The 72,089-nt window shown below is 35.2% G+C and overlaps 1 protein-coding gene and 1 pseudogene across 1 annotated transcript; one reads left to right on the forward strand and one right to left on the reverse strand.

Moving 5' to 3' along the window:
• Positions 1–959: 959 nt before the first annotated feature.
• On the reverse strand, positions 960–5,198 carry LOC149221625 (cell division cycle 20.1, cofactor of APC complex-like). The gene is made up of 5 exons (XM_089383000.1): positions 3,725–5,198; positions 3,007–3,123; positions 2,707–2,883; positions 2,249–2,518; positions 960–1,272 (listed from the first exon to the last, which is right to left on the reverse strand). The coding sequence occupies exons 1-5, from the start codon at positions 3,812–3,814 to the stop codon at positions 1,174–1,176; spliced, it is 753 nt and encodes a 250-aa protein (XP_089239126.1). The 5' UTR covers positions 3,815–5,198; the 3' UTR covers positions 960–1,173.
• A 14,225-nt stretch (positions 5,199–19,423) lies between these two features.
• Positions 19,424–19,915, forward strand: LOC149221626 (uncharacterized; annotated as a pseudogene).
• The last annotated feature ends 52,174 nt before the right edge of the window (positions 19,916–72,089 follow it).

Consider the following 72,089-nt stretch of genomic DNA (forward strand, 5'->3'; position numbering starts at 1 on the left):
CTCTGAGTGAAATTTCTTTTAAGTCTTCTATGCACAAAAGATCCTGGAGCAAAGTAAAAACAGAGCATTGCCTCAGTGTGTTTAAAATATTGGTTTTTGGTATTTTCCCATTTAAAGAAAAATATCCAACATCCGCTTCAAGGAAACCTTTTCAAACTCTCATAGAGAGAAAAAAACATGAATGCATTTAGTACATTGAAGTGATGTGATTAAGGAACCTAAAGCCCGACAATTTTCTCCATCATCCAAGGTTGGCTCTGTTTCACTCTTTATTTCAGAAATTTCACTCCTTCCTTAACTGGTCAACTTCCTATAAAATACTATTACAAGGCATTTAACTATGAAATATCACCATATCTTAAGAAATCATGACTAAAATTCACTATGAATATATCCACTATGCTATCAATAATATCACCATATCTTAAGAAATCATGACTAGAATTCACTATGAATATATCCACTATGCTATCAAGGAAAACTATGGGAGGTCAAGGACTCAGCCTTCAAGCTAACATATCTCAGACTCCAGATCCATTTTCTTCTCTGTTCGCTTTCTCTTGAGCCTCTCCTTCCTTTCATCATCCTCCTTATCAATAAATCTGGGAAATTTGGAGAGTTTAGAGGTAGTCCAAGCTCACACTTTTCGGGCGCATTGATCTTCATTGGTTTTGTTTTGCAGGTGGGAAACGACTCTTACTGATGGTCAGTGGACCCATCTCCCCATCCACTTGTTTAACACCTGTTTGATAAGATGGGAAAACAAAATTTTGATCACAAATTTATTATTAAATAATAAAAACCAAAAACAATAATTAACTATCCTTCCTAGTCAAATAACTATTATATATAATAGCAATAAATTACAAAAACAATATCTACATTATATTTTCTAGGGTACCCATTACACTAAAGTAAACTAATTAAACAACCAGATGTTTTGAAATATCATCCCATCTCTTATTAAAGCATTTCAAGTTTCAAAATAGACCTGTAAATAAATATGACTATCATTTTCTTTTTTTACTGAAAACGAATTTAAATTGCTATCGAGGTATTGGAAGTGTTATCAAATTGAAATCCTTGCTATCGAGGTATTGAAAGTGTCATCAAATGAAAATCCTTGCCTATAAAATACTATTACTATGAAGTATGTACGTACCCAGTTTAAATTCACTTAGTTAAATCATTAAATGCTCTGTTGGTATACCAGCAAACCACCTTGTGAAATCCTAGACTTCTCCCAGCTTGCTGTAAATAGGCAGCTTCACTCTGCATTTTAAAACACAGTAAATTTAATAGATGTTGTGATTCTCTTGTTCCTTCTATTGGTTTGAGTCTGTTCATTTTCTGAGTTTTGTTTGTTTGTATGGCGGTTAAGCCTGCAGGGGGAATTTGTTTTAGCAGGAACTAACTACTACAGAAACGGTATTAAGCAACCCAATAGTTGTATACATTTTCTGAGGAGTGAGATGGCTACAATTCTTTCAATGGATTGAGAACATTGGTATATCTATGGCCAAGTTATTTTCGTTTTATCTTAAGAACCAGTAGTACTCATGTAGTAGATATTTCATTCACAGTCACAAAAGATCGCATTGCTCAAGAAATATTACTAATATAGAATGGAAATAATGGTTTAAGGACCCGGTTGAATATATGGCTACTTGATGAGCATTTTTAGGTGAGGGAGAAACCATTGAAGGTACTAGGAAGAGGGTAATCGTGACTATCTCTGCAAGCCCTTTGGGCTGAAAGATCACAATCTATCACTCTATATGACTTGGGAAGGACATGCTTCATTATGCATCACCCATCATTTCTATTTTTTTGGCTCATTTGAGAAGGAATAAAAAAGCTAATATTTCGATTACTTTGTTCTGAGGTGATTACAATTTATACCTACACAGGATAAAAAATGGAAGTATGATTACTTAGCTCATCATTGATTACTTTATGTACTTGTCACAACTGCATTTGTGCAGCAATGACGTATGGAAAATTGGAGTCAATTTATAGAGAAATTAGCTGGTCCAATATTATTTGAAGAACCATCATCTATAGGCCTTCACCAACAGCGGAGAGAAGAACCTAGTGATACACAAGAACCATTAGGTAATTTCCGCATCTACTCATGTAAATGCCTTTTATCAGTCACTAGATGTGGCGCTCTTGCACAGAGGATTAAATTTACAGGAACTAGTCAAATGAAAATAATAAAGATTGAGTAACGGTTTGTACAACTCACCAGCTTTAGTTTGGTAGCATCCCATAGCTGCACTTCTGTATTGTTAAGGCCAATTGCAATGTGATTGCCATCAGGTGCCCAAGATACACTAGTCAAATAATCATCTTCACCATTTGTTTGCATTAGCTGCTGTATGTTTGCATTTTCAGCATTCCAAAGGTATAGGGTTGATCCCAATGCAACGGCAACAATATTATTGCATCCCCAGTCCAATAGATTTAGGTAATAATCGTCTACCAAATCTGGTGCGTCTAGTATTCGATCTGGCGACTGATCCACAGTTTTGCAAAAATATACTATGAAGATACAACTCCTTTATGATTGCTAAATGCCAAATATGTTAAACGCAATAGTGGAAAGTAATGACCACCAGTAAGTATATTCTTGCAACAGACAGATTCTAAAATGAGAGAAACAGGCAAGCTAAACAAAGTGTTATAGGCCAAAAATCTACTCACCATTGGAAGCTCGCGAAAAGTTTTATTAGCTAAATGGGAATCATCTTTGAATAGCTCGTCAAAAAGGAAGGCCTGTCTTGAACCAGTCTTTGGTTTTCTCTTGAAAATGAGGATTTTCGATCTTTTCCCATTTGAATTATGGAGCAAGCTCTCTGCCAGCTTCCTTCTGTATTCTTCCTAATACATGCGCATCTCTAAACAATGAGATTTGATCAAAGTACTACATTTCAAATCCTCTCAATACATCTGGGAAATGAGAAACGGAATTGCTAACAACTAGAGCAGGCCTACTGTCTAAACCTTAACAGAAAATGGAACACTTGAAGTTGAAGCTGAATTCTCCTTCTCTCGGCATATCAATGTAAACTTAGCAACTTCCATATCCATAGCACTACGAGCAGGAATGAACCGATCGCCCTGTTCAATGGACAAAACTTATTAGCACGAGGTACAAATCGCAGCTTCAGAAGGATTACAGTTAATTGGACTAAAAAAGATTTGCAAATCGCAGCTTCAGAAGGATCATAGTTAATTGGACTAAAAAAGGTTTGCACTCGATTAATAGATCGAGCACAGTAAAATCTGACATCCCAAAAATTGCTGACAAAAGGGTTCCCAGTGAATGGTAAATTTCGTTTACTAACTTGAGCCGCATTGGCCACAAGAAACCATAGTCTACCATATTTGCACTAATTTCACAAGCTTTGCAATCTCCCAAAAGTCAAAGGTTAGGGTTTAATAAGAAAGAAAGATTTGCAAAAATAATTTGAAGTAAAAAAAAAAACAACAAAAATGATAGTGGAATTTTTCAATTTATACACTGCAGAAATCACGCATGCTTTATAGATTCAATAAAACCCTCAATATACGGTGCAAGAGAGATATAGGGAATTTTGATGGATGGTTGTCTCATGAGCATGCTTTATACTATATAGATTCAATAAAACCCTCAATATACGGTACAAGAGAGGTATAGGGAATTTTGATGGATGGTTGTCTCATGAACGGTGATGATTACCTGTGGTTCCTTAAATAGGTGGTTGCTTAATCCTGGCGAAAGCACTGACCCCGATGCCTGCCTTTTGTAGGTTGCCAAGGCATTCGACATGATGAATCCTGCAACCAAAACGGTATGTGAAAAATTACTGTAAAAACACTGAAGATTGTTTCCTTGGGGAAAATTTAATAATCCACACAAACCTTCCCAATTTGATAGTATTTTATAGTTGTAGATTTCCTGATTAGAGGACTCCTCCAATATAATAAGCTCGAGAACACGAGCGGCAATATAGACTTCAGAAGGCCGGTTTCAAGAAGATTTACTTCTTTGACACTCATAAATTAAGAAGGGCACAGAAATACCTGATCAGCGTGTTCCGCCCGAGTTCTTTGGCTTTAAATTATCAGGTGAGCTCATAACATGCAAAAATTGTTAAAGAAAACGTCGCCGAAAGAAAATCATAAGGTTTTATTTTAGACTGGTTTGTTGGCGTCAATTTTGCCTACGATTGCTTTGTTACCTATTCCCATCCCTACGAACAACATCTGAGATTAATAATGGACCGTTCTTTTGAAGATAATCTATAATGATGAAGTTGAATGACAAACTCAATATAAACTTATTAATTCAGACATTCCATTTTAAACGCAGGCAAGGATCTTAAACAGACAAGATACTGCTTATTCAAAATTTTCCCTGAATTTGTGCGAACTGTCTCTTTATCGAGTCATTTTGGACGACTTCAGCTGTTTGATGCTCAAAATATTCTATTTAAATCGAGTCATTTTGCACGAGTTTAGCTGTTTGATGCTGAAAACATTCTATTCAAGAAACGAATTCGGGCGAAAAACACTCAAAACATGTCCAAAACTGCAAAGTCGTAGGCGCTGCACCGCCATTGTCGAGTTGAAAATAGCGAAATCGAATCGGTTTCGCGGCAGAAAATTTGGCTTCCGGGCTGAATTTATCGAATTCTGTTAATTTCCAAAAGACCTTTGGTGATGTATTTTCCAACGCAACAAACTCAATCCTCGAGTACAATTTTATCCGATTATAAATATGAAATGCGGCCGAACTTTTCACCTTTGCAGTTTCTCCCCTCCCAACAGAATTTCCACGAAATTTATAATGTCAACAAAGCCCTAATTCAACAATCTACATTGATATTTGTTACGAAATTTATAATGTCAACAAAGCCCTAATTCAACAATCTACATTGATATTTGTTCGGCTTTCGCGCCAGGCTACAATCACCCCTGTTGATAAACTTAAAGACCGAAGAATCTCCGGAAATTTTTGAGAAAAAAATGCAGACAGACTGGAATTATATAAAGTTGATCTCAAATACTTTGGATCTTATCGTCTTTTGTATTTCTGAATACTGAGCTTCAATGGCCGATCCGAGAGAATTTTTCTTTGCTTGGAGTCGTGATAGTCCTTGCAGCCGGCGTTATCTTGGAGACCAAATCTTCATGCTCCTGGGAATCTTGTTGTCCATCGGGTTGAACACGTAATTTAAAGAAAATACAAAACTGTCACCAGCTTCCGACCGTTGGGAAATGGTCACAATTCCTATATTCTCGTCAGTTGACGGAATTGTATAAATCTCGGTAACGAACTTGTCTCCGGTCAGCAGGTGCTAAGTGCCTAGTAGCACAATTAGTACATAGAGAGAGCTTACAAGTTCACAATGATCAGCATAGATCATCTTCACCTTTATAGATTACATAGACATTTCTTATTAATTATTTATAGATTATATGAAGGAAAAAATTGTGTATTAATTTGTTTTTATAAAAAGAATTACTAGCATTTGCATCACATGTTGCAAAAGAAACGTAGTAAGGCAATGACATAAAAAACAATAACATAGAAAAAAGAAGTAAACGATTTATCCAATTTTGTTTCTTTCCGGGTGTTTCTTTTTTATCATATGTTATGTTTCACAGAGATTCCAACCAAGATATGTTCAAAGTGAAGGTCATGCACCACACTCCACTCTAAAGGATTTATGAAAATTCTCTTCACTAATATTCTGGAACCTTTATAAGTAAATGATTTAAATCAAACATTTCATAAGAAAGTAATCTCATGTCACCTTAATTCACAATACAATGGATAATAATGTTTGTTCATTAGAAATTGGTCTAATGTTATGAGGAAAGCTTACTAGAAAGACTTTAGTAGTAAGGGGAACCTTCATAGACTACCTCATCATTTGTTATATGATGTTGTTAATTTAGTTACTTGTTGCTTCTTATCCTTATTTCACTCGTGTAAAATGTCCAAACTATAAAAGAATGGTATTATTTGTTGTCTTGTTGGACCAGTGTATTTATCTATCTCAATCATTTCCATAGCATCAACTAGGTTCCGATCATTCTCTTTCCATAGTGACTCAATGCCTTCAAATGCATTTCATAAATTTGGTTTAATAAATGTTGGTGGAAAACCAATATATTTCACTTTGTAGAAAGGAGTGGACATTGGTTGGAACAAAATTGTATTGTTGTTACCATGTGATGATGATGTCCGCATTCTAACTGTTGTTTGACCATGATGATATTGCCATCATAATCCTTGTTCGTGAGAATATCATTTAAGAAGTCAATGATAAGTGGCACAACTAGTTCCTCACAATTATGAAATTCCTCATTCTAATTGTTATTTGACCATGATGATATTGGCATCATAATCCTTGTTCGTGAGAATATCATTTAAGAAGTCAATGATAAGTAGCACAGTTACAATTGTTTCCTCACAATTGTGAAAGTAAAGGAAAAATCCATTCACATTATGTTTGAAAATGTTATACTTAGATTCTTGATTCATGAAATTTTGTATCCTTTCCTTTTGTTGTTTTATTTTGTGTCATCTCAAAAAAAGTTTCTCGATAACCTATATTATTTATATCTTAGCAGTGGCATTTCCTTTAGGTTTTTTTGCTAGACATTAAGCACAACTAAGTTTGTAGTTTCAATTGCAAATTTCATGCGTGCATTCCATCTCTTTTATAGAAGGCAAAGATCCCTAAAAACTATAGATGAATCCTCATCATGAAAGCTAGGAGGTAGCTCATTAATCATCTATTCATCTAGGGTGTCATCTCCATGTTGTTAGTAGCTTCACTAATGATGCCTAAGCCTCATGGTAATACATTAATACTTTACATGGGAAACATGTGGGTTCTTTTGTTTAAGGGCGATGTATATTGGCCTTGAATGATACTATATTGAGCCTACATGATGGTGCAAAATTTAGTATGCTAGAAATCAATAGAGAACATTTAGAACCCATCTACCTCCTATTTTTATGTATATATAAATCCATATATGTTTGTTCCTCTCATGATCTGGGTGAGGGAAGCCAGAGAGGAAAACATGAGATCATGGCCAGGGGATTTTCATAGGAAAAACAATATCCACTATGTAAACTCTTTCTTCCTGGAATCTAGGAGAAAGTTTGGATATAGATAATTAGGGAGGTCCAATTAAAATTAGAGTTGGTCAAATTAGAGTTGGTTAAAATTTTTTGTGTTGGATAATGCAACTCATTCCCAAGACTTAGATGACAGCTAAGTTTTCCTCTTAAACGATCTTAAACTCTGTGTCAAAGAAAATAATCTAGAAACCTACACACCTACATCATAAAGTGTTCTTTCTAATAGTCACTAAACTTGTAGTGAGCAAAACTCCAGTGTATACCATTAAGGAGTCTATTCAAGACTTTACAACAATCAACTATACTCAGAGGGAACCATCATAATGACATACCATCCCACCATCATATTTCCCATATAATGGGAATTGATGTTGATTGGAAAGATGTGGAAATTAACCCCAACATAATTTCAAATGACATAAAGATCAAAACATATAGGTGATAACTGATAATGAGAGGGAGCCATCACAACGACATACCATCCCACCATCATATTTCCCATATAATGGGAATTGATGTTGATTGGAAAGATGTGGAAATTAACCCCAACATAATTTCAAATGACATAAAGCTCAAAATATATAAGTGATAACTGATACGTTTATATTTCCTATTTTTGTTTCACAATCATAACGACATACCATCCCACCATCATATTTCCCATATAATAGGAATTGATGTTGATTGGAAAGATGTGGAAATTAACCCCAACATAATTTCAAATGACATAAAAGCTCAAAACATATAGGTGATAACTGATACGTTTATATTTCCTATTTTTGATTCACTTGTATCCACGTTAGCCATGTCTCGTCTCTCATTGTCTCTCATTTTTTTCTCCTCCCTATTTTTTTTTCACTTGTATCCGCGTCAGCGATGTCTCGTCTCTCATTGTCTCATTTTTCTTTCTCCTTCGCGTCATTTGTGGAATTGATGTTGATTGGAAAGATGTGGAAATTAACCCCAACATAATTTCAAATGACATAAAAGCTCAAAACATATAGGTGATAACTGATACGTTTATATTTCCTATTTTTGATTCACTTGTATCCATGTTAGCCATGTCTCGTCTCTCATTGTCTCTCATTTTTTTCTCCTCCCTATTTTTTTTTCACTTGTATCCGCGTCAGCGATGTCTCGTCTCTCATTGTCTCATTTTTCTTTCTCCTTCGCGTCATTTGTGTTTACTGCAGGATTTACAAAGTGCAAAAATAACATGTATCTTACTAAGAATATTCTAGAATATTTTATGTGAGTTATATTCCTACCTTCTACCACCTAATAATAATTGATAATTAGATTAGCACAACCATATAAATTAATAAACATCAAAACACTTACTTTATATTACATTTTACATTGTTAAAATTAAAATAAATCATAGCAACTAACTAAATTATAATTTTATTTTAAATTAATATTAATGATATATATATATATATATATATATATATATATATATATATAAACATGAAACATAATTTTAAACCATAAAAATTTAGCTCCACTTTAGCATAAAATTTTTTGATTTATAAATAGATTGTCTTACAATACCATGGCTTATCAATACCACATGCCCAAATACCATAACTTGCTTGATATGACACTTGTCCATATAACATTTTTTTGTAATTAATCAATTTAATTAAAAAGATAAGAAGCGCATAACTACTTTGGAGATGAATCTCAACCATTGATTTGTGAATACTGTTATCACCCCAAGAAACTCACCTAGGTTGTAAATCAGTGATGCTCAGGAACATTAAAAATTTAACAGTTTTGTTGGATAAAATGATGGATAAATGGAAGATGTGCAGCACCTTTAAGTTGAATAACCACTCCTACTATGATTTACCCCAGGCATGGGTGAAGACCCCCAAACTACAAGGCTTTCAACCACCAACTACTCACAGTTTAAGATAAAAGTGATAATGGAGAAGACTGATTGCACCAGCAGATGCACAGAGCTCTGCGATGGCCAGCTGCAATCAGTTAGAGGATCAGCACGACTATTATTCAATAGGCAGCGAGGATGACAGCTCTCTGCTATTTGAACAATAGCAACCTGCAAACAAGTTTCAATAAACTACTAAATTTTAACATAGAGGTGGGATGACAGCCCCTCCGATGCCAAAAATTCACAGCACATCAAATAAATGCAAGCAGGCGCAGTCTAGAACAAGAAGAAGAAGTGGAAAGTGAGCAGGTGATAGCAAAAGAAGCTTGTATTAATAGAAATCAAGACCAGAAGCTGCAGGTCTCATAGTATTTACAGTCTCCAGAAGTTAAAAGGCTACAATAATCTCTCATTCATCAAACACTAATCAATCCATTACATCTCTGTTCTGGGTATATATACTGTTACAATACAAAATATCTCTGCTGAACAATGCGTGGATGAGCCTATAAATGCCCACCAACCATATTTACATTCAAGAATGGGCCTCTGGTACAAATCTGGCAGTGCTTTGAATAGGTTTGTCCCTCTCTGGTGCTCTGCGATCCTTCTAGGGCAGGTGAGACGAAGTATGGGAAAATCCCATAACCACTGAATGCTTTGACTGGATCTGTGGCGTCCTATTTCCTCCTCGGCCATACTGCTGATTAAATGCTGCTGTTGAATTATTGAACGGCTCTAATATGACTGCCTGGCTTGGCGACACTGAAACACTGCTACACTGTTCATTCCCGCCCACAATGCTTTATCTGGACTTGAAAGTCCCAACCACGGGTCAATCATGACTGATAAATGTTGATCTGTTCTGGGCACATCTTCTTTCCTGCTAGGCCATACTGTCGATTGAAGACAGCTACCTACTGCGCTGTACTGCTGCATGCTTGCATTAATCATTTCCGCGCCATTTATAAATACTGCCCACCTTACTATTTTTTAAATGTCAAAGGCCCTCACACATATATCTTTTCTATCGGGTCCGCCCCTTGTATTTTTATATTTCATTAAACACAGAAAATGCGCCCAAAATCATTAAAAGTGGCTTAAGCGCGGATTTGAAATTTATAAAAAGGACCTCAGTACACCCATCGGATCCGGCCCATCGCATCGGCAGATAACTGAAGGTAAAGACCTTGTCCACTTTGGCATCCCGACAACGAAATGCCGATGCGATATCAGCGAACATTGCGGATCCGAAAACACTATAGAAGACAACATTGTATGGTCGCCAGGTCCGGCCCATCGGCGGTCACTCATATATGCACACGCCATGCTCCATTGAAATGCTGATAGCGATATGCCGATGCGATATCGGTGATACCACATCACTGCCGCTGCCGCCTCCGATTGCAACCCGCCGATGCGATCTGGACCGATGATCGGCCGGATCAAACGGCTGTCGCTCATTTGAACTGCTAGGCCTGCGATTTTAAATTTTTGCTTGTCTCGGAGTGTTTCAGGCCTCCCGATAGATCATTTTGGCCCAACAATGAGGATTTTGACAGCATCGATGGTTCCTTCGGGATGATTATGAAGGTATTTGCAGCCTTCGAGAGTGTTTAAATTCATTTTTTATGCCTTTTGCATAGCAGCGCTAACACTGGCTCCTTCTGGGGATGAGATCCTCCCTGTGAGGTCTCAAGAACCTGCAGATCAATGCCTTTCCAACAGCAAGCAAATTAGCCAAAATTCCTAGTGTTCCATTGGGCATGGAGTCTATTACAGCTACACTAAAACCGATAAAAGCAGAATATTTACAACTTTTAAGGCCAAAAGACCTTAAATCACATAGTTCTTCAGAAACCGCCCATTAACTAGGCCATCAAAGACTGTTTCTCCTCCCATACTTTTCAGTATGAAGGTATTGTTCCCTTGAATCTGTGAAATGATGAAAGGGCCTGTCCAGAGAGCATCAAACTTCCCATGATTGCCTTTCTTTTCTTTAAAAGCATCCCACTTCATGACCAAATCCCCAACCTGGAAATTGTTTCTTTTTGTCTTCTTGTCAAAGGCTTCCTTGACCTTCTGTTGATGTGCTGTAGCCTTTTCAATCAGCTGCTCTCTGATCTGGTATAGTTCTGTTAAATCAGTGATTCTATTGGCCATATTATCTTCTTCATTCTGTGCTGTTTGGAGCAGCTTTGCCACGGGGAGGGTAAGTTGAATTGGAAAAATAGCATCAGTACCATATACCAGCTTGAAGGGAGAGCAACCTGTGGATCTTTTGATAGTCACTCTGTCTGCCCAAAGTGCATATTTGAGCTTGGCATCCCAATTCTTCTTATTTTCCTCTAACAGCTTCTTTATAATCCTGATCAGACTTTTATTAGAGGATTCTGCTAGACCATTTCCTTGGGGGTAATAGGGGGTGGAATGCACAAGTTTAATGCCCATTGAATCGCACATTTCCACCAATTCTTTTGCCTTGAAGGCTGCTGCATTATCTGTTATAAGCTTATGTGGGCAACCAAATCTGCTGAAAATGTTTTCTGATAAAAATTTCATTACCACATTATGATCAGCCTTCCTTGTTGGGATTGCTTCAATCCATTTTGTAAAATAATCAGTGGCGACTAATATCCACCTGTGCTGGCCACTGGAATGTGGGTTGATTTCACCAATGAAATCCAAGCCCCACTGCTGAAAAGGTCCTTTCGCAATGATTGGCTTTAGGGGCAGGGATTTCAGCTGCTGCTTACCTTCAAATCTCTGGCACCTGTCACAAGATTTAACAGAAGCAAATACATCAGAAAATAGAGAGGGCCAATAGTACCCGGCTCTGAGAATCTTTTGGGCTGTTGTCCTCCAATAATGATGTCCTCCACACATGCTGTCATGGAACTGCTGCATAACTTCTATTGACTGTTGTTTATCCAGGAATCTTAAAAGCACTCCAGATGGATCCCTCCAATAAAGCAAGCTACCATTGATGCAATATTTCGTTGCCTTGAGCTTTAACGTTCTTGCTTGACTTTGAGAAAATTCTGAAGGAACTTCTAGCTTTAGCAGGAAATTAATTATTGCAGCATACCAGCTACATGAGGCTAGGTTCTTGGCCACTGACTGTCCCTTCTGCGTTTCGGCTGTTTCATGTTCTTCTATTTGGCCAATTTCTGCTATATTGAACAAGAAATCAATGTCCAAAGACCTGCAATTTTCTTCAGCCAACAGCTTAGCAAGCCCCTGACCTCTTACCAGCTTGGTGGGTTTCAACTCTATGTTGAATTCTATTATTTTTGCAATCCACTTCGCTCTTCTTCCATCGGCATCAGGCTGCGTTAAAACATCCTTTATTGCGGCAGAAGGGACATATGCAACTATTTTGGAATGCAATATGTATACTCTGAAAGCCTTTAAAGATTTGATAAGCGCATAAGCCTGCTTTTCAATAATATCATACCTTAGTTCAGCATCCCTTAGATTTTTGCTGAAAAAGGCAACTGGATGCTCTTGCCCTGCTTCATCTTGCTGCAACAGGACAGCTGCAATGGTATCCTTGGAGGCAAATGAAAATAGATGAAACTCCTTGCTATAATCAGGGCTTATTAAAGTGGGAGCTTCTACAATAGCCATCTTCATGGAGTCAAAAGTTCTTCTGGCCGCATCAGTCCACTTCACCTCTGCTCCCTTTTTCAACATAGAGGTTATGTGCTTGACCAGCTCTGCAAAATTTGGGATGAACCTCCGTACAAAGTTAATTTTGCCAAGAAAAGACTGTATATCTTTCTTTGATCGTGGAAGAGTCAAGGCCTGAATTGCTTTTACCCTTTCTGGGTCAATCTGAACACCTGCAGCAGACACTACATGCCCCAACTGTTTGCCTTCTTCTAAAGCGAAATGGGACTTTTTGGGATTGAGTGAAATTCCAAACTTCCTGCACTTCGAAAACACCTTTCTTAAATGCTGTAAATGATCATGGTGGCTGCCAGAATAAACAGTTATGTCATCAAGATAAATCAACACGAATTTATCCTTTTCACCCACAAAAGCAATATCCATAGCGCGTTGAAAGGTGGCTCCAGCATTCATTAGCCCAAACGGCATTTTTGCATACATGAACGTGCCCCAAGGAGTAGTAAATGCTGTCTTTTCTTGATCGTCTGGATGCACAGCGATTTGATTGAAGCCTGAAAACCCATCTATGAAAGACATCACTTTGGCACCTGAGACCTGCTGCAACAAATGCTCCATTTTGGGCAAGGGATAATTATCTTTTTTGGAGCACTTATTTAGATTCCTGAAATCAACGCATAGTCTGATTTCTCCATTCTTCTTCCTCACAACAACCAGATTGGCCACCCATTTAGAATATTTGAGAGGCACTATAATCTTAGCAGCCAGCAACTTTTTAATTTCTTTCTCAACCAGAGGAAGGAGCATAGGATTCATTGGCCTCAGCTTCTGTTTGAAAGGAATAGTGCCTTTTTCAAGCGGAATTTTATGCTGTATTATACTCCTGTCATAGGTTTTCAGATCACTGTACTCCCAAGCGAACACATCAGCAAATTGCCTCATTAATTTGCAATATTCAGCATTCTGATCAACAGATAGCTTAGTGGACAAATTTATGAATTTGGGCTGATCTGGACCTCCTATATCATGCTTGCAGACTTGAGACTGATCCTCTTTTTGGGCAGTTCTGTAAGGCACATCATTGTGGTCAAACAATTTCTCCAGAGGAATTAGACCCTTAGGAATATGGTTACTAGGAAGCTGGACTATGCTATTCTTGCCAATTTTATTTCTAAGCTGGGACTTGGGATCTTCTAACAAAGCATCATCGTTTTGGTCAATTTTCATTTCAGAGAACTCATCAATGACTTGAAGGAACCTACTTAACTCATTATCATCATCAAAAACCTTCCAATGGTGGACATTATCAGGCAAAGAGGGTCTATACTTCATTTGTACCTCATAAACTAGTTTGGGAGGCGATGGAGGGATGAACCAACTAGCAGAGACAGCAAGGGAATCAGCAAGCTGATTTTGGGCCCTAGGAATATATGAAATGCAGAAAAAATCAAAGAACTCTTTGACTCTCCATACCTCATCTCTATAAGCTTTCAGCCTTGGGTGCTTTGCTTGGAACGTTCTGTTTACTTGCTGAATTATCAGATTAGCATCTCCAAAAACCTTCAGATTTTTTATTCCTCTATCTTTGGCTTCATAAAGGCCCAACAGCAGTGCTTCATATTCTGCTACGTTGTTTGTCACCTGAAAAACCAGCTTTAGAGATAACTGAACTGTTTCTTGCTGTGGAGACACTAGCACCACCCCTGCTCCTGCAGTCTCCTTGGTACATGCTCCATCAAAAAACATTTCCCAAATCTGACCACCCATGTCATGTTCAGCCTGAGCTGCCGGTTTCCGGATATGCAATGCAGCCTTCTGAGATTCTTCTATTTGGAGGATGCAAGCCCCAAAATCAGTGTCCACTGCATATATGGGATGGTTTGTAGGATTCTTCTCATCACTAATAACATATGCCAGCTGTGCTTCTCTATATAACCTCCTGCTTTCTCCTCCAAACACTGGGACAGTTGCATAAGACAGATCATTCTGTAATGTCCCTCCTAGTCTCTTAATCCACCCTCTAGACAACAGCATACCAAACTTAGGAGGAACATCAACCACCACTATATCCATCATCATACTTTTCATGGGCAGCTGGGTTAAGGTAATAGCCAGATCCTTAATTAATCCAAGGCATTTTACCCTCCTTGAATCAAACGAGAACAAATCATGATAAGGTTTAGTGATATCAAGGCCTAACCCATCCATGACGGTTTTTGGCATTAGATTGTGGCTGGCCCCTGTGTCTAGCAGGCAATTGTGGAGGATTTTATCATGGATAGTTAATGAAACATAAAAAGATGGAGAAGTATCATCTGCAGGTTCAATCATAGGGCTAAGCACAATAGCAGGTTTGTCGTCTTGCAAATTGACAGAGTCAATGGAGGATTGGTTAGGCTCTAGCTCAAGGGCTTCAAGGATGGGCTTTCTAAACAATTCGCTCTTGACCAACTCAGCAATAGGCATAGCTATTTTCAATTTCTGAATTTCTGACTCAAAACTAAAAGAAGAGGATACTTTATCAGCAGTTTTTACCTCTTGAACTGGAGCTCTGAGGGTGACAGGATCAGCTGCTGGTCTTCTTTGCCTGCTATTCTGTGGCACTGCTTGAGCAGCTGCTCCTTGCATAGTATTTTCCTTTACCTTCTTTGCATTGGATCTTAGATTATATCTTTGCTGCTGCTCACCGGATTGCAGAACGGCACCACTGTCCCACCTCTGGCTGTTTTGCTCTTGCAGCAATGATTCTTCATATTCAGCCAATGTTAAAAATGCAGCATTACCTTTATCCTCCAAGCAGTGAATTTCATCTTCATCTTCTTCATATTCTTCCCCCTCCATGACTGCATTCTGAAAGGGAGCTTTTACTTTATGATCTTCTCTTGCTTCTTCACCCCTTTGCATAATCTGCAGCTGTTCATTTGCTTTTCTGAAGGGGTTTGGATTTCTTGGGACAAATGTGTTTTGCTACCTTGTTTTGCCTGAGGTCTGATCAACCTTTAACTTAGAAATTTCAGCAGCCAATGACTCTATCATTTTGGTCATTTTGTCTAACTTAGGCTCGGAAGTCGATGCAGTGGAAGAAGAAGCCTCACCTCTCGGCCTTCTTCTGTCACCTTGACTCTTTAACTTTTCAGCTGCCATAATATTTGATTCCACCTCCAAGGCTGCCTCTTGCATATCACCCAGCGTAGCACATCGTCTTTCTCTCAACAATAAGCAAAAGTCAGAATCAAAAGCATTGGCGTATGTGAGTTTGGCAGCAGTAGGGGTAGGCTTTACCTCAACTGGTATTTTATTATACATTCTATTAAATCTTTTATTAAAGTCAGGCAAAGACTCACCCTTTTCTCTTTTCAAGTTTCCAAACTCTGTATGATAATACAACAAGTCCTTCTTATCTCCCCATTGCTTTAAAAATGCCTCATCTAATGCTTCTATATCTGTTATAGATCTGTGGGGTAATTCTCTAAACCACTTCCTAGCCTCTCCATCAAGACTCTGAACAAAAACTCTCATCCATACATCATTCTCACTTATGTCTAAATTATCAGCATAACTATAAAAAGCTTCAAGATGTGCTTCTGCTGTAACTCCTTCTGTTCCAGTAAATTTGGGCATATATTTTTGATATTCTCCTGTAGGCATGGCATTTAAAGGTGTAGGCAATATCAAAGGTCCATATCTAGCAGCAACAATCCTTTCAATCCTAGTAGGTGCTTGCTGTCCTGCCATGTTTGGAATATGCGGAAGAATACTAACAGATGGAGCAGTAGGAGATAATGTAATGGATAAGAATGATATTGGGATGTTTTGGACAGTATGGGAAACTTTCTTCGGACTCAGCTTCAAAGGGGAATTAAATGGAGAAGGAGCTTTGTGAGTCTCTGTAGGTATTTCTTCCTTAACAGTACTAGGCTCTAAATCTTCAAACTGTGTATCTTCAACTAAAAACTCCTCATACAAAGACAAATTAGATTTCTTGGGCTTACCTGATCCCGATGCTCCTTTCTGCGATGTTTTCTTCGAGTTAACTATCTTTTCCGGGTCAGGCACTGGAACAGCTAGAGACTTCTGCGGATTTCTTCTAGTATGCCTCACAAACTACGCCAGAACTTCAATGTGGAGTCGCCAAAGGATGGCCTTCCTCCAGTGGAGTCGCCAGAGAGATGATTACAACCAAAATCTGTGTTCAAACCTTGTCTGTCATCAAAGTTTGAAGCTGTGTCGTCTCCCAGGGAAGTTGAGCTTCGATTCTCCTCTCCCCGGCAACGGCGCCAATTAATGTTATCACCCCAAGAAACTCACCTAGGTTGTAAATCAGTGATGCTCAGGAACATTAAAAATTTAACAGTTTTGTTGGATAAAATGATGGATAAATGGAAGATGTGCAGCACCTTTAAGCTGAATAACCACTCCTACTATGATTTACCCCAGGCATGGGTGAAGACCCCCAAACTACAAGGCTTTCAACCACCAACTACTCACAGTTTAAGATAAAAGTGATAATGGAGAAGACTGATTGCACCAGCAGATGCACAGAGCTCTGCGATGGCCAGCTGCAATCAGTTAGAGGATCAGCACGACTATTATTCAATAGGCAGCGAGGATGACAGCTCTCTGCTATTTGAACAATAGCAACCTGCAAACAAGTTTCAATAAACTACTAAATTTTAACATAGAGGTGGGATGACAACCCCTCCGATGCCAAAAATTCACAGCACATCAAATAAATGCAAGCAGGCGCAGTCTAGAACAAGAAGAAGAAGTGGAAAGTGAGCAGGTGATAGCAAAAGAAGCTTGTATTAATAGAAATCAAGACCAGAAGCTGCAGGTCTCATAGTATTTACAGTCTCCAGAAGTTAAAAGGCTACAATAATCTCTCATTCATCAAACACTCATCAATCCATTACATCTCTGTTCTGGGTATATATACTGTTACAATACAAAATATCTCTGTTGAACAATGCGTGGAGGAGCCTATAAATGCCCACCAACCATATTTACATTCAAGAATGGGCCTCTGGTACAAATCTGGCAGTGCTTTGAATAGGTTTGTCCCTCTCTGGTGCTCTGCAATCCTTCTAGGGCAGGTGAGACGAAGTATGGGAAAATCCCATAACCACTGAATGCTTTGACTGGATCTGTGGCGTCCTATTTCCTCCTCGGCCATACTGTTGATTAAATGTTGCTGTTGAATTATTGAACGGCTCTAATATGATTGCCTGGCTTGGCGACACTGAAACACTGCTACACTGTTCATTCCCGCCCACAATGCTTTATCTGGACTTGAAAGTCCCAACCACGGGTCAATCATGACTGATAAATGTTGATCTGTTCTGGGCACATCTTCTTTCCTGCTAGGCCATACTGTCGATTGAAGACAGCTACCTACTGCGCTGTACTGCTGCATGCTTGCATTAATCATTTCCGCACCATTTATAAATACTGCCCACCTTACTATTTTTTAAATGTCAAAGGCCCTCACACATATATCTTTTCTATCGGGTCCGCCCCTTGTATTTTTATATTTCATTAAACACAGAAAATGCGCCCAAAATCATTAAAAGTGGCTTAAGCACGGATTTGAAATTTATAAAAAGGACCTCAGTACACCCATCGGATCCGGCCCATCGCATCGGCAGATAAATGAAGGTAAAGACCTTGTCCACTTTGGCATCCCGACAGCGAAATGCCGATGCGATATCAGCGAACATTGCGGATCCGAAAACACTATAGAAGACAACACTGTATGGTCGCCGGGTCCGGCCCATCGGTGGTCACTCATATATGCACAGGCCATGCTCCATTGAAATGCCGATAGCGATATGCCGATGCGATATGCCGATGCGATATCGGCGATCGCTCATCGGTGATACCACATCACTGCCGCTGCCGCCTCCGATTGCAACCCGCCGATGCGATCTGGACCGATGATCGGCCGGATCAAACGGCTGTCGCTCATTTGAACTGCTAGGCCTGCGATTTTAAATTTTTGCTTGTCTCGGAGTGTTTCAGGCCTCCCGATAGATCATTTTGGCCCAACAATGAGGATTTTGACAGCATCGATGGTTCCTTCGGGATGATTATGAAGGTATTTGCAGCCTTCGAGAGTGTTTAAATTCATTTTTTATGCCTTTTGCATAGCAGCGCTAACAAATACTACCAATAGTTAATAATATTCCTTGAATGTTAAATCCCTACCATCCATCTAATAATTATGATAATTAAACTAAAATTATGAAATCCCTATTTCAAAATAGCCATACACATTAATAAAAACTTAATATAGTAATATCTCAAAAATTCCCTTAACCAAAATTAAACATTCTATATATATATATATATATATATAAAATATGATTTTTTATAAAATTTATTTATTTATTTATAAAATTTGTACTAATTTGGGATACTCTGAAGTAACCAGAGAGAAATTAACGATGGGTCCACCCCTAGATGTCGGTACTGGGGATTGGTTGTTAAACTTGTGAAGTCAAATGCTGGAATTTTTTTATAAAGTTAAATAATACAGTAACAGTAGATCTGCGTCCACATTTCAGGCCTAATACCATACACATATGCATTCCAAGTTTAAATTGTGTTTTGAGTTGGGAAACATGTGGAGTATGTCGAGTGATCAGAGTAAGCGCATTTTGCAGAGAGGCTTAATCTCTCTTGCCCTTGGAGAGCTGAGACCTATTTCTAGTTCTTCATGCCAGCATTTACAAAGAGAAGATCTGGTCAGCATGGGCAGTGAGATCTCTGAGTCCGGTTGGACAATGTATCTGGATCAATCTCTAGACAGTTGGGCACATGACAATGTAACCAGCCAGTTTGACACTGAGCAGCTCTTTCCAGTTTGATACTGAGCAGCTCCAAAATAAAGAGTTTCAGTATGTAGAGAATGTTGAAGGATACCCAACTTATGATTATCCAACATTACAGGCAACGAGGAGGACTCTTCCATGGCTTCAGATGCTTCATCTCGACCTCAAAAGCTGCCTCTACCTCTACATGCGGAGGATATTAAGTTTGAGTAGGACCAGCAGGCTGTTGGGTTGTATTCCTTAGTTTCTAAAAGAAAACAAGGTGCTTGTGATAAAAATGAGCATTTATAGTGCATGGCATCTGGTTCCTCCATGAATGTGAATTTCACAAGGAGAAATGTCTGAAAGGTGGGAAAAAAGGAGGATGACTATGAGCTTTCTCTATTTCTCATGGTAGTGCAACTGGATTAGACGATTGGGGTAACGTCTACCATCAGATTAAAATCAGGTATTTTCCATTATAATTTTTACGTCGTACAGTGATCAAATTAAAATCTGGTATTCAGTTATAATCTGGTACAAAGATATTCAACGCGCTGCAGGAAGACGAAAAGAGTCGAGGGCAGCACAATATGTAGGGCAATTTAATAGAATGGCAGAGACATGCTAGTGTGACGTTGCTATCTCTGTCTTCATATTCATCGCATGTTACACTTATGCAAGCTTTGCACTAGCTAGTTTTAGTCCCAACTCCATTTTTGTACTGGGCAAAGCATGGTGAGGGTATTTATATACCGTTCGAAATTGAATGTTTTTGAGTCTTGTGTTCTGGCACGTATTAATTTCTCTTTTATTTTGTTTGGTTTTTGTTGTAGTATATCTCTGATTTTTCACATTGGGCATCTGCACAGTATGACAGATGTCAAAAGTTCTCTGCGTCACTGGTTTGATTTTCATCGCAACAACTGTTATGAGATGAAAATTGTACACTGTCTGAGACACTGCCTCGAAGAGTGTCCCATTACTTCAATTTGGGGACTTGATTTCCTTCTTGTAAAGTAATGGAGGACAAGACTGAGTTTTTCAACGGAAATACAAGGAGCATGAATGAGGTGAACTGCTCCCATGGCAGGGCTTCACAAAAACAAACTGCAGATTTCACCTAATATATTCGCAGTTTTGGAAATAAAGAGAACACGAACAGAAGAATTGAAGTCGATGAAAGAAGGGCAGGGGATATATCAACAGGAAGGAGGTAAACCGATTGTTTATTCTACTTTTCATATTTATCTCTTTGGAAAAGAGATATTAAAAGAGAGCAGAGGTAAACCGGTTTTTTACTCTACTTCTCATATTTATCTATTTGGAAAAGAGATATTTATCTTAATTATACAATCAATTCGTGGAGAAAATATCTCAACCAAACACTAAAGTAAAAGTTATTTTAATTGACCTAAATCTCTCAAATCTGATTAATTAACAATTAACCAATTCACATAATAATTACCTTTATGATAATAAAATTCATTCCATGTTCACAACAAACATCAAATTCTAACTATGAATCAAAATATTTTTGTATAAATTTTTATTTAAAATATACTGAATGTATCTCGACCAAACACTAAAGTGAAAGTTATTTTAATTGAATGTATCTCAACCAAACACTAAAGTAAAAGTTATTTTAATTGACCTAATCTGACTAATTAACAATTAACCAATTCATATAATAATTGTCTTTATGATAATAAAATTCATTCCATGTCCACAACAAACATCAAATTCTAACTATGAATCAAAATATTCTTGTATAAATTTTTATTTAAAATATAATGAATGTATCTCAACCAAACACTAAAGTAAAATTTATTTTAATTGACCTAATCTGACAATTAACCAATTCACTTAATAATTACCTTTATGATAATAAAATTCATTCCATGTTCACAACAAACATCAAATTCTAACTATGAATCAAAATATTTTTGTATAAATTTTTATTTAAAATATACTAAATGTATCTCAACCAAACACTAAAGTAAAAGTTATTTTAATTGAATGTATCTCAACCAAACACTAAAGTAAAGTTATTTTAATTGACCTAATCTCACTAATTAACAATTAACCAATTCGTATAATAATTACCTTTATGATAATAAAATTCATTCCATGTTCACAACAAACATCACATTCTAACTATGAATCAAAATATTTTTGTATAAATTTTTATTTAAAATATACTGAATGTATAAGGAGAATGATTTAGTTCTTTGAAAAATATTTCATTATAGAAATAGAGATTGTTTGTATGATTATTTATTTATTTTTATTATTTATTATTTATTATTTTATTTTATTTTTTCTTTTTAGTTTAAATGTATCTCACAAATATTTCATTATAAAAGTGGAGATTGTTTGTGTGATTATTTATTTATTTATTTATTTTTATTTTTATTATTTGTTATTTATTATTTTATTTTATTTTATGATAATAAAATTCATTCCATGTTCACAACAAACATCACATTCTAACTATGAATCAAAATATTTTTGTATAAATTTTTATTTAAAATATACTGAATGTATAAGGAGAATGAGATTTAGTTCTCTGACAAATATTTCATTATAGAAATAGAGATTGTTTGTGTGATTATTTATTATTTATTATTTTATTTTATTTTTTCTTTTCAGTTTAAATGTTTAAATTTTACACAGAGATTTAGTTATCTGACAAATATTTCATTATAAAAGTGGAGAATTTTTGTGTGATTATTTATTTATTTATTTATTTTTATTTTTATTATTTATTTTTATTTTATTTTTTCTTTTCAGTTTAAATTTTACATTGTTTGTGTGATTATTTATTTATTTTTATTATTTATTATTTATTATTTTATTTTATTTTTTCTTTTCAGTTTAAATGTTTAAATTTTACACAGAGATTTAGTTATCTGAAAAATATTTCATTATAAAAGTAGAGATTGTTTGTGTGATTATTTATTTATTTATTTATTTTTATTTTTATTATTTTATTTTATTTTATTTTATTTTATTTTTTCTTTTCAGTTTAAATTTTACACACAGTGACAAATATTTCATTATAAAAGTAGATATTGCTTGTGTGATTTTTTATTTATTTATTTGTTTTTATTTTTATTATTTATTATTTTATTTTATTTTATTTTTTCTTTTCAGTTTAAATTTTATTACACAGAGATTTAGTTATCTGACAAATATTTCATTATAAAAATAGAGATTGTTTGTGTGATATATATATATTTTTATTTAGAATCTAATCATGAAATATTGGATATCTCCAACCTGCATTTTGATAAAATACTTGGTTGTTCAGTAAAAATATGTTAATGGCTAGATCTTCTTGGCATATTGACATCGATCTCATGTATATTGTCAATATGATAGGAAGATCTTGACATTAAGAGATTTTTAAAAACTCTTAGATTAGTTGAGGAATTGGTAAAATCTTAATCTTTGTCAATATGACAGGAAGTTCTTAAGAGATTTTTTAAAAGCTTCTAGATTAGTTAACTAAACTAGGCATAGTCTACAAATAAAAAACTTCATACTTCTTCCGTCAAATTTGGATATAGATCTTGACATTAAGAGATTTTTTAAAAACTCCTAGATTAATTGAGGAATTGGTAAACTCTTAATCTTTGTCCATATGATAGGAAGTTCTTAAGAGATTTTTAAAAGCTTCTAGATTAGTTAACTAAACTAGCCATAGTCTACAAATAAAAAACTTCATACTTCTTCCGTCAAATTTGGATATACTTTTCCTTGACTGTGAAATTTACATAAACACCTAATAAAATATCAAACAGATTTTTAAAAGCTTCTAGATTAGTTAACTAAACTAGTCATAGTCTACAAATAACAAACTTCATACTTCTTCCATCAAATTTGGATATACTTTTCCTTGATTGTGAAATTTACATAAACGCCTAATAAAATATCAAACTTCATTACAGTTTAAGCTCCAAATTCCATAGTAGGCCCAACATAGAATCAACACATCAAGAAAACAAATATCATAACTAGAAAACAATGACACTTTATGCTGGTATATTAAGTAAAGAATCACCATCGTTTTCATCGCATATTTGTTTTCCTGAAATGAATGAGATTCATTTTTACATCCCACTTATACTAAAACAATATTTCTATGAAAAAAATCAAATTCATTTTTATACTAATGATAGAGTGAAGTGAGGTTCAAAGAATTTCCTCATGGAGGATCCCAAACTCCTAAAGGATTTGTGTACTAAAACTTCAAGTGAGTGGCTGAATAATTCTCAACTTTAATCACCTCATCTAATTGTTAATATGTGCCAAAATCAATATCATACAATAAATATAAGTGATACCAAAACTAATTTTTTCAGTTAAATGTGAAGGCCAACAAAAAACTCCATTTGTAATAAGAAAAAATGTTAATGTGAACTTATAATGTGTTTAGATGACTTAAATTTGCTTATCAATAAAGAGACCTTTAACTAAAAAATGTTTTGTTATTATACAATATACTTGATTGAAAGATATCAGGCAGATTATTGTCACCCCATAAGAATGAATGCATTAATTATCAACATAGCATGACTGCCCCCATGTAGTTTAATGCATGCCAAGATTGAATGCAGTTTAGGGGGTGACTCTTGCCACCCCATAACAATGAATGCATTAATTATCAACGTGGAATGACTTCCCCCATGCAGTTTAATGCATGCCAAGATTGAGGATGTTAGGACATTCTTCTTATGAGGCAAAGATGTCTTTTTTCATAAGCACCAATCAATCTATATTTCTTTGTTTGACAATTTTTTGTTCTTAGTAGATATATCCACTGTGGTGTGGGCATTGTCAAGAATTAGAGCCTACATATAATATAATTGCATTATCGATGTGATTCTTGCCACCCCATAACAATGAATGCATTAATTATCGATGTGGGATGACTACCCCCATGCAGTTTAATGCATGCCAAGATTGAGGATGTCAGGACATTCTTCTTATGAGGCATAGGTGTTTTTTTTTGCAGAAGCACCAATCAAACTATATTTCTTTGTTTGAAATTTTTTTGTTCTTAGTAGATATATCCACTATGATGTGAGCATTTTCAAGCATTAGAACCTACATATAATAAAATTGCAAAGCAGATTCATGAGATTGAATCCCTTGTCGATGGATCCCCATGTAGAATGGTGCAAGCTCATAAGTGAGATTGAATCCCTTGTAGATGGATCCTCATGTAGAATGGTGCAAGCTCGTAACTTTTCCAAAGAATGTGGATTGAACAATGTAAAGCAAAAATTGAAAATTATTTGCTTAGAAGGTACAAAAATTCACATGTACAATTTTATTTTATTTTTTCATCTATCAGATATTTTATTTTGTTTGATTAACTTAACTGTAATTATGAAATAGATATATGACACCAATCCTTCTCCTCCATTGTATCTTGACATACAATAATGCAGAAATCAACACATTTAGAATCAAATTATGTGAAGGTAGAATTTAAAAGTCCATAAGCTTTTGGTCAAGTCAGATAGTTCAATATTGAAAAATGATCAAAAATGACTATGAGAGCAGAAATAGATATGCACTAAACTTGACTGCCAGGAAGGAAATAATCTTAGCATATTAGTATCAAATTTACACTTTGCAACCTTTTTCACTTTTTGCAAATAATTTTTTCTTTTTTAGTCATAAAAAGTCTTTTGCATTTATTTATAGGCCCCTTCGTGGTCAAATACATAGCTAGCCAAGTCTCCCAGAATAAAGGAATGCGCCTGGATGCTACCATGAGAGTTCACCATGGTACCTCTAAATAGTGAATTAAAGTTGCTATGTTAGCTAAAATACTTAGTTAATCAATTCTCAACAAAAGAATCTACTTCTCTCCTATCAAACAATGTAAAGTTGTTTAGATCTACTCTAGATCCTCACACAACCACCAACAAGACATGTGAACACATGTTTGGTGCCTTTGATAATTACCTCCCATTCATGTCTATTTTCCTCCATTTTCTTACTTCTTTATAAATGAATATCTAAACAATAGTGTTGTTAAAAACATCAACTAGCTTTATTGATATATCTATTTCATAGATTTTATTTATTAAACTTCAATTATGTAAGTTATTTAAATTTAATTGGTGTAATAAATTTAATTTAAATGTTAATGGCATTAATAATTTCACAATGTTGTTGACAAAAACTTTAAAATTAACTCACAAATAAAAAAGTGTTAGTAATGTTAGTACAATTTTTTAACAATCACTACTATTACAACTAAGTACTGAAAGTAGCCTTAAAATTGACTCTCAACTTTGAAAGTGATTGGCGAATAGTAAATCCATAATATTCTATGGATAACACCTTTTAAATTAAAAAAATTAAATAAAGCATTTTAAACCAAAATATTAAAAACAATTATAGAATCAAACAAAAATACTATCACTAATACTCCTTTCTTAAATTAAAAATCATAACATTTTAAAAACTATAACTTACACATAGACATGATCATAAAAATTATAAATAAATCAATAAACCAATAAATTAAAAGAAATAAAGAAAACCCAAATAAATAAGATTAATAAAAAATTCCCTCACGAGGATGCTTATCAAGACAAATAGGCTAGCGGGTGATTTTTTCCACCCCATAACAATGAATGCATTAATTATCGGCATGACTACCCCCATGTAGTTTAATGCATGGCAACATTGAGGATGTCAAGACATTCCTCTTATGAGGCAAAGGTGTCTTGTCTTCTTGCAAAAACACTAATCAATCTATTATTCATGGGGATGCTTAGCAAGACAACTAAGCTACCGGGGTGATTTCTGCCATGACTACCCGAATGCAGTTTAATGCATGCCAAGATTGAGGATGTCAAGACATTCCTCTTATGAGGCAGAGGTGTCTTGTCTTATTACAGAAGCACTAATCAATCTATATTTCTTTGTTTGACAATTGTTTGTTCTTAGTAGATATACCCACCCTAGAGTGGGCATTTCAGAGCATTAGAGCCTACAAATAAAAAAAATTGCAAAGCATATTCGTGAGATTGACTCCCTTGTCTTAGCTTAGATGGATCCCCATGTAGCATGGTGCAATCTCATAACTTTTCCAAAGAATGTATATTGAACAATGTGAAGCAAAAATTGAAAAATATTTTCTTAGAAGATACGAAAATGCACATGTGCATTTATGTTTTTATTTTTATATTTTTCCATGCATCAGACATTTTGTTCGATTAACTTAATTATAATTATGAAATTTATATATGACACCAATCATTCTCCTCCATTGTACCTTGACATACAATAATGCAGAAATCAACACATTCAAAATCAAATTATGTGTAGGTAGAATGTAAAAGACTCCAATCTTTTGGAATTGAGTTAGTTCAATATTGAAAAATGGTGAGAAATGACTATGAGAGGAGAAAGAGATATGCACCAAACCTGTGTGGAAGTAAATAATATCAACGTCAAATGTACACTTTGCAAACTTTTTTCACTTTTTGGGAATATAGTTTTCTTTTTGAGTCATAAAAATATTTTCACATTTATTTATAGGCCCTTTTGTGGTCAAATACATAGCCAAGTCTCCCAGAATATCATGTTGAATAAATATAAAGGAACACTAATGGATGCTACCATAAGATTTCACCATGGTACCTCTAAATAGTGAATTAAATTTGCTATGTCAGATAAAATACTTATTTAATCAATTCTCAATAAAATATCCATTTCTTTCCTATCGAACAATGTAAAGTTGTTATGCAAGTCACTCGCTTTGTTGATATATCTATTTCATAGATTTTCTTTAAACTAGTTCATCCAGTGCTATTGAATATAAACCTTGTGTCACAAACGAATAAAAATGCCCAAAATAAGTTAACAAAGGAAAATCTAATCACCTTAAGAGCAAGTGGTACAGGAATGTAAGCTTTTGATCAATTGAGATGGTTCAATATTGAAAAAGAGCATCTTCTTTATCAACTATTTACTATTGGAACTTCAAAGAACATCTTTAAAGATTGAGAGGCAATTTATGTTGGAAAGGTTATAGAATTTTTAAATTTAACATAATGTAAGTGATTTATCTTTATCTTTTAGCTTTGAATGACATTTTCTTTACTAATTTTATATTCAATGATCTTATATATGTCACAATTCTTCTACACTTGATGCCTTACGGCGTTTCCTTTGCAACATTTGGTCAAAGACTCCTCATGCGCATCTCTAAACAATGAGATTTGATCAAAGTACTACATTTCAAATCCTCTCAATACATCTGGGAAATGAGAAACGAAATTGCTAACAACTAGAGCAGGCCTACTGTCTAAACCTTCACAGAAAATGGAACACTTGAAGTTGAAGCTGAATTCTCCTTCTCTCGGCATATGCCGAAATACCATAACCTGCTTGCTAGGTAGAATGTTTTGGCTTCACTTCTCAGGATTCAAAGAGAGTTTTTAATGTCATATTGTCTCATGGCTTTCCTCTTTCACTTACTTGCAGTGGTATGAATACATGTTACTTAGAACTCATCAATGAGGCTCTAACTTCCTTCATATATTTATAAATTGTGTTTCCTTGCATTGTATCTTTGTTTTGCTGATGCATAAAAACTCTCTATGCCCTGACTTCATGTTAAGTTGATCTTGTTGTGGTACTGAAACATACTTTGACTCCATAGCCCAATGGTATCCAGCCTTCATCTTTCAACCTATAAACATATACAATCACAAACTATAGAGTTAGCCATCTATCCATATCTTTAATCAAATTCATTAACCCTTTGAGAGAGCCCTCTCAGGTTGAGGAGGTTAAGCCTTAGCTTAAAGATTGGTTTGAAATAGTTACACTGAGATAGTCTGATAAACAGCCTATCAGGGTCCTATTTTGGTGATAAAAAAACCCCAATCCATTAACCTTGTATTAGAACATACATGTAGTTCCCTTGACCCGATCTACAAAATACCACAGGCATAAAACCATCATGCCCAAAACCATATGTGAAACTCATGCACAAAACCATCGATAGGTCCACCCATCTAATATAGGGTCCAAAAAAAAATTCCTGGGGCGTTGCCTTGGACCCCATGCAGGGGGGCTACCACCCCCCGGCAAGGGGGCTGTCACTCGCCCCATCCCCCCCCCGGTGACCCCCCAGCTACGCTCGGCGCAACGAAGGGGGGACTAGTTGCCCACCCTCTAACCCCACATCTTTGTGCATGGGGCTAGTTATGGAAAGAATATAACACAAACCCAACATTCTACCTCTTATTGTTTTCTTTTTCACATAGGGGGTCACAACAGAGCTTAGTCATTGGTCCAACCCTACAATGCCCATTGTTTCTCTACACCAAGAAAATTTCTCAGTGCTCACAGACTTTGTTAATGCATCTCCAGTATTCTTCAAAGTGTCCACCTTTACCAGCAACACCTTTTTATCCTCAACCATATCCCTCACAAAGTGATATTGAACATCAATGTGCTTTTCCTTTGAATGATAAGCAGGGTTCTTCGTTAAGAAAATTGTACTTTGGTTGTCACATTCTATCCTTATAGCTCATTGTACCAACCCCATACTTGAACATAATCTCTGCAACCAAACTTCTTCCTTGTTTGCATGAGTGGTTACCATGTATTCTACTTCTGTAGTTGAAAGTGCCACTATAAATTGTCTCTTGCTCATCCGAGTGACTACACCTACGAATAGGTTAAACACATACCCACTTATAGTGTTAGGGTCCAACCCTAACCCCCTTATTTATGTAATAGGATCGAGTCATAGTTATAGTTAAGTAAAGAGTCAATAAAGCCCATATTAATAATTGTAAGTGGTTGACCCACATTTAAAGAAGGGACCGCAATTAGTTGCAAATGGGCCATGGTATTAGATAGATGGTATTAATAAGAACCATGGTATTGACCCATGGTATTGCATGTATGAATCCTATATAAAGGATAGAGACTTCCCTCGAGGAGCATCGTGTCTTATTTGGTAACTGAGCCCAGCTCTATTGGAGGTTTCCCCCTCGAAGAGGCAAGTGAACATTGCTTTCCTTTTCTAAATAATAAAATACTTGCTATTATTTCTTATTGTTTTGTGTTCTGGGTATATTTCTTCACATATTTGGTATTCTGGTATCTTCCTGCAGGTCAAGAGCATAACAAGTGGTATTAGAGCACTTTCCAGGGCCAATGGATCTCCATTTTTAGCAAAAAAAAAAATTGGCTAGAGACGTGTTCCAACGTCTTTAAACCACAGGATCTATCATTGAGCGCATAAACTTGCGGATTTGGGGAGGCATGCACATAGGAAATACAAGAGGTGGTCACGCTTGTTGGACTCCCTTGTAACCCCTGTGGGTACCCCTTCAAGTAGTAGCGCATTAGATAGAACTGTGCACGGACTTTCTTCCAAGTACCCTCTAGGTATATCGAAAGCCCCCTAAGCTCTCTTGAGACCTCGCCATAGATAAACTATCGGCCATCTTGCTGCTACAGTACACTGATAACAACACTCGGGGAGATTACTCGCACGTACGATAGGGTAGTCGGGTTGTATGGCTAAGGGTACAGTTGATCCTCCTTGGTGAGTACCCTGAAAGATTGGGCCGAGTACTACTGTCAGACCCTTATGTATATTGCGATCTATAGCACCTAACACTCCTTGAGACCATAGTTCCCTTGTCTCTCTCTAGATCACTCATCATCGTAGCCACAACAATCAGTTCCGCCATTCAGATCTCTCAAATCTGAAATTGAGATCTATCAGATCTGCCTATCAGATTTATCAGATCTGCCATTTAGATCTAGCCGTTGGGTTCTGTAGCAGTCACCACAATCAGATCTTCTATTCAGATCTAGCAGCAGGGGCTCGATCACTGCGACATTCCTAAAGTCTGAGACCCTCCCGGGATGCTTATAGGAGACTTAGCCCATAAGAATCAGGTCGACGAGCTGAGCAAGGTGGTACCATTCACTTGTTAATGTCAAAAATTTCGGGTGGTCCCAAATTTTAAGTGCACCGGATTAGTGCATGGTACAAACTAGAGCTCAAGTTATGGCCAATGAGAAGATCAACACCCTTGAAACAAAGTTGGATGCAGTACTGACATTGCTCGAGACCTTAGCTGACACACTCACAAAGGGAAAGTCAAAGGAACACTCGGAGGCATATGCTTTCAATGAAAACATTGAGGGCGAGTCTAGCCGTTCTCTTCACCTCTTTGGCAACCACCAACAGTCCTAGACGTGACCACCCAAGCTAGACATGTATAAATTTGATGGCTCTCATCCGGCCACATGGCTAGCACAAATGGAGCAATATTTCACACTGAATCACATCAGAGATGATGCGACTTAGCTTAGTGTGGGTAGCATGTACTTGGACAATGTAAGATGGCAATGGTGGCAGTGGCATCAACGTTGTTATGGAAGGCCCATGACTTGGTAGACATTCGCAAAAGCTCTTACGGATCGCTTTGACCATGAATATAACTTTTTAGGTCATATCACTAAGCTCCGATAGACAGGAACAATGAACGAATATATTACAGCCTTTGAAGCCTTAGCCTTCCGCATAGGAGGTCTACACAATCAGTTCTACTTTGAATGTTTTGTCAGTGGTCTCAAAGAAGCCATACAAGTCCACGTCCGACTGCAACACCTAACCTCATGGTGGATGCTTGCAAGATAGCTCGTGAAGTAGAACGTTCGTTAGCGGCCCAGTCCAATCGCCCAAATTTCATAGCCAAGGGTCGCCCCACCCAGGCTCAAAGCACTATCCAAATACTCAAGGTTCAAAAGGTGTCACCAATGGAAATGGCAGAAAGAAGAAAGCAAGGATTGTGTTACTACTGTGATGAGAAATACTCCCCCGCGCATAAATGCAAGGAGCCCAAATTCTTTCAAATTGATGCTACTGATCACAGTTCATCGGAGGAAGCCCCACCACTTGAGGAATCAGAGGAGGAAGATGAGGACAACTAGTCAAACAATGTACCTGAAGAACCAGTTATCTCACTTCATGCTTTGGCAGGGATTTCTTCTCCCCAAACTCTCAAAATCAGAGGTTTTATTAAGCATCGCCCTGTAGTAGTCTTGATTGATAGTGGCAGTACACATAACTTTATCCATCAAAGAGTTGCGAAAGCAGTGCATTGTTTTGTCAGAGAAGTCTCTAACTTCCAGGTCCAAATTGCTGATGGGGGGACAATTAAATGTGAAGGCCACTGTGAAAATGTCAAACTTAAAATGGGGTATTATTAGTTAAATACCCACATGTTTTCCATACACATGGGAGGGTGTGACATTTTCTTGGGTGCTGAATGGATCCGCACACTCGGCCCAATCATAATGGATTTCCAGGAGTTATATATGATCTTTAAGCAGAACAACCACACACATACCCTCCATGGACTCCAGGCGGGTGATCCCTCTATCATCAGCTCACATAGGATGGAAAAATTGTTAAAACAGGGCCACCATGGAGTTATACCCCAATTTAATGCCATCCAGGCCTTCGAACCCACTTCTCTTCATATTCATTCTGAGATGCAACAGATCTTAAACAACCATATACCAGTCTTTGACAAGCCTCATGAGCTTCCACCCTCGAGAGGGGAACATGATCATAGCATTACTTTGGTCCCAGGGGCCCAACCACCAAATGTGCACCCATATAGATATTCGTTCGCCCAAAAGAATGAAATTGAAAAAATCATCAAGGAACTCTTGGAAGCAGGCATCATTCGTCCTAGCATGAGTCCTTATTCATCGCCTGTGGTCATGGTGCTCAAGGAAGATGGGGAATGGCATATGTGTCCAAACTTCAGGGCCCTCAACAAGTTGACGGTCAAAGATAAATTTCCCATCACGGTTGTCGATGATTTACTAGATGAACTAAATGGGGCTCAATTCTTTATTAAGTTCGACCTTCACTCAGGCTATCACCAAATTCGCATGAAAGAAGTAGACATTCCAAAGATTGCTTTCCGAACTCATGAAGTCCATTATGAGTTCTTGGTCATGCCATTTGGTCTTTGTAATGCCCCATCCACTTTTCAGAGCCTCATGAACCACTTGCTCAAACCATAGCTCAGAAAATTTGTCCTTGTTTTCTTTGATGACATCCTCATCTACAGCCGCACCTAGGCCAAACATCTTCAGCATGTAGATATGCTCTTGCAACTGCTCTGGAAGCATAAATTATTTGTCAAGATGTCCAAGTGCTCTTTTGGCATGGAAGAAGTTGAGTATTTGGGCCACATTGTGGGGCGTGAAGGTTTTAGGGTGGACCCCAAAAAGATCTAGGCAGTGCAGGATTGGCCTCAACCAAAGACCTTAAAGAGCTTGAGAGGATTTTTGGGTCTCACGGGCTACTATCGCAAATTTGTCCGCAATTATGGTCGCATTGCTAGACCCCTCACTGACCTCCTCAAGAAAAATTCATTTCTCTAGAATGATGAAGTGCAACAGGCATTTATAGCTCTCAAATATGCCATGTGTTCCACTCTCGTATTAGCACTACCCGACTTCACCAAATCTTTTGTGATTGAATGTGATGCTTCAGGTACGGGTACTGGGGCGGTCTTAATGCAGGAAGGTCAACCCTTGGCCTTCACTATCCAACAAATAAGTGGGAAAAATCTGGGACAATCTACCTATGAGAAGGAGATGATGGCCATCTTACATGTAGTAGATACCTGGCGACCATACTTATTGGGGCGACATTTCCAAATCTGCACAGACCATCAAAGCCTTAAATATTTTTTGGAGCAATGCCTATCCTTGCCACAACAAAATAAATGGCTTGCCAAAATGCTAAGATATGATTATGAGATAATTTACAAGAAAGGGCGCGAAAATGTCGTGGCAGATGTGTTATCACGCCAATTTGAGGAGGAAAGCACCCTGCTTGCAATCTCCCTTCCCATTCCAGAATTGATTGAAGAGGCTCGCAAGAAATGGTTTTCACATCCTTTGCTCTCCCAACTCATTAATAAATTGCAGGCGAGTCCAAATTCCACAGCAGGCTACTCTTGGCAGGATGAGATTCTTCGCTACAAGGACAGAGTCGTGATATCACCAACATCCACCCTCAAAAGTCGCATTTTGGCAGAGTTGCACTCATCTCCCACTGCAGGCCATTTAGGCTTTCAGAAGACTTATGCTCGCACTCGACGTTCATTCTTTTAGACAGGCATGAAAAAGGACATTCTTACTTGTGTGGTTAAGTGCGACGTATGTTAGTGCCATACAGGAGAAACAGTCAAATCCCCAGGCACATTACAGCCATTGCCCATCCCGGCCTCAATCTGGATGGAGGTTTCTATGGACTTCATTACGGGTCTTCTGAAGTCAGGAAACAAGTCAGTCATCATGGTGGTTGTGGAAAGACTTTCTAAGTATGCTCATTTTTGCGCCCTACCCCACCCTTTTACACCGACTTTGGTAGCTCAATCTTTCATGGACCATATCTTCAAATTGCATGGCATGCCTACTTCCATTGTTTATAATCGTGACACGATCTTCACCAGTAACTTTTGGTAGGAACTCTTCAGGCTACAAGGTACCCAACTACAACTCAGTACTTCCTATCATCCCCAAACTGATGGTCAAACTGAAGTAGCCAACAAATGTCTGGAGACCTACCTTAGGTGTTTCACTTTAGAAAAGAAACATCTATGGGTGCAGTGGTTACCTCTAGCCGAATGGTCGTATAACACCAACTATCATGACACCACCAAAATGATTCCATATGAAGTAGTTTATGGTCAACTCCCTCCTTCACCTACTTCTTATATCAAGGGATGCTCGAAGGTACAAGCAGTGGATCAACTCCTACAGAACCGCACAACCATGCTGGCACACCTTAGAGAGAATCTCCATTAAGCTCAAAACCGCATAAAGCAACAGGCAGATCAACATCGTTCAGAACTCCAATTTCAAGAAGGGGATCAGGTATTTTTTAGGCTGAAACCATATAAGAAAACATCACTCAAAGACAAAGGTTGTCAGAAATTATCTCCAAAATTCTATGGATAGTATCAAGTACTTTAGCGCATTGGAGAATTCACCACCCACTGCAAAAATCCATCCAGTCTTCCATGTCTCATGCCTCAAGAAAGTGATTGGGAACCATTTCCAAATTCAAACTATTCTACCTGAATTGGACGAAGAAGGGTCAATCTGGCTCCAACTTAAACAGGTTCTTGACACACGAGAATGACACCTACGCAGCCGCACGATCAAGGAAGTCCTCGTCAAGTGGAAAGACACCTCTCCGGAAGATGTGACCTGGGAACCAGCCATTATCCTTCAGTAGTTTCCGCATCTTCAGCCTTGAGGACAAGGTTATTCTTATGGGGGAGGGCATGTTAGGGTCCAACCCTAACCCCCTTATTTATGTAATAGGATCAAGTCATAGTTATAGTTAAGTAAAGAGTCAATAAAGCCCATATTAATAATTGTAAGTGTTGACCCGCATTTAAAGAAGGGACCATAGTTAGTTGCAAATGGGCCATGGTATTAGATATATGGTATTAATAAGAACCATGGTATTGCATGTATGAATCCTATATAAAGCATAGAGACTCCCCTCGAGGAGCATCGTGTCTTATTTGGTAATTGAGCCCAACTCTATTGGAGGTTGCACCCTCGAAGAGGTAAGTGAACATTGCTTTCCTTTTTTGAATAATAAAATACTTGCTGTTATTTCTTATTGTTCTGTGTTCTGGGTATATTTCTTCACATATTTGGTATTCTGGTATCTTCCTGCAAGTCAAGAGCATAACATGTAGATCTTCTCTAATCTAGATCTCTAGCCCAGTCTACATTAACAAAGCCAAAAATGTCCAAAACTCTATCCAATCTTGGCCTTCCTTGGTAGAACATACCATAATCACTAGTGCCACGCAAATACCTGAAAACCCATTTTATTATTTTCCAACACCCCTTCCTAGATTTTGACATAAAGCTGCTCAATAATCCCACTCCCACTGCATGTGCAATGGCCAGTCTAGTATAGACCATTTCATACATCAGGCTACCGACTGCACTTGCATATGGAACACGGGACATGTCCTCTTCCTCTTCTTGTGCCTTGGGACACTGTTCAACGGATAACTTTACACCTACAGGAATAGGAACCTTCACTGGTTTACTATCCCGCATATTAAACCTTTGCAGTATTGTCTCACGATACTTCCTTTGGTTTAACCAGATCTTCCTATTTTCCCAATCTCATTTAATTTCCATGCCCAAAATATTGTTGTTGCACCAAGATCTTTCATGTCAAATTTGAAGGACAATTGGGTCTTCAAATCCTGGATAATTTCTTTGTTATTTCCAATTAGCAACATATCATCCACATACAAGACTACATAAATAGCATGGTCACCAATTAATTTAAAATACACACAATGATTTGCTTTTCTTCTGGTGAAGCAAAGTCCCCATATATGTGTATCAAATTTCTGATACCACATCCTTGGTGATTGTTTTAACCCACACAAAGACTTTTTTAACTTGCATACTAGTTCTTTCTTTCCCTTCACTGCAAACCCTTCAAGTTTCTTCATGTAGATCTCTTCTTCTAGATCCCTGTGAATAAATGTTGTATTCACATCCATCTATTCCACCTCAAAATCAAAATCAGCAGCAATAGATAAAAGTAATCTAATAGAAGCTAGCGGGGCAACAAGAGAAAAAAATATCACCAAAATCAATTCCCGGCACCTGGGAATAACCTTTTTCTACCAACTGAGATTTGTATTTCTCCACATTGCCTTCTAGAATCATGTTCTTCTTAAACACCCACTTTCTTCCAATGGGTTTCCTTCCAGTCGTCGAATCCACCAGATCCCAAGCCTCATTTTTGTCCAAAGATGTCATTTCATCAACCATGACCTCTTTTCAGAGTTTTCCATCCTCTCAATCTACTGCCTCCCTGACAGTTATGGGATCATCATCAGTAATAGGAAAAGAAAAATTTGAACAGAAAGAAGATGGACTATACCTTTCTGGCTGCCTTCTTTCTCAAATTGATCTCCTCACAACTGGAGTTTGTGGCTCTTCATATTCTGATTCCTCTTGTGTTGTAGAGTCTGATTCTTCCTCCTTTAGCTCAAACGCTATCTTCTCAGGTTCTTTCAGTAGGACTTCATGTTTAATAACATATTTTACCTCTCTAAACACTACGTCTCGATTGTACCAGATTGATTTTTTTAGATGTGTATTTTTTTTGTTTTTCTCCCTACATCAATACTAGTGTTCCTCAAACCATCTTGTAGGTATCTTTCTCGAACATTGTTTTTACACCTGCATCATCCATATTTCTTACAGAAATCAGATTTCTTGCCAATGTGGGAATATGCAGAATAATCAGAAGTGTTCTAATCCTTACACCTTGCAACTTCAACTTGAATTTTCTGCAAACGATGATTCTAGCCTTCCTATCATCCCCTAAGAAGACAACACCACCATCATATTTCTCATACTTTTTGAACCACTCCCTATGGGGAGTGAAGTGAAAGGATGCACCTGATTCAATCAACCATTCCTCGTGATCTACATGTGTACTTGAATAAGGAGCATCATCATATCCCTTTCCTTTCTCAAGATATTTAGATCTATAGTCATTTTTGAAGTTCCCTTCCTTTCCTCATTTCCAGCACACCTTTACAGGTTTTCCTAGCGATTTAGATCTTCCTCTAGATTTAGATCTCCCACTCGAGGACTTTTTTTTGTTTTTGTTCTAGCACTGTCCTCATACATACAAGGCATATCCATTCTGGCCCTCCATATTTTTTCATCACATCTCCTCCAACAGTAAGGATGAGATTATTTCATCAAACTTCAAGGTAGTTGTATTGCTACCTATTGTAACAACCAGACTACCCCACTAATCTGGTAGAGAATACAACAAACTGATGCACTTATCTTCATCTAAAATTTTAATATCAATAGATAACAACTGACTTATCGTAGTATTAAATGCGTTCAGATGCTCTATCATCGAGTCTCCATCCTTCATCCTCAGGTTATACAGATTTTTTTGTAGGAACAGTTTGTTCACTAGAGACTTAGATTGGTGCAAAGTCCCCAACTTGTCCCACAAAGCCTTCGTTGTAGCTTCCCCTGATACATTCAACAATATTGAATCTAGGATACACATTTGTATTGTGTTATTTTCTTTCCAATCCAAATTCCCCCAATCTTAATATGACATTTCCATTTTCTTAGTACCTGGATCTACCATGATCCACTGATCTTTAGCCACCAACAGATCCTCCATCTTGAGTTTCCACAACTCAAAACTTTGAACATTAAATTTATTGATCTCTATCTTTCCACTGCTCGCCATCTTCTTTCACCGCAAGAAACGATCCCACAGATCTCCCATTGAATAGTGTCTACCACAGGCCCGAGAAAAACCCCTCAGCAGTAAAGGCATCCCCTTGAAGCCAAAACAACTCTGATACCAAATGTATGTTTTAACCCTGTGCAAAAATTACTTGCAAACAGAAAAATATATAATGGCGAGAAACATAGAACAAATACACATAGATTTTCCCCTGGATCCCAAAACTTGAACTACTAGATTTATTTTTTGATTTTTTCCTTTCAATGTTACAATACATATATATACATGTTAAAGAATTCATAAAACCCCAATCCATTAACCATGGATTAGAACATAACCGTATTTCCCTTGACTAGATCTACAAAATACCATGGGAAGAAAACCATCGTGCTCAAAACCATGTGCGAAACTCATCCACAAAACCATAGGTAGGTCCCCCCACCTAATCTAGGATCCAAAAAAAAAATCGAGGCACTACTCCCGACGCAACAAAGGGGGGCTTGGCTGCCTCCCAGCTTCGCACATGGGCCTAGTCGTGGAAAGAATATAACACACACCCAATAGAGAAGTAAAGAGATGAGTACTCTCCTGACATAGCAAACACCTTGAGAAGTTTAAAGGCAAAAATCAAAATTTGTAAGGCGGATAATGACAGAATCATCCAATCACAAGAAAGACTTGCTAGAGCACAAGAAAAATAAGAAGAGGTCAATGCAGTCATCCTTCAAAGTTTGTCATATTTGCAGAGAAAATGATAGCCACATATCAGTTATGGATAGGAGGAAAGGACTAATGGGGCATATGGTAGTAGGTCTCAGGGTGGGCATAGGTCAAACAGGGATGACACTGTCAGAGGTGGCAGATGGATGGATACACCTGTCAGGAGAGGTAGCAGTTATGGATTCTATTCTAGTTCTGGTTTAGATAGGTACCATGTTCATCATCGTTATCATCCTTATAGGGGTGCTAAGAAGTAGTACTTTCCATATGAATTCAAGAAAGACAAGCCTCCTACATTCGATGGAGAGCTGAAGAAACCAAAAAATGCAGAAGCATGGTTGCTTGGTATGAAGAAGTTCTTCAAGCCACATGACTACATGGAGAACATGAAATCCAGGATAGCCATTTTCATTCTTAAAGGGAAAGCAGACATCTGGTGGGAAGATGTGAAGTGTGTTAGAGGCATAAAAACAAAGGAGTTGAGTTGACATGAGTTTAAGAGACTTTTTAGAAAGAAGTACTTGGAAGAGAGATACTATGATGGTAAGGATAAGGAGTTCTATGAGCTTAAGATGGGTTCTATGACATATTAAAATGAAATGGATTAAGTGAATAATTAAAACATAATTAAATATTCCTAATCAACTCTACTATGCATTTAATGCCACATAGGATTTCTATAAGGTCCATGTGGTAGCTGTTTGGTCAATTTAGTGTGTCCTAAATTGCTATTTAAAATGTCAATCCAGGAGTCGTAAACTGATGAAGTGAAGTGCACTGTATGTGCAAGATAACCGTTTTCTTAGTCTTTTGTCGTTTTTGAGTTTTTTTTTTAGTTTGTTTTTGGGTTTATCTTCTGTGGATTCCCTAGTGTGAGATGGCGAAATTGAAAGTTAAGTATGGATGGTAATGGTGATTTCTACAATGATTTTCCAAACTTAAAAGTTCTCAACAAGAAGGTTTCAAACTGACTGTAACGAAATCAATTCTCAAAAGGAAATAAATGTACCAAAACAGTGAACTAGTGACAATGGCCCAGTATCCTTACTGTTGTATGAAAAAGAAATTAAAAACTGAACTTGAAACAACTCAAAGACTGAAAGCAAAGAAAACTAAATCACACTACTTCAACCCACATTCTGACCCTTCACCTTTCGACTCGCTCCGGCTAGAGGAAGTAATCATAAACAAGCTGAGTAATATGATATCTAAATTGCAGGAAATTAAATTGCATAAAAGGAAACTAAGATTTAACTACTCATTCATATTTCAACTCTTGAAAATGACATAAGTAATTCAATCTCTAACTTGCAGGAAAGCAAACTAAATCATACTACAACAAGTAATATTCTGATTCCTTACTAATTGAGTCGCTTGGCTATAGAAATGAAATCATAAACAAATGAGTAATATGATGTCTAAGTGGTAGAAAAGTAAATAAGCAAAACAAAACTGAAAGAAATGACAATGCTGGAATTAAACTCAGTAAATTAAAATCAGCAGAAAGGACAAGATGATCTCATGTCAGTAGTTATCAAAAATATGTAAATTTGCCCGGGATGCCTACAAAAACCTGTAAAAGAAGCACTGATCAGCTAACAGTTATGAAAAAAAAACATAAAGGAAATATGGACAGCAATGAACATCAGAACGACGCAATATATATACAAGCAATGATTATAAAAACAGTAAATGAAAACAAGTAAGAAACTATACAGAGCTTTGGTGTATAGGGGTCCTCTGCAACCTCAGCCAGTCTATTACTTAGTCACAAATCGAATTCAGGAATGTTGTCTTCTCATATATTAAAGTGCAGTAATAAGACAAAGTAAAGCACAGTACATTGGGCTGATAACAACAGTCAAAATTACATATGAAAAACTAACTATCCAGCATATACCAACGCGTTATTTATAAGTGAAAATGCTGCAACTAATTCCTAGATTTTATGCTGCCAAGAGACACGTAAATCTCCACGGCCTGAGATCTAGCGTTATGGTCATCACGACAGTTGAATCCATGGAGTGGTGGTTGCTCGATTCAGTTCACGGGCTGATCTACAGGTGTGCCAATACCTCCGGAAACTGAGGATCGTGCCACACAAACCTTCACATGTGCAAAACAGAGCCGTGCCACCGCAAAACTCCTTGTTTGGCCCTTCCTTTGACCGTCGTTGACCATGACCGTTTATGAGTGATTTGGCTGAACTGAGGGGACACACTCCATGTACATGTCACTTGTAGCTTGCCCATGTGGCCGGTTTCTCCATTGGACACTTGTAACATAGCCTTTAACAAAATGGCTGCGGAAACTTGAGCTGGCTGCGGAAAGTGACAAGTTTCCGCAGTTGTTTGAACAAAAATCTAAATCAAACAACAGTCATAAACATAGTTAGGAAACCATTTCATAAGCTCTTTTTAGAACAATATGCAATGATTTGACAACTTGGTGGATGAAGTAAATGGAAAAAGAAGGCTGAAAGGGTATATAGGGAAGTGCAGGTTTGGGACTCAACATACCCCCACTGTGAAGGTGTTGCATGTCCTCATGCAACCAAAATTTAGTTATTCCCCTCTAATCCATATGTTCTGAAGCTTCTACTAGGACATCTAGCCCTCTTTTATTCTTCTTTGGTGCTACCACCATCCTGGGTTTCCTTATTAGACATCTGAATTTGAGATTGATCAATGCTCTGCTCAACTTTTTGCACTTTTTCTTCAGTTTCTTGTTTTTATTTTGCCATAGTCCCAAATGAAGCATAGTGTTATCATGAATAATTTTATCTACTTTTCTCTGTTCCTTGAGTGCTTCATTTTCTTGCTTGATATGCCTGTTTAGGACCTCTAATTCAAATACCTCCTGCTTTAAGGACTGAACTTGTGCATCTAGTGGCAGAGTGGTACTCGGACCTGCAGCTGATTTTTCTAATGATTCCAAGTAGTCATATACCTCTTGTTGATTGGGATCTACTTCAGGTGTCTTTCTTGGACTGAGTTCAAAATCTTGTGGAGGAGGAGGACTGCTCTCTAGCTCTGGCCGAGAAGGGCTTTCATCATGTGGAGGACTAGTTTCAATGCTTGGCTGAGGACGAGGTGGACTACGGCCAGCTCGATGTCACGTGTACAATTGTGGGACGTTGATTTCAATGTTAGACGATTGGGGTAACGTCTACAATTGTGGGACGTTGATTTCAATGTTAGACGATTGGGGTAACGTCTACCATCAGATTAAAATCAGGTATTTTCCATTATAATTTTTACGCCGTACAGTGATCAAATTAAAATCTGGTATTCAGTTATAATCTGGTACAAAGATATTCAACGCGCTGCAGGAAGACGAAAAGAGTCCAGGGCAGCACAATATGTAGGGGAATTTAATAGAATGGCAGAGACATGCTAGTGTGACGTTGCTATCTCTGTCTTCATATTCATCGCATGTTACACTTATGCAAGCTTTGCACTGGCTAGTTTTAGTCCCAACTCCATTTTTGTACTGGGCAAAGCATGGTGAGGGTATTTATATACCGTTCGAAATTGAATGTTTTTGAGTCCTGTGTTCTGGCAGGTATTAATTTCTCTTTTATTTTGTTTGGTTTTTGTTGTAGTATATCTCTGATTTTTCACATTGGGCATCTGCACAGTATGACAGATGGCAAAAGTTCTCTGCGTCACTGGTTTGATTTTCATCGCAACAACTGTTATGAGATGAAAATTGTACACTGTCTGAGACACTGTCGCGAAGAGTGTCCCATTACTTCAATTTGGGGACTTGATTTCCTTCTTGTAAAGTAATGGAGGACAAGACTGAGTTTTTCAACGGAAATACAAGGAGCATGAATGAGGTGAACTGCTCCCATGACAGGGCTTCACAAAAACAAACTGCAGATTTCACCTAATATATTCGCAGTTTTGGAAATAAAGAGAACAGGAACGGAAGAATTGAAGTCGATGAAAGAAGGGCAGGGGATATATCAACAGGAAGGAGGTAAACCGATTGTTTATTCTACTTTTCATATTTATCTCTTTGGAAAAGAGATATTAAAAGAGAGCAGAGGTAAACCGGTTTTTTACTCTACTTCTCATATTTATCTATTTGGAAAAGAGATATTTATCTTAATTATACAATCAATTCGTGGAGAAAATATCTCAACCAAACACTAAAGTAAAAGTTATTTTAATTGACCTAAATCTCTCAAATCTGATTAATTAACAATTAACCAATTCACATAATAATTACCTTTATGATAATAAAATTCATTCCATGTTCACAACAAACATCAAATTCTAACTATGAATCAAAATATTTTTGTATAAATTTTTATTTAAAATATACTGAATGTATCTCGACCAAACACTAAAGTGAAAGTTATTTTAATTGAATGTATCTCAACCAAACACTAAAGTAAAAGTTATTTTAATTGACCTAATCTGACTAATTAACAATTAACCAATTCATATAATAATTGCCTTTATGATAATAAAATTCATTCCATGTCCACAACAAACATCAAATTCTAACTATGAATCAAAATATTCTTGTATAAATTTTTATTTAAAATATACTGAATGTATCTCAACCAAACACTAAAGTAAAATTTATTTTAATTGACCTAATCTGACAATTAACCAATTCACTTAATAATTACCTTTATGATAATAAAATTCATTCCATGTTCACAACAAACATCAAATTCTAACTATGAATCAAAATATTTTTGTATAAATTTTTATTTAAAATATACTAAATGTATCTCAACCAAACACTAAAGTAAAAGTTATTTTAATTGAATGTATCTCAACCAAACACTAAAGTAAAGTTATTTTAATTGACCTAATCTCACTAATTAACAATTAACCAATTCGCATAATAATTACCTTTATGATAATAAAATTCATTCCATGTTCACAACAAACATCACATTCTAACTATGAATCAAAATATTTTTGTATAAATTTTTATTTAAAATATACTGAATGTATAAGGAGAATGAGATTTAGTTCTCTGAAAAATATTTCATTATAGAAATAGAGATTGTTTGTATGATTATTTATTTATTTTTATTATTTATTATTTATTATTTACCTCAAAAAGTTTCTTATCATATTAAAAAGTTTATAGGAAAAGGTTATGATTAAAAATCTTATATTACTTGTTTGAGACTAATTTCAAGACTAGCTGACAACCCTAACATCCATATGCCATAACTAAGAAATTACAATGACTCAAAATTTGAAAAGTTTAACAAAATTACTTAAATATGTGTAGTCAATATACTGAAAATTTTATAGTCTAAAACTTTAATGGAAAAAAAGTTATAGTGAACATACCAAGATGATTTGTTTGAAACTAAATTTAGGACTAGTCACAAAGCTTAATTTTCATAGGGTATATCTCAAAAAGTATGATGAAACAAAACGTAAAATTTTGGTCACATGTAACCTGATATTTCTAGCCACTCCTAAACATTTATCTATTTGAAGCATTCTAGAAAAAAATTGTAGTGAAATTCCAAGATGTCTTGCTTGAAAGATAAAAACCCTAGGATCGTATTCTGAAATACCCAATGTTATGATCCAAATATGTAAAATATCTTAAGAAACTACAATTACACACCATGTACACCAAACAGAGCATCAAGAACAACTCCAAGATATATAAGAGAGATTAGTTGTATAATAAATCGTTAAAGAACATGAGAAACTCCTCCAAATAATCCAATATATTCATACATCAAAGTAACATATCCTCAATAGTAACTACATAATCTATCTATATACTTATCCACACATTGTAGATGTGACCCCTTTTTTATTAGGCCATACCTATTAAATATAAATTTACACATTACATGTGTGTTTAACCACATATATGCCCCTCCTTGGGCCATATCATATACATTTAACCCCATACATGCCTCCCTTGTGGTCATACCATATTATCTAGTCATCCTTGTTATTGATTGTGTTGTTTTACATCTTTATATTTGGTTGATTAATTTTTCATGCACATGGATGATATTATAGGGAAAAAAGGTCCATTAGGAAAGATATATAATTGCATTTTATATTCCATTCCCTTTTGCACATTAAATTTTTATATGACATTTTGATACCTGCATATAGAGAGGTTATATTGTAAATGATTCCTAGTCAAACTATGTTTGGCATTAATTAATTTGCAATTAAAAAAAGTTTGTATAGTTTTTTTAAAATTTTGTAAAATTTACATATTAAAATGAATTTTTGATATGTGTGTGTGTGTGTGTGAAAATATAAATTTTTATTTTATAATTGTCTGATGTGGGTGAATTTGGTTTATCTTAGGTGATTGGGAGGAATGATTGGTCTCCTCTCCACTCAAGTTCAACTCCTACAAGTAGCATGATGAGCTTTAATGTAATGGATTTGAGCCTTGTGATTGAGAATGAATAGTCCCTTGAGAACCGAAACATTTGTATTCCTCATATGGAATAGAAAGGTATTTTCTCCATGAAAAAAATTGGTTGATGTACAAGAATTGACTACTTTTATCTGGTTTTAAATAAAATTCAAAAAAAAAAAAAAAAAACCTCTCTCATTTCCAACTGTTCTAAGAATTGATTACCATTAATGGCATTGATGATGGTGGTACAATACTATATACGTACAATGAAAAATAAAATTCCTCTCGGTACAACGCTTGCTATGCTCTGTGCAAAGGACACGACTCACGTGATAGAATTGAAAGCATCATATCAAATGGATTGCAAGATTCAAGAATGTTACACCCGTCAATGTGCCCATCAAAATAAAATATCTACACACTGCCAATTCTACATCAATTGTTGTGAGCTTAGAATGTGAAAAATGTGAGCCTTTCTAATTCACTCACTACTTCCCTTACTTTAATAGACTTCAAATATATAAAATATCATTAGTATACCTAGTATGTATATATTGTAAATATACATATAAACTTTCACATGGTGTTAAATTAATTCTAGACCCCCAAACCCATTAAAGTGAATCTTCATTTTAACCCGAAGTTTTGCCACATGTTCAGATAATGTCACTCTGAATTGAAAAATAACAACATGTTTACATTAAAAACAAAGGAATAGATATATCCTTATTTCCACAACATGTTAGATAATACCCGATACCCCACAATACTTGAACAATCCTACACCCACAATTCTTAGAGAGTCCCAATTATTGATGATGATGATGATTATTATTATTATTATTATTATTATATGTTTTTTTGAGGCATTATACCTACAAATTTCAAAGCAAGACATAATCTTATAGGTTTCTATGGTTTGTAATGTTTTCCCTCTCTATGGATTTTAGGTCATGTCTCCCAAGAATCATCTACTTGTTTTAAATTTATTTTATATGATTTAGTTGGGAGCTTTTTCAATGAAAATTTGAACCAATATAGTGGGGAAAAAGCAACGAGGTAAGTTTTCTCACTCAATGAATAGGTATCCAAAAAATTATCTTTTCCATTTAACAAAAAATATATATCATAAATAAGTAGCCAAACGAGTAGGAAATGGATATTTTATGAATTTAGGGAATGCCATCCATTATACCTATTCATAATAATGATGTTGTAGATACATCTTGCTTTCCCTCTTTTTCTTCTCATTAGTTTATTTAATATGGGGAAACAAGGTTGCAGCACAAATACAATTCTATAACCTTTTTAGTATAATTTCCAAAGACCCATTACTATAATGTTTTCCTCTAGAAATTATGTAATTAATGAAATCACTAAAATATGAGGTCATAATATGTAGATATCATTGATCAAGAATCATCATTTTTTACGATATCTTTGTTATAATGATGACTATATATATTGTGACCCAAAGAATCAGAAGTACACACAATTTACACCAATTGGAACATGGAACACAAAACTAAGATAGATAAGAGAGACGAGTTACACAATATCTCCTTAAGTAATAGGAGAAACTCCTCCAAATACCCCAATACATTCATATATTTAAATCACATTTCCTTAATAATGACTACATGATCTATATATATACCTATTCATACATTACAAATGTGGCCCCTCTATTATTAGGCAAACCATATTACATATACGTTTACACATTGCATGTACATTTAACTCCATATATTCCGCTCCTTAGGGTCATATCATATACATTTAACCCCATATATTGCCCTCCTTGGGGTCATATCATATACATTCAACCCCACATATTCACCCCTTGTGGTCCTACTATAGTAACCTCCTTCAAAATCTTTGTCCTCAAAGCTTTGCAATGAAGGGTTTTACATGTGATGAAATTATCTTATATTTGCGATTTATTCTTTCCATTGACGATGATCCATCCATCCAAAATCAATTTCTTTTGGTTCTAACCCTTGATGTATGGTTGTTGCATCATTTTCTTTCCTTTTATTCTACGTATTATTGTTGTGACTTATCTAATTTGTATTAGTTGTTGATCTTTGGTAATATCCTATTGAATAATGGATTTGTGATGCCTTGTTCCATGAATATTCATGAGCATTTTATTTTCCACCTTGATAATGCTCAAATTGATCTTTTTGTCTTCCTTGAAAACTTTGATAGTAATGAAGGTGTTGATATGGTTTTAGATTTGATGGTTTTCCTACACTTTGCACACACGTTTCATTTATCTTCTTTTCAAAGATAATAACTTCATGAATTCTCTCTACTTGCTCTTTGATTACTTTATCTTTGGAGATAACACCATCATATTTAATATGTACATCCTCTAGATTGAGTTCAACTTCTTCAAGCATCTTCTAATGACCTTCTTGAATCTTTCCTTCCTTCTCCTTTTGAATATGCAATGTGACCACATATGTCAAATTCTTACACACTTCTACGACTCATCATTGCATTTATGATTTCATTTTGTTAGTATTTAGGGCTTCTTCAACCTTCTTGAAAATTTCCTCTTCAAGTACTTTGGTATTTTCTTCATCCAAGATCCTTGTTTTTTATTAGATATCATTTCGGGATTCAACTGCGTTAAGTAAGTCATTCATCTATGACCATTTCCATGATAGGTAGTCGTAATTGACTAATTTCTCATGATTTTTGAATATTCCACTTAGCACTCATTGCATGACTCATCATTGCATTTATGCTTTTATTTTGTTAGTATTTAGGGCTTCTTCAACCTTCTTGAAAATTTCCTCTTCAAGTACTTTGGTAGTTTCTTCATACAAGATCCTTGTTTTTCATTAGATATCATTTTGGGATTCAACTTTGTTAAGTAAGTCATTCATCTATGACCATTTCCATGAGAGGTAGTCGTAACTGACTAATTTCTCATGATTTTTTAATATTCCACTTAGCACTCATTGCATCAAGTGATGCTCACAGGGGTGAAGAACTGGGATTGAAACTAGTGAAATGAATCACATAGCATCAACCATCACTTCCGGGGCTTGCACCCAGTAACCAGGACTTACCCGGAGGTCACCCATCCCAGGTCGCCTCTGGCTCAAGCGCGCTTAACTGTGGAGTTTTCCCCACAATCAAGCCCACTTAGCTTACTACCCCATTTGCAAAACCTTAGCAAGTATTGTGCCTCATGAACCATTCAAGTTGAGTTCCCTTCACTCTTTTGAATCAAGTATTGGGGTTTTCGCAATGCATTATATTAGATATCATTTTGGGATTCAATAACGTTAAGTAAGTCATTCATCTATGACCATTTCCATGAGAGGTAGTCATAACTGACTATTTCTCATGATTTTTAAATAGTCCACTTAGCACTCATTGCATCAGGTGATGCTCACAGGGGTGAAGAAGTGGGATTGAAACTAGTGAAATGAATCACATAGTATCAATCATCACTTTCGGGGCTTGCACCCGGTAACCAGGACTTCCTGGGAGGTCACCCATCCCAGATCGCCTTTGGCTCAAGCGCGCTTAACTGTGGAGTTTTCCCCACAATCAAGCCCACTTAGCTTGCTACCCCATTTCCAAAACCTTAGCAAGTATTGTGCCTCATGAACTATTGAAGTAGAGTTCCCTTCACTGTTTTGAATTAATTATTGGGGTTTTCGCAATGCATTATATTAGATATCATTTTGGGATTCAACTGTGTTAAGTAAGTCATTCATCTATGACCATTTCCATGAGAGGTAGTCATAACTGACTAATTTCTCATGATTTTTGAATAGTCCACTTAGCACTCATTTCATCGGGTGATGCTCACATGGGTGAAGAAGTGGGATTGAAACTAGTGAAATGAATCACATAGCATCAATCATCACTTCTGGGGCTTTCACTTGGTAACGAGGACTTCCCGGGAGGTCACCCATCCGAGATCGCCTCTGGCTCAAGTGCGCTTAACTCTACTTGAATGGTTCACGAGGCACAATACTTACTAAGATTTTGCAAATGGGGTAGCAAGCTAAGTGGGCTTGATTGTGGGGAAAACTCCACAGTTAAGCGCGCTTGAGCAAGAGGCGATTTGGGATGGGTGGCCTCCCGGGAAGTCCTGGTTACCAGGTGCAAGACCCGGAAGTGATGATTAACACTATGTGATTAATTTCACTAGTTTCAATCCCACTTCTTCACCCTTGTGAGCATCACCCGATGCAATGAGTGCTAAGTGGACTATTCAAAAATCATGAGAAATTAGTCAGTTACGACTACCTCTCATGGAAATGGTCATAGATGAATGACTTTGCTTAATGCAGTTGAATCCCAAAATGATATATAATATAATGCACTGTGAAAACCCAAATACTTAATCCTTGTTTTTTCTTGACTTTCAAAAATATTGTTTTTTACTTTTAATCTCTTGATGTAATCCAATAGTTTTTTATTATAATTTTTTAATATGCATATTTATTTTTCGATTATTCCCTTGATTCATCCTTTTTCTATTTCCCCTTGCTAATGAATTCTTGTTTTAATTGTTGAATCTTAATGAGAGCTTCATTAAGGTTTTGTATATTAGATATCTTATCACCCATCTTCTTAATGTATTCTTTAACTTCTTTTAATTAATCTTGAATTTTGTACATTTCCTCCACATTTATATCCTTGATCCATTTTCTTAGAATAATTCTTCAAATACGTCCCATGTTTATCCATAAACTGATGTGGATATTCCATTAAATAGTTCGTCGCAATGAATTTGATAAAATTATACTTAAAAATATGAAATCTACACTATGAGGGTTTAATTCTCTTTATTTTTATGGATATATAAATTACAGTTTATTACATATGCATCTAAGTTACAATTATGTAGAAAATAGAGAAAAACGAAATAAAATCTCGCAAATCATGATTGACACAAGATATAACTTGGGACCCCTTTCGAAAGAAAACCCAACTAGAAGGTGAGGTTGCTCTGCTCTCTTTCTTTGAATAGAAAATGATTGTGAGGAAAAAGAAGTAAGGCCTATGGGTCATGAGCTACTATAATTCAAAATTCATTTCCATGTGCTCTCCCTATCGTCTCAGCTACTCTAATCGTTTATGGAACAAAGTGCACTCAGAAAGAATGGAATCCCTTTTCCTCTATGTGGCTTGGTTATAACACAACTCAATAGCCTACTAATGGTTAGGTTTGACTCCATCAACTCTTAAATAGAGTTACTATATGGAATATTATAGAGTCTTCTTCATCATGATCACATGGCTAACCTCTTTTCCATGAGTAATGGGGGCTGACATGGCATAACTTTCTCATAGAAACTCCGATTAAGGTGATTTGAACCATTGGAAACATATCAACATGTAGATTATGGATTCTATGTTACTAATAAGGTTGAGACCACAAAAAGTATTCATTTAAGGCCTCAAAATGGATCATAAAGTTTTTGACCCAAAATTTTCCAAATTGGGACCGTCGATAAAAATTGTCCTATCAGTTGATTCCTCCACTTTTTCCACTTTGAAAGCATCGATATGGATGAAAAAAAATATAATGATCCAATCTAGATCATATGTGATGTTTTGTCTAGGATATGTATTAATTCTCATCCACCACCCCCAAGCTTCACTATCGAAATTAAAAATTTCCTCAAAAAGTTTCTTATCATATTCCATTACAATATTCAACCATTCTCTAGGATTGATTTATCTTTATCCTAATATCCATATAGTATTGGTATTTCCATTGATTTTTTAGTGAATTCTAAGCCAAATCAACTTACGACCTCAACATTATATCAATAATGATATCATTTTATCAATATAATATTTTATGTTTTCACTTTCCAATAGCTTTTAGGTCACCTCAATAAAAAATCCCAATTAAAAAATATAATAGTCTTAAGCTAACATACCTCTTAGAACCCTCATTTGGGGATTTTCCTATTGTCTAACCTTTCTTCCAATGTGTCTATGCAATTTTAGACCTTTTGAGTTTAAAAATTCATCTTCAAAGCACTTCAATATATCTTCTATAGTTTTATATGTATAACCACTATTTGATGTGCCAATTGAAAGCTATAATAACTTTTTTTAAACTTTCTGATTTTTGGCCCCTTCTAAAGAGTGAATTTGTACATAATACCACATGTCTGTTTTTTCAAACTCAATTCCAAATTTTTTACATGAAGTTATATTGTTTGTCTTCTTTAGAATGCAACTGGTAATTTTGTGTTTCGGCCTTCTAGCTAATGATATGATAATTACACTAAGAAAATCTTTTTGATATTGGTTTTAGGGATAATCAGAAGCCTTATTTTTCACAAGTCATAGCTCCAAAACTGTTGTGAAAACAAACTTGGAATCTTTACAATATGTAGTCTCATATTTCCCAAAATTTCACATGTTGAAAGCTTATAGGAAAAGGTTATGATTAAAAATCCTAGATTACTTGTTTGAGACTAATTTCAAGACTAGCTAACAACCCTAACATCCATATGCCATAACTAAGAAATTACAATGACTCAAAATTTGAAAAGTTTAACAAAATTACTTAAATATGTGTTGTCAGTATACTGAAAATTTTATAGTCTAAAACTTTAATGGAAAAAAATTTATAGTGAACATACCAAGATGATTTGTTTGAAACTAAATTTAGGACTAGTCACAAAGCTTAATTTTCATAGGGTATATCTCAAAAAGTATGATGAAACAAAACCTAAAATTTTGGTCACATGTAACCTGATATTTCTAGCCACTCCTAAAAATTTATCTATTTGAAGCATTCTAGAAAAAAATTGTAGTGAAAATTCCAAGATGTCTTGATTGAAAGATAAAATCCCAAGGATCGTATTCTGAGATACCCAATGTTATGATCCAAATATGTAAAATATCTTAAGAAACTACAATTACACACCATGTACACCAAACAGAGCATCAAGAACAACTCCAAGATATATAAGAGAGGTTAGTTGTATAATAACTCGTTAAAGAACATGAGAAACTCCTCCAAATAATCCAATACATTCATACATCAAAATAACATATCCTCAATAGTGACTACATAATCTATCTATATACTTATCCACACATTGTAGATGTGACCCCTTTTTTATTAGGCCATACCTATTAAATATAAATTTACACATTACATGTGTGTTTAACCACATATATGCCCCTCCTTGGGCCATATCATATACATTTAACCCCATGCATGCCTCCCTTGTGGTCATACCATATTATCTAGTTATCATTGTTATTGATTGTGTTGTTTTACATCTTTATATTTGGTTGATTAATTTTTCATGCACATGGATGATATTATAGGGAAAAAAGGTCCATTAGGAAAGATATATAATTGCATTTTATATTCCATTCCCTTTTGCACATTAAATTTTTATATGACATTTTAATACCTGCATATAGAGAGGTTATATTGTAAATGATTCCTAGTCAAACTATATTTGGCATTAATTAATTTGCAATTAAAAAAAGTTTGTATAGTTTTTTTAAAATTTTGTAAAATTTAAATATTAAAATGAATTTTTGATATATGTGTGTGTGTGTGTGTGAAAATATAAATTTTTATTTTATAATTGTCTGATGTGGGTGAATTTGGTTTATCTTAGGTGATTGGGAGGAATGATTGGTCTCCTCTCCACTCAGGTTCAACTCCTACAAGTAGCATGATGAGCTTTAATGTAATGGATTTGAGCCTTCTGATTGAGAATGAATAGTCCCTTGAGAACTGAAACATTTGTATTCCTCATATGGAATAGAAAGGTATTTTCTCCATGAAAAAAATTGGTTGATGTACAAGAATTGACTACTTTTATCTCGTTTTAAATAAAATTCTCAAAAAAAAAAACCTCTCTCATTTCCAAGTGTTCTAAGAATTGATTACCATTAATGGCATTGATGATGGTGGTACAATACTATATATGTACAACGAAAATAAAATTCCTCTCGGTACAACGCTTGCTATGCTCTGTGCAAAGGACACGACTCACGTGATAGAATTGAAAGCATCATATCATATGGATTGCAAGATTCAAGAATGTTACACCCATCAATGTGCCCATCAAAATAAAATATCTACACACTACCAATTCTACGTCAATTGTTGTGAGCTTAGAATGTGAAAAATGCGAGCCTTTCTAATTCACTCACTACTTCCCTTACTTTAATAGACTTCAAATATATAAAATATCATTAGTATACCTAGTATGTATATATTGTAAATATACATATAAACTTTCACATGATGTTAAATTAATTCTAGACCCCCAAACCCATTAAATTGTAACTTCATTTTAACCCTAAGTTTTGCCCATTTAAAAATCAAAATGTTTTATTGCGTGTTCACAATACTAATCACAAGGGTTTAGAATGGCTTAAATCTACATGTATAGGCCTTTGACCAAGCTTATGTTTATGTCAAATCCAATTCACTTTGACATGTGTATTATGATTAGTTATTTAAGAATTATTATGATTATTTTTAAAGATGATTGAAAATTAATGAAGTTTAAGGGGTTGTAGTAGCGGGAGGGGTATTCCTAAATCTTGAGGGAAAAAAAGGAAATATAATTCTCTTAGGGACTATGACACACGACGAACAATCACACAAAGGCATATGGACTGCTTCAAGGAATTCTTCTAGCCAAATCTACTCAAATCAATATCCTTCAAGTCATAGGAGACTCACAATTAATTACTAAACATATGGTGAAAAATACTCTACCAAAAGAAAGGAAATTAATAAATCTAATTGAAAGAACTAGGGTTGTCATTCAATCATTCTCTATAGTTCATTTTTTCATATTCTCAGAAGAAAAAATATTGAAGTTGATAACATGGAAAATGAAGGAACTAAGTTAGAGGTGGGTGCCCTAATGTTGAATGGGACCCAAATCTATAACCAAATTCTCTAATAATTAATGTAATTTAAGAGTTTAATAATCAAATAGGTGAGTTTGGGGAGGAGACTCACTTCATACGTGGCTCCCCATTAGAGTATTCTACATGCAATCATTCAAATGGTAGAGGCATTCATTGTTAATATGGTCTAGTATGTTGTGGAAATTTATGTTCCACTATACAATGAGGGAGGAAGGTCTAAATTTCAATATGACCCATAGAGGATTGAGTTTAAGGCTAGAGAGTGGCAGCCATCTACAATGGCTTTCCATGGGTGGAATAGCATGTCTAGAAGAGATTTCTTAAAACTATATTCACAAGGGAAATTAAGAGCTAAGGGGACAGATAAGTGGCCTTTTCTTAGTGGAATCCCCCTTTGGGCTGTGGAATTTTATTATGGGCAAAAGAAAAGATGGAAACATAGGTTACTTACTAATTTAATAGGGGATGGAAGTTGATGCCTATTTAGAGGAAGGGCCTCTATGTGGAGCATAACATCTTCTATGTTCATCCTCTTCCCCTAGTGCAAGAGAATAGTCGTATATTAGGTCATTTTTTATTATCTTACCTACAGATTTGGTTTAAATTTCATGTTCAACTATGGAATTTCCCATTTTAAGTAAAACTAACCCATAAAGGGAATGAACTAGAATGGAACTATGGTAATTGGGGTGTTGGAACATCTTCTTATATGCCTCTAGGGATAACAATCCTTTCTTGCTATTGGGAAACGCTGCTTAGAGGCGTGCTAATCATATAAAATTCATTCTTCTCTCATGGAGTAAGAAGGCTAAAATTCATTAGATTGGTAATGTTTACTACAATTGTGGAAAAGGTATAAACTACTAATCAATTGGGGTTATTCTGGATGGTTGAGAGGAAGGAACACAATCCTTTCCACTTGAGTTAAATTCCTACAAATGACATAACGAATGTTGATAGTATTGACAATATAAATATATTTATCATAGATTAGAATAAATTAAATTATTATAAAAAAAAGTATAAACTGCAAGAGTAAATTTAGAATAGATAGTTCCTGTTGAAATTTGGCACAGAATGAGGAAGTTCTCGAGTACGTGGGGGTACTCATGCCTAGGAAGCAAGTTTAAGTCCCACAATTCATCATTGATATTTCTGCATTATATTTCAATGACTTCTCATTTGAAGTTTTGTTGTCCTGGAATGTCTGAGGAACCTTATGCATAGTGGAAATTTTGGTTTCGTACAGTTCAATATGGTCTCCCCATCTTGACAGGGAATCCATTTAGGCAGGATAGCTTTTAGTTTGGAAAATATTATTGGTTTTGTGGCATGGGTTGGAATGAATGGAGGATATATTACTTAGGTTGGAGGCATCAGAATTAAATGTTCGAACCCTGAACATTAAATATATTCAAATGGAAAACACAAAAATGAACTCGTTGGAAGTTTTTGCAGAGAAAAAGGAGCATTCACAATGCAACAAGGATGAGTTATGCAGTTTGCATCAACAAATGGAAATGATTCGAGGCATTATTAGAAATATGTCTCTCTAGATGTTCCCCATTGGAAGCATATAAATTCATGAGAGTGGGCCATCGGTGGTACAATACTATATATGTACAACGAAAATAAAATTCCTCTCGGTACAACGCTTGCTATGCTCTGTGCAAAGGACACGACTCACGTGATAGAATTGAAAGCATCATATCATATGGATTGCAAGATTCAAGAATGTTACACCCATCAATGTGCCCATCAAAATAAAATATCTACACACTACCAATTCTACGTCAATTGTTGTGAGCTTAGAATGTGAACAATGCGAGCCTTTCTAATTCACTCACTACTTCCCTTACTTTAATAGACTTCAAATATATAAAATATCATTAGTATACCTAGTATGTATATATTGTAAATATACATATAAACTTTCACATGATGTTAAATTAATTCTAGACCCCCAAACCCATTAAAGTGTAACTTCATTTTAACCCTAAGTTTTGCCCATTTAAAAATCAAAATGTTTTATTGCGTGTTCACAATACTAATCACAAGGGTTTAGAATGGCTTAAATCTACATGTATAGGCCTTTGACCAAGCTTATGTTTATGTCAAATCCAATTCACTTTGACATGTGTATTATGATTAGTTCTTTAAGAATTATTATGATTATTTTTAAATATGATTGAAAATTAATGAAGTATAAGGGGTTGTAGTAGCGGGAGGGGTATTCCTAAATCTCGAGGGAAAAAAAGGAAATATAATTCTCTTAGGGACTATGACACACGACGAACAATCACACAAAGGCATATGGACTGCTTCAAGGAATTCTTCTAGCCAAATCTACTCAAATCAATATCCTTCAAGTCATAGGAGACTCACAATTAATTATTAAACACATGGTGAAAAATACTCTACCAAAAGAGAGGAAATTAATAAATATAATTGAAAGAACTAGGGTTGTCATTCAATCCTTCTCTATAGTTCATTTTTTCATATTCTCAGAAGAAAAAATATTGAAGTTGATAACATGGAAAATGAAGGAACTAAGTTAGAGGTGGGTGTCCTAATGGTGAATGGGACCCCAATCTATAACCAAATTCTCTAATAATTGATGGAATTTAAGAGTTTAATAATCAAATAGGTGAGGTTGAGGAGGAGGCTCACTTCATACGTGGCTCCCCTTAGAGTATTCTACATGCAACCATTCAAATGCTAGAGGCATTCATTGTTAATATGATCTAGTATGTTGTGGAAATTTATGTTCCACTATACAATGAGGGAGGAAGGTATAAATTTCAATATGACCCATAGAGGATTGAGTTTAAGGCTAGAGAGTGGCAGCCATCTACAATGGCTTTCCATGGGTGGAATATCATGTCTAGAAGAGATTTCTTAAAACTATATTCACAAGGGAAATTAAGAGCTAAGGGGACAGATAAGTGGCCTTTTCTTAGTGGAATCCCCCTTTGGGCTGTGGAATTTTATTATGGGCAAAAGAAAAGATGGAAACATAGGTTTCTTACTAATTTAATAGGGGATGGAAGTTGATGCCTATTTAGAGGAAGGGCCTCTATGTGGAGCATAACATCTTCTATGTTCATCCTCTTCCCCTAGTGCAAGAGAATAGTCGTATATTAAGTCATTTTTTATTATCTTACCTACAGATTTGGTTTAAATTTCATGTTCAACTATGGAATTTCCCATTTTAAGTAAAACTAACCCATAAAGGGAATGAATTAGAATGGAACTATGGTAATTGGGGTGTTGGAACATCTTCTTATATGCCTCTAGGGATAACAATCCTTTCTTGCTATTGGGAAAGGCTGCTTAGAGGCGTGCTAATCATATAAAATTCATTCTTCTCTCATGGAGTAAGAAGGCTAAAATTCATTAGATTGGTAATGTTTACTACAATTGTGGAAAAGGTATAAACTACTAATCAATTGGGGTTATTCTGGATGGTTGAGAGGAAGGAACACAATCCTTTCCACTTGAGTTAAATTCCTACAAATGACATAACGAATGTTGATAGTATTGACAATATAAATATATTTATCATAGATTAGAATAAATTAAATTATTATAAAAAAAAGTATAAACTGCAAGAGTAAATTTAGAATAGATAGTTCCTGTTGAAATTTGGCACAGAATGAGGAAGTTCTCGAGTACGTGGGGGTACTCATGAGTTTAAGTCCCACAATTCATCATTGATATTTCTGCATTATATTTCAATGACTTCTCATTTGAAGTTTTGTTGTCCTGGAATGTCTGAGGAACCTTATGCATAGTGGAAATTTTGGTTTCGTACAGTTCAATATGGTCTCCCCATCTTGACAGGGAATCCATTTAGGCAGGATAGCTTTTAGTTTGGAAAATATTATTGGTTTTGTGGCATGGGTTGGAATGAATGGAGGATATATTGCTTAGGTTGGAGGCATCAGAATTAAATGTTCGAACCCTGAACATTAAATATATTCAAATGGAAAACACAAAAATGACCTCGTTGGAAGTTTTTGCAGAGAAAAAGGAGCATTCACAATGCAACAAGGATGAGTTATGCAGTTTGCATCAACAAATGGAAATGATTCGAGGCATTATTAAAAATATGTCTCTCTAGATGTTCCCCATTGGAAGCATATAAATTCATGAGAGTGGGCCATCGGTGGTACAATACTATATATGTACAACGAAAATAAAATTCCTCTCGGTACAACGCTTGCTATGCTCTATGCAAAGGACACGACTCACGTGATAGAATTGAAAGCATCATATCATATGGATTGCAAGATTCAAGAATGTTACACCCATCAATGTGCCCATCAAAATAAAATATCTACACACTACCAATTCTACGTCAATTGTTGTGAGCTTAGAATGTGAACAACGCGAGCCTTTCTAATTCACTCACTACTTCCCTTACTTTAATAGACTTCAAATATATAAAATATCATTAGTATACCTAGTATGTATATATTGTAAATATACATATAAACTTTCACATGATGTTAAATTAATTCTAGACCCCCAAACCCATTAAAGTGTTACTTCATTTTAACCCTAAGTTTTGCCCATTTAAAAATCAAAATGTTTTATTGCGTGTTCACAATACTAATCACAAGGGTTTAGAATGGCTTAAATCTACATGTATAGGCCTTTGACCAAGCTTATGTTTATGTCAAATCCAATTCACTTTGACATGTGTATTATGATTAGTTCTTTAAGAATTATTATGATTATTTTTAAATATGATTGAAAATTAATGAAGTATAAGGGGTTGTAGTAGCGGGAGGGGTATTCCTAAATCTCGAGGGAAAAAAAGGAAATATAATTCTCTTAGGGACTATGACACACGACGAACAATCACACAAAGGCATATGGACTGCTTCAAGGAATTCTTCTAGCCAAATCTACTCAAATCAATATCCTTCAAGTCATAGGAGACTCACAATTAATTACTAAACACATGGTGAAAAATACTCTACCAAAAGAAAGGAAATTAATAAATCTAATTGAAAGAACTAGGGTTGTCATTCAATCATTCCCTATAGTTCATTTTTTCATATTCTCAGAAGAAAAAATATTGAAGTTGATAACATGGAAAATGAAGGAACTAAGTTAGAGGTGGGTGCCCTAATGTTGAATGGGACCCAAATCTATAACCAAATTCTCTAATAATTGATGTAATTTAAGAGTTTAATAATCAAATAGGTGAGTTTGGGGAGGAGACTCACTTCATACGTGGCTCCCCCTTAGAGTATTCTACATGCAATCATTCAAATGGTAGAGGCATTCATTGTTAATATGATCTAGTATGTTGTGGAAATTTATGTTCCACTATACAATGAGGGAGGAAGGTATAAATTTCAATATGACCCATAGAGGATTGAGTTTAAGGCTAGAGAGTGGCAGCCATCTACAATGGCTTTCCATGGGTGGAATATCATGTCTAGAAGAGATTTCTTAAAACTATATTCACAAGGGAAATTAAGAGCTAAGGGGACAGATAAGTGGCCTTTTCTTAGTGGAATCCCCCTTTGGGCTGTGGAATTTTATTATGGGCAAAAGAAAAGATGGAAACATAGGTTTCTTACTAATTTAATAGGGGATGGAAGTTGATGCCTATTTAGAGGAAGGGCCTCTATGTGGAGCATAACATCTTCTATGTTCATCCTCTTCCCCTAGTGCAAGAGAATAGTCGTATATTAGGTCATTTTTTATTATCTTACCTACAGATTTGGTTTAAATTTCATGTTCAACTATGGAATTTCCCATTTTAAGTAAAACTAACCCATAAAGGGAATGAATTAGAATGGAACTATGGTAATTGGGGTGTTGGAACATCTTCTTATATGCCTCTAGGGATAACAATCCTTTCTTGCTATTGGGAAAGGCTGCTTAGAGGCGTGCTAATCATATAAAATTCATTCTTCTCTCATGGAGTAAGAAGGCTAAAATTCATTAGATTGGTAATGTTTACTACAATTGTGGAAAAGGTATAAACTACTAATCAATTGGGGTTATTCTGGATGGTTGAGAGGAAGGAACACAATCCTTTCCACTTGAGTTAAATTCCTACAAATGACATAACGAATGTTGATAGTATTGACAATATAAATATATTTATCATAGATTAGAATAAATTAAATTATTATAAAAAAAAGTATAAACTGCAAGAGTAAATTTAGAATAGATAGTTCCTGTTGAAATTTGGCACAGAATGAGGAAGTTCTCGAGTACGTGGGGGTACTCATGAGTTTAAGTCCCACAATTCATCATTGATATTTCTGCATTATATTTCAATGACTTCTCATTTGAAGTTTTGTTGTCCTGGAATGTCTGAGGAACCTTATGCATAGTGGAAATTTTGGTTTCGTACAGTTCAATATGGTCTCCCCATCTTGACAGGGAATCCATTTAGGCAGGATAGCTTTTAGTTTGGAAAATATTATTGGTTTTGTGGCATGGGTTGGAATGAATGGAGGATATATTGCTTAGGTTGGAGGCATCAAAATTAAATGTTCGAACCCTGAACATTAAATATATTCAAATGGAAAACACAAAAATGACCTCGTTGGAAGTTTTTGCAGAGAAAAAGGAGCATTCACAATGCAACAAGGATGAGTTATGCAGTTTGCATCAACAAATGGAAATGATTCGAGGCATTATTAGAAATATGTCTCTCTAGATGTTCCCCATTGGAAGCATATAAATTCATGAGAGTGGGCCATCGGTGGTACAATACTATATATGTACAACGAAAATAAAATTCCTCTCGGTACAACGCTTGCTATGCTCTGTGCAAAGGACACGACTCACGTGATAGAATTGAAAGCATCATATCATATGGATTGCAAGATTCAAGAATGTTACACCCATCAATGTGCCCATCAAAATAAAATATCTACACACTACCAATTCTACGTCAATTGTTGTGAGCTTAGAATGTGAACAACGCGAGCCTTTCTAATTCACTCACTACTTCCCTTACTTTAATAGACTTCAAATATATAAAATATCATTAGTATACCTAGTATGTATATATTGTAAATATACATATAAACTTTCACATGATGTTAAATTAATTCTAGACCCCTAAACCCATTAAAGTGTTACTTCATTTTAACCCTAAGTTTTGCCCATTTAAAAATCAAAATGTTTTATTGCGTGTTCACAATACTAATCACAAGGGTTTAGAATGGCTTAAATCTACATGTATAGGCCTTTGACCAAGCTTATGTTTATGTCAAATCCAATTCACTTTGACATGTGTATTATGATTAGTTCTTTAAGAATTATTATGATTATTTTTAAAGATGATTGAAAATTAATGAAGTTTAAGGGGTTGTAGTAGTGGGAGGGGTATTCCTAAATCTCGAGGGAAAAAAAGGAAATATAATTCTCTTAGGGACTATGACACACGACGAACAATCACACAAAGGCATATGGACTGCTTCAAGGAATTCTTCTAGCCAAATCTACTCAAATCAATATCCTTCAAGTCATAGGAGACTCACAATTAATTACTAAACACATGGTGAAAAATACTCTACCAAAAGAAAGGAAATTAATAAATCTAATTGAAAGAACTAGGGTTGTCATTCAATCATTCTCTATAGTTCATTTTTTCATATTCTCAGAAGAAAAAATATTGAAGTTGATAACATGGAAAATGAAGGAACTAAGTTAGAGGTGGGTGCCCTAATGTTGAATGGGACCCAAATCTATAACCAAATTCTCTAATAATTGATGTAATTTAAGAGTTTAATAATCAAATAGGTGAGTTTGGGGAGGAGACTCACTTCATACGTGGCTCCCCCCTTAGAGTATTCTACATGCAATCATTCAAATGGTAGAGGCATTCATTGTTAATATGGTCTAGTATGTTGTGGAAATTTATGTTCCACTATACAATGAGGGAGGAAGGTATAAATTTCAATATGACCCATAGAGGATTGAGTTTAAGGCTAGAGAGTGGCAGCCATCTACAATGGCTTTCCATGGGTGGAATATCATGTCTAGAAGAGATTTCTTAAAACTATATTCACAAGGGAAATTAAGAGCTAAGGGGACAGATAAGTGGCCTTTTCTTAGTGGAATCCCCCTTTGGGCTGTGGAATTTTATTATGGGCAAAAGAAAAGATGGAAACATAGGTTTCTTACTAATTTAATAGGGGATGGAAGTTGATGCCTATTTAGAGGAAGGGCCTCTATGTGGAGCATAACATCTTCTATGTTCATCCTCTTCCCCTAGTGCAAGAGAATAGTCGTATATTAGGTCATTTTTTATTATCTTACCTACAGATTTGGTTTAAATTTCATGTTCAACTATGGAATTTCCCATTTTAAGTAAAACTAACCCATAAAGGGAATGAATTAGAATGGAACTATGGTAATTGGGGTGTTGGAACATCTTCTTATATGCCTCTAGGGATAACAATCCTTTCTTGCTATTGGGAAAGGCTGCTTAGAGGCGTGCTAATCATATAAAATTCATTCTTCTCTCATGGAGTAAGAAGGCTAAAATTCATTAGATTGGTAATGTTTACTACAATTGTGGAAAAGGTATAAACTACTAATCAATTGGGGTTATTCTGGATGGTTGAGAGGAAGGAACACAATCCTTTCCACTTGAGTTAAATTCCTACAAATGACATAACGAATGTTGATAGTATTGACAATATAAATATATTTATCATAGATTAGAATAAATTAAATTATTATAAAAAAAAGTATAAACTGCAAGAGTAAATTTAGAATAGATAGTTCCTGTTGAAATTTGGCACAGAATGAGGAAGTTCTCGAGTACGTGGGGGTACTCATGCCTAGGAAGCAAGTTTAAGTCCCACAATTCATCATTGATATTTCTGCATTATATTTCAATGACTTCTCATTTGAAGTTTTGTTGTCCTGGAATGTCTGAGGAACCTTATGCATAGTGGAAATTTTGGTTTCGTACAGTTCAATATGGTCTCCCCATCTTGACAGGGAATCCATTTAGGCAGGATAGCTTTTAGTTTGGAAAATATTATTGGTTTTGTGGCATGGGTTGGAATGAATGGAGGATACATTGCTTAGGTTGGAGGCATCAGAATTAAATGTTCGAACCCTGAACATTAAATATATTCAAATGGAAAACACAAAAATGACCTCGTTGGAAGTTTTTGCAGAGAAAAAGGAGCATTCACAATGCAACAAGGATGAGTTATGCAGTTTGCATCAACAAATGGAAATGATTCGAGGCATTATTAGAAATATGTCTCTCTAGATGTTCCCCATTGGAAGCATATAAATTCATGAGAGTGGGCCATCGTTGGAAGAAATAAGGTGGATAATGTCAAGGTCCATTGGTCATTTGTTTTGTGATAATGTATTGTAAGTTTTTCTTGATTTTTCGGAAATTTGGAATTTTTTCACTTCCAAAGACCCATTCTTGTAAGACGAGTTTGTCACTAGTTAGGCATTATCCATAAGAGGATTGACTCAGTCTTTAGACTTACCTAGCCTTCCTGTGAAGGCATATATCCCTCTATGATATACAAACTGCATATTAGGCACAAAAGTTTGCTTATAATATAAGTTCTCATCACCATTGTATAAAATAAAATGAATAAAGCTTAATTTAACAAAAAAATTAACTTGTTATTGATGAAATAATTAAATGGTAAAATATGAATATTTAACACATCTTAATTCTCTTAATCTTTTTGAAAAATAGACAATCTCATTTAATTAAAATTGAAAATTATAACTTTTCACACTCTCATATATATATATATATATATATATATATATATATATATATATATATATATATATATATATATATATATATATATATATATCCCTGAGGGTTAGCTCAATTGGTCAAGCACCCGTTTCTAAAGGTACCTCGCTAATGGGAGGTCATGGGGTCAATTCTCCTCAACACCCTCGGGGTTAGGCTTTGCTAGTAAGACGATGGGATGTGATTCCTTCTAGTAGACCTGCCCAAATTTTCCTCAGAAATATTTGTAAAATAAAAAAACTCAATTTCCTTGGAATTTATTCAGAACAAGTTTAAATAGATCAACCATGTTGTGTTGTTTCTTCTTTTCATATCGAGGGATTCACATTGTCTCCAGGAGGGATATAAAAATCATCCAACTATATTTTACAAGGAAACTCAAAAAGCAAAACTAGTATTCTAGTTATATTTAGATAGTACAAAACATAAGATGAAATCAGATGCTCTATCAAACTTGTAGACCATTAGGAATCTAAGGAATATATAGGACCTGTGTCCTTTGCACTTGAACCAAGAGGGGTAGGTGTGTTTAAGTCACAATGAAGAGTCCCTTGTACATGGGCCAACCTTGCATCAAGCATGTCCATAGAGAAATGTTGGTTTCTCAGCATTATTTTGATATCCTCCAGCAAAGCAAACACATTGTACATGTTATCACTCACAAGTTTTTCCTTGGTTGTAAAATAAAAACCCCAAGGTAACCACAAACCTTCTTAAAGACTAAAATCTAGCCCTTTAAGTCTGGAGGAGGCTCTCACAGATAACTTAGTAAAAAAAAAATGGTTATGTATTCAAATAAGAGACTAGATTTATTGTAAAGGATTGAAAAATTAGGTAAGGTTGAGCATAATACCATTGGGCATGGAGACCATTTTGGCTTAATGTAAGATCACACTAAAACAATCAACGAAGGCAAGGTAGCTGAGCAATTCTGAATCATTAATTTGCTATAATGAAAGGGGGAATATGAGAGGAACAATCCACTAAGAAGTAGCATCAAATATATGAATTCCAAAACCAACTTTAGAAAGAAGAATGAAAACAATTGAATCTATAAACAAAGCATTGCAATGAACTAATTTTGTTTATGTTCTTTGATTCAATCATTAGAAGGCCATACATCATCGAAACATAGAAGAAATACATCAAACTAGAGAAAACAAATTCAGAACACCCAACACAAGAATATTTGTTGTAGCTTCAGGATTTCTTCATTAAACATTCAAAAATATACAGAGCACAATAGCTTTTCCAACAAAAGCTGAACCCTTGGTTCTCTTTCACAATCGACTTTATAGAATACTTATAAACTATTCAAGATCCAAAAATAATGGATCTCAAACCTCTTCATCTATCTTTAACTTACTAAATAGATAAATAAAATCAAGGATGAGATAATATCTGATCCCGAAGTCGAAATGATGAGCTGGCTCTCCAACTGAAAGTTGATTAGGCATTTTTCTAAATATAGAAAAAACTAATTCTGGCGAATTCCTGAAAAATTGGTTCAAAATATTGTTTCATATCTCCCCAACCATTATATCTGATTAAAAATTGAGAGATGATTTTGTTAATAGGTCCATTGCTAACAAAAACCTCTTTTGGTTTTTAAAAATTGATTTCCAGTTGTTCGGAAACCATGCCCAAAGTTACTTTATTTTACAGGAAAAACAAAGTTTTCTCATCATGTTCAAAATATTAAGTTCACCATGGATCTTGGGTTTGATTCATTAAAACTGAAGCTTGCTACGTGAATCCATCTTGCATGAGATTTATCGTGATTAGAAACCCTGATCGTTGCCTCAAAAAATGTATCTGCTCAAGTCTCTAACAGATTAATTGGCGTGCATTATATTGGGAGGAAAATTGGGAACCACTGACAGATTAAATGTCAGTGTTGTCTCAAAACATAGCAAAATTTGCACTGACAATTTAACTATCAACACTCATCCAAAATGAAACGAAAATAGCAATTATGGATTAACTATTTGTGCTCCATCAAAATGTTTCCAAAATACTACTTCCTTTTGTGCATTTCGTTGTCCATATATTAACACAGACCTTCCTTCTTGGCTTCCCATATTTCTTTGAAACTCTGAAACCTTGCAATTGGAAAATTTGACCATAATGGGAAAATCTAAATGCTTGGCTGGCATATTTTGGATCACACCTCTGAATGGCAGTATCCAAAAGGCTTTCTCGAAATTTCTTATGTGGGGAACCCATAATGCTTATGAGTTTCTTATTGCCCTTGTAAATGTAGAAATGAATGCTAACAATACCTTTCCACCTGCTTCTCCTTCAAAACCATACCCAACAAGATCTTCATTTTCCAGTGCAATGAAATTACATTGAGGCATTTCTTCCTCCGACATCTGGTATGACCAGGGTCCTGTAACCAGTAGGATACTTCCTCCAAAATCTCAAAATTAAAACAAGATTTCCTTTCCACGCCCACCATGGTTTCCAGATTTAAAATTTCTTGATGAGTCTCAAGAGGAACATCATTAAAGTAAGCCTCAATAGAGTCCTAGGAAAACATACGAGGCCTATGTTGCCCTTGGAAGTTGTTTCCACTGCCACCTCTCGTGCTACACAAACATTGCTTGGGAGGCATGGTGTGCAAGAGAGGCTCTTTCTTTAAGTTCCTATGAAACCTTCCATCGCTAGGAGGCTAAGGAGTACACAAACATGTATAAAAAACGCTCACAACACACTAACTAATAGTTAACCAATTACCCACCACAACCATTTGAAATTAGCTACGACCAAGGAGATAACCACCCCTACCAAGCTCCCAGGGGAAAGAATCTCTTCCACCCTTGAGATTTGCAGTACTTTGAACACCAAGACATAACCATAAAGAGATCCAAAGAATATATATACCGCAATAAGCCCCTTGTGTTTTGAAATAGGAAACTAGAGCTTCAGACCTTGACAGGAATAATACCAACATTTATTTTAAAAAACACCATCTAGACCAAAAACAAAGATTTTATAGCCTTAGATATCCATCGACACAATAATTATGAGCAATATACACTTGCAAGGGGAAACTAGGCATAATCTTCGAGAAATACAAACCAATTGCTACCATTAGGTCCATGATACAGAGAAGAATTGCACTAATCTTAGACTTCGGCGTACTAGACCCAAAACCTGACAAACCATAGATAATAGACAAACCTATAGAACTAAGATGCTCTCTATCAGGAAAATTAACAGCCCAGAGAAGAATTACTAGAGAAACTGAGACCAAAGTGGCTAAGAACACAATTTCCAAGAGGAGCGACAACCACCAACTGCACTTGTTAACCAACCTTGCTTGTTGCTTCACCCTAACAAGGTGTGCCTCTGTCACCCACTAGTCAGCACACCCAGTTGAAGGTTCACTTCCCCGCTTAAGTTCTTCACTCCGCCAACAACTGTGGATTTCGCCTGGTTTTCAAAAGTTAGATCAAGCTTATCTCAGTGAAGACTGAAACCTAGCTCATGCACCAACAACAGGGGGTTTGTCTCCTTGCCTTTGCATTGGCACTAGCCTTTTCCACCCCCATTCGAATTCATAATCCTTGCCATCCCACTAGCAATGGTATCAATAGTCGTTTGTGTTGTTGAATGCAAAGTCATGCCAAGGACAAGCTGCACCCCTTTTCTTTTAACGCTCATCTCGTCGGCAGGGTGGTAGGCTCATCCCACAAGACCCTCACTCGACCATCGAACTCACCCCCATCGGGGACTCATTGATATATATATATAAACATTTTTTCAATATTTATATATTAAATATTAAAAAATGAATTTAATGAATTTGATAATTTTAATTGTAAATGCACCATTTTAAGTTTCAACCTCGTTTAATCTAAACCAACCTAAATCCATCTTAACACTAAATCTATCAAGTGTCAAGAGGGATCAAATTTGTGAAGGTGCACACCTCTTTTTTGAATGAAAAACTTGAGGAAAGGTTTGCACCTCGAAAGGTTTGATTCCTCTTGATGCTTGATAGGTCAGGTGTTAAGATGGATCTAGGCAGGTATATATATATATATATATTCTTCATACCTTTAAATCAACTATAATACATAAATATACCATTAAATCAACTATAATACATAAAAATACCATTAGTATGACTATGGGTTGTCAAAACCGAGAATCAAAAAACTGCCAATAATATTTTTTTTAATTTAATTTTAAAAATTAAAAATTAATATTAATATTTTTTTTTAATGTAATTCAATGTTAAATTTATTAGACCTTCCATATAGAAAACATTGACTTTTATTTGAGAATCGTGTAAATTTAATGTTTTTGTGTGGACTATGTGAAGTTTGTGAGAGACCCACCTATTTCCTCGGGCAAAAACTTGGAATTTTATAGTTATAATGTTGGTTAAAGTTAATTTTTTTTTAACAATTAAATGATAAAAGTTTAATACAATTTTATGGAGAGATTAAGGATAAAAGTTATTTTTGAGGAAATTAAAATTATTTTAAGTAGCTTACACAATTTTGATAATAAGCATTTTATTATAAATTAATTTTTTATTTATTCAAGTTCTACTGAATTTAACACAATTTTAATAATAAACATATTATGAATTAATCATTTTTTCCAAAATAACTAAGCACCACCTAAACTCATTTTAATTAAAAAATAAAATAAAATAACCATTACTTAAACTCAGCTTAATAAAATAAATAAAATAATCCCTACTTAAACTCAACCTAATTAAAAGAATATAATAAAATAAATTTAGCAAGACGAAATGTGCCTTTATAGACTCTTAACTAGCAATTGCACCAAATGTTGCAAAGGAAACGCCATAAGGCATAATCATAGGAAAGAGTAGCATTAAATTGTTACTCTTTCATGATGATAGTGAAAGTGTCACCAGATGAGAGTAGCATTAAATTGTTACTCTTCCATGATGATAGTGAAAGATGTTTCGAAAGGGTGTAAGTAGAATTTCAGATGTTAGTTAAAAAGGGGGGTCTCAAGAATTGCATCATTAACAAGAGAAGAGTATCCACAGTATCAGGTTCTCTGTTTTTGGTTATTTAGTGTAGTTGCCAAAGATTTCACTATAAAGATAGCAAAGATCTCTATCCTTAGAAATTATTGACCAGAAACCCTGATTTGGTATTTTGGTTAAACATCCATATGTATTTGCACTTGCAACACTTGGGTTTGAAGTATTTGTGTACTTAAGTGGTTGGAATTTATTCACACCCTATTTGTATATGTCAGCGTTATTTTGGATTCAAACTCTAGCAAACATTTGTATCATTCTCTTTTTGATCAGTCTACGGACTAGATCGTAGTGACCCACATCAAATGATTTTCAATAAATTATAAGAACATTAAGTTGAAGTCAAAATATGAATCTTTTGAACTCAAGGATTTTGAAAATCTCAAATTACCATACTCTACCACAAGTATGGTAAATTTGAATAATGAAAATGAACACATTTGGTCTTTGAATCCTAGAAAGGACTTTGAGCGTATACTAGGATACCAAATCTCTTTTGATTGATGATGTCAATAACCCACAAAAAATGGAAATTCAAATGCTTGTCCAAATAAAAATATTCATGAGTTCACTTTTAACTAATAAAGTTTTAACATGGAACATTATTCAAAAAATATACTAATTAATGAGCTCATGCGCCTTGGTTGTAATTTTATTTTCAAACCACTCCATGTAAAAATAAAGGTACCTTCAAAATTTTTGAATGAATTTAAAGAGAAACACTTCTTTGAAAATTTTGATGAGATTTGTAAAGGTGGACTTTAATACTCTCTCAACCTCTACCTTTTTTGAAAACTATTTATATTACTTTAAATTGCTTGTTAATATTTTGAAATATTATAAATATATGTTACAAGTTGGTTTTACTTAATTTCAAACATTGTAATGTTTTTGCTTCATTATTGATAACAACATTGAATCTCCTAATACAATAAGTTTTCCATTTAAACCAATGAACATGATGGTCAAGGTGGGCCAGACTTCAACTTTGATGGGATATGCATTACCTGAAATCTACATTCCACAAAAAAAGAAAGTTATAAACACTAATTGTATATAAAAATATATGTCAATGTGTTTTATAGTCTCATTGATGAGGCACACATTAGCTCCAATCTACATTTTAGAAACTATAAGTCAATAGTAGAAAAGATAATTATATGCTAAAATGTAAATGTATTTAATGTGTTTTATAGTCTCTCATTCATATAGATATTTACCTTAATTACTATATTAGTATAAACATGTTTACAAGGGAATTGACAAAAAGATCCAAGATTTTCTTTATGTTTTAAACATTAAACTCATCCATTATCTCTAGAGTCAAAATTTAACATAAATTTATTTGTATAAATACAACAAAAATGAGGATGGATCTCCATGTAATATATATGACTTAAAATTTAACATAAATTTATTTGTATAAATACAACAAAAATGAGGATGGATCTCCATGTAATATATATGACTTAATTACTTGTTTTTTATTAAAAACTCTCGCACTTTTAAATAATTAAAATGGAATCTAAGAAAGTTTGGTGCTTTTAACTAATTCTCAAAGTTAACAGGGAATCTGCACTTGTAGTATTTGACTAGATATAATACAACTACTTTGAATGGGGCCAACACGAATCCACTGTCCCCGTAAATTTTCCAATAGTATATCTACACTGATTTCTTATAAGGAGATATTTGTATTCAACTAATATCACTACTTTTCTAGAGAGATCAACATGAATCAAATGTAGACAAATTCCCCTCAACTAATTCCACTATTGGATAGAGATGGACACGAATCAAATGTCAACAAATTTCAATATAAATATGTACTTTATAGGCATAATTAGTGGCTTTGATTTACAAGAAACTATATGTTCATATGGACCGATTTAAATAAATTCCATTATTGGAGAGAGATCAACACGGAGCAAATGTCAACAAATTACCCAAAGGAACAGAAGAAGTTGTTGAATATTTGCAAATAGTTGGAAAAATAGAATTGTTAAATTCAAATTTTAATATAAATATATACTTTATAGGCACAATTTGTGGCTTTGATTTACAAGAAATTGTATGTGCATATGGACTTATTTAAATAATAAATCATCGATATGTTTATATTAAATTAAAACACCTTAACTAAGCATGGAACAAGGAAAGATTGCCCTCAAAACTACACTTTCAACCATTTCCTCTAATATTTATCAAACCTTTTTAAAATCAAAGAGATCAGATAAAAATAAATACAACTTGCATGCACTCATGGAACATTTCAACCACTCCCTCAAATATTTATCAAGCCTAAAACAAATAGATTTGATAAAAATCCATACAACATGGATACACTCATGGAACATGTAGGGACTATCATGAAACCTGCAATTTCCACCATTCCCTCGAGATTTATCAATCCTTCTAAAATAGAGGTTAGAGGTCAAATAAATGGATACAGTTTGAGCACATTCAACATGTGGACTAGTTTGCTCATAAAAAATTAATATGCTTCATTCAAATGCTTAATCTTGGAAGAAAATCACATCAAGGCTCTAGGTAGGTCTTCCCGGTGCATATCGCTAGTAGCTACAATTTCTGAATAACATAGTTGAAATTTCATGGGCTAGCCACTTGACCAATGAAAAGTCAAATTGACCAAGATTAAACATAAGCAAACCAAGGAAGAAATCCAATTAACCAAGTCAATATGAAAATTGACTAGATAAGAAATTGTGGAATCTTTGATGCATTAATGTTTAATGTATAATAAGAATATGAAATTTACTAGAATTTTTGTTACGTATGGATGAATGGCATGGTTATGGATTGTTTTCCTTTTCTTTCTATGAATTGTTTTGATGCATGATATGCATCAAAGAATATGTAAGGGTTACTGAATATGTTGATCTCTAAACTAACATACCCTGTGCCTCAAGTCAAAATTTCCCTCTCAAGGGATTGCTACCTCCATTTATTTGCATGCTTAGTGAAGTCAATGTTAGACTACAAAGTTTCTTTGTTGATTATCACTTGTTAACCCTAGCCTTTGAAATTGCACCAAGGCAATGTTGACGAACATCAATAAATCAAACAAACCTCGAGCAATGTAAAATTTAGAGGGAGCCTTATGACTATAGAGAGTAAGATACCATAAATGTATTGAATAATTTCAATTTTACATAATCTTATAAGAACACAACCTCAAATACCAAACTATAAACCAATATGAAATGGTGCAAAACCTACAATTCATAAAACATTAACCAACTAATCAACAATCTTATTTACATTGATTTTCTCCAATTAAATATTTCATATTTTAAATAAATAGGATATACAAAAAACCTAACAATTAATAAATAATCAACAATTAATAAATAATCTTATTTAAGATGATTTC

Source organism: Pinus tabuliformis, chromosome Q (genome assembly GCF_031772625.1).
Source record: "Pinus tabuliformis cultivar Carrire ecotype Pingquan chromosome Q, CPIR1, whole genome shotgun sequence".
Lineage (NCBI taxonomy): Eukaryota > Viridiplantae > Streptophyta > Pinopsida > Pinales > Pinaceae > Pinus > Pinus tabuliformis.

Bases quoted from the DNA above. Each gene is read 5' to 3' on its own strand.
- LOC149221625 (XM_089383000.1), bottom strand. From the start codon at position 3,814: ATGTCGAATGCCTTGGCAACCTACAAAAGGCAGGCATCGGGGTCAGTG. The intron at 2,884-3,006 runs GTTTAGACAGTA...CGCATGTATTAG, and splicing joins GTGTTCCATTTTCTGTTAAG to GAAGAATACAGAAGGAAGCT. The intron at 1,273-2,248 runs GTGAGTTGTACA...TTTAAAATGCAG, and splicing joins ATGCTACCAAACTAAAGCTG to AGTGAAGCTGCCTATTTACA.